Raw genomic sequence first — 62,634 nt, forward strand, 5'->3', positions numbered from 1 at the left:
CCCTTCCCTTTACCCAACAAGCAATCAAGAAAAAGAAAAGCCCACGCGACATCACCTGATTCACCTGATTTTCACCATGTTTTTATGTCTTACCATATTCTCACCTTATTTACTTGTTTATTTTATTTTTTGCCTTTTGCTTTCTGGAATCGTTCTTCGGCGGACTCCAACCTCGTTGTCAACGGAGTCACCAGGCAAACCGATAACAGCAGAAAAGCCGTCCACATGGAGGTAAGTGGTCAGCTGGAAGCACGAAAAGAAACAGAATCCATCTGTGCCATTATACCACCCTCTAGTGTTTGTTTTAAAGACAAAATACAGCCTTATGTAGCTCTGGCTACATATTTTGCGCCCTTCAGAAATGCATACGGGGGTACATTTTCACAATTAGCCTGTGTTGAGAATTTAAGCACTTGTCAGAAACTATTTTTGCTGCTTGTTCAAACTACTTATTTAAAATGAGCTGGATCAACATGATTCTTGAGGGTTTTATTGAGGGATTATTAGACAATCTAATTGTTTCAAATTCAATCCACTAAAATTTGCAAAAACAATTAGGGTAACTTCATCAATTTGTGTTGGGACAATGTGAAAGAATTGTGTGGAACAAAGAATTTTTTATAGAGTTCGTTTTCATTGCATGGAGGAAAAAAAAAATCCAGCATGAACACGTAAATAAAACCGTCATATGGGTTTAGAAAAGCACAGGGGTGATTAAAATATGGTAGTATTTTCATTTTTGAGTGACCCATTATATTACCACTCATCAACCTGAGCGGCTTGTGGTTTGGAACGGTTGTGATTTTGTTCTTGTGCTCACAGATTTACCTCACTGTGAAACATAACACACTTAATAAATGCTGCTGCCTGACCACAGACATACCGTATGATCATATGAGATTATGAGAGAAAAAAACAACAAGATTTTAAAAAGACATACGCAGAGCGACAGAGACAGAGTGAGTCTGGCTTTTAAACCAGTCTGGTTTTGTGGTTTTAAAATGCCATTAACCTTCGAAAAATGAACAGTTTTATTAAAAATGACAGTGAACTGAAGTTCACTCCCAAGAAAAAAAAAACTGATTATGGAGAATAAAGGGAACTCAGAGAAATCTTTTTTTTACTGGACATCAGCTCTGAAGCCAAGATGAGACAGCAGAAAACAAAAAGTAAATGAGGGACGAGAGTATTTTCAGTCCTTCTTGGAATAAGAAAAAGAAAAAGACTCAAAAATAAAAAACAAAATGACAAAAACAATCGAGAATAAGTGAAAACAACTGGAGTGATGCAAGGCCTGTGCATGCAACTCTTACAAAAGCAAAATACTGATATCTGTGATGGTTTTGAAATGTATTGTCGGGCTTTTGTCACTTCGCTCTGGTTTATTCAAAGTGACAGAGGCCATGAACGCTTATTGTCTTGTGTTTGTGAGGGTGTGTGGTTTCCAGTTCATTTGCCTTAACCATGTGATATGTTGTCTGTTCAGTGGTTTTCCAGATACCAGTTTCACAAGAAATCAGATTTGCATAATTTTTTTACTGTTATTTGTGATATCTTGTTGTTTGGCTAGTGAGAAATATATCTACACAGACATGCTGTGAAAAGTTCCTTACTCTGTTAAACATTATTTGGAAAATATATAAAAAAGAAAAAAAATCAAAGGTGGGCTAATAATTCTGACTTCAACTGTGTATATATATTTCCCCTTCGGATGGGGAATTAACTTCAATGCTATCAGTGGATTTATTTATCAATCCACCAATGGCGATTTCGTTTTAGAAAGCCAATTGTCTGAAAGAGTATACAACGGGCCAATGAAATGCCAAATGTGTTGGCAGCGTAAGCTTGCGCACCTGGAACTTATTGCCAATTAGCTCCGCATATAAGAACAGGGAAAGCAAGGAAACGCCATCCTTTTCGCTTCAGAGACTATTACAGCCTTCTGATCGAGTCGATGAGGGTTTCTCCTGCTGTGATCCAGCGATTTCGAGCGAACAAGAGCATTCTCCCGGTCCAGAGTGTGTACACGCAGCGACAGACGGTCGACCTAGGTTTTTCCCTTGCCTGGCGTTCTTTGGGTCCGGTCCTCCAGAGCGGTGCGTATAAAGTTACAACTTCACAAAAAGAGCAGGATGCAGTTTCAGGATGGCGCTCCGACTGTGCATTTCTGGATGCGGGGGTTTCCTGTCCCCGGATGATAGGCACGGGCACTGCGTTGCATGCCTGGGGGTCCAACATGTTAATGCGCTGCTCGCGGGCGGTTCATGTCATCATTGCGATGCCATGACTGTTGCGCAGTTAAGATCGCGGCTAGCCTTTGCAGAAGGGCAAACCACCCCAGCTGTCCTCTGCACTGCAGCGGGCACTCGGGCAGATCTGAGGGTTCAACGAGAGATAATTCATCGCCCACGGACCCGCGGACCTCCCGCTCCTCCAAGCTTCGAGCGGGGGAAGCGATCCGTGTAACCAGATGGTAGCCCTTACGCTCTGACACCAGAGACCAGACGTCCACCGCGGCATCGGAGAGTGGGCTTTTATTGTCCGATGATGATCCAGACCCGCTCGCCCCCTCCGGGCAGGTGAGCGCTGTCAAGATGAATCCTGAAACGGATATGTTAGCCGTGCTTTCTCGTGCTTTTCCTTTTTCCTAGATGAGTGCTACGTAGAGCAGGGGTTCCCAAACTTTTCAGCCCGCGACCCCCAAAATGACAATGCCAGTGACTCGTGACCCCCAATATTCTCTGAGGTGGTGGTTATAAATACAGAAACCTTGTATGCAATGACGCACACAAACACACCAATAGACCCAAGTCTATTCTTAGTTTTTTTTTTAATGTATGTCAGTGCTTTAAATGGGCTAGAAAGTTTAACCTACTGTTACAAAATCTGCTGCATCTAACTGCATCTGTGTCTTTAGTATAATGTAATTACCCGAGAAGTCGCAATCCTATAGAACTAGTAACTATAAGCTACTATAGTAACTATATAGTTTATAGTAACTATAAACGACTATTTTTTTTCTCTTCAGAAGGTTATTGATAAAATACAGTAAGCCTTAAGGTTTAATAAAAATTCATTGATTTTTAAAAATCAACAGGCGACCCCCCTTCATTGTCCCGCGACCCCTCGGGGGGTCCCGACCCCCACTTTGAGAACCTCTGACGTAGAGGACCAGAGGACGAAGCCTTCGAAGCCTCTCGTCCCCTTCTTCCCGGAGGTGCACAATAATCAATCATCAGCTAAATGTGAACTCTTAAAACAAATATGTAGGCTGAATCTCATACTTAAAATGAGCCTGTGGTGCATTAAAGCAGTCCACTGCTGAAAGCGGGCCACCTAAAATGGCACATGGCTCAAAAGTGGATCAAAAACGCCAATTTCTACACCATCAGGAATCCTGGAAACAAAAGAGTTCAACAAACAAGTGCATTTCCACACCAGCACCTGCAGCCACAGCTTTTCCAGATGAGAACGCAGCTGAAAGCAACAGCTGAAAAGAAGCAATAAGAACTTGGTCGCAGAACAAAGACACTGAAAAGAAACTTGGCAGTGCTAAAACACACTGTATATTAAACACAGAGCTGTGAGAGACGAATGAGATGAACGGACGAGGAGAGAGCATTCGAGTCTAGAAGTAAAGTTACATCTGTCGATTTACCCTAAAGCATTTGACTTTGAGTAATGATGGATGTCAGTGTGTGTTTGAGAGCGAGAGATGGTACATTATCCAAGCAATACATGTTGGTTTGTGTATATTTGTGTTAGTGGTTTTGTCGTGTGGTTTGTCTGCCATCTCTCATGCCCTCTCCGCAATGCTGTCTGGGTTTGTGTGGTAAAACCCATGCCATTCCTTGGATGTTTTGGAGGTTAGCCAGGCTTCTCACTGCTTTTATCACCTTCATCATATCCACAATACTCTGCATGGCTGCACACTTGACTCTAGGAAGACAGATGGGCCATTCCTGTTATGCAGTACAGCTCTGTAACTTTAAAAATGAATATGGAGCTCTAACAAGGAAGTATTTCCATTAAAGGGACTTGACCATAATGCTCAGCTCTCGTGAACAAGTGTGCTTAATTGTGCTGAATGTGCAAAATATGTGCAGGTAATATAATATTTAAGTAATAATTGTAATACTTCAAGGGGGTCTTCATAAGAATGAGATTTTATGTATGCTTATGACAACTGTTGTTAAGTGTCATTTGCTCTGTTATGTTATTTAAGGGTGGCGCAGGGGGTAGTGATGACGTGTGCGTGACGCAGAAATCAGTCTTAAGACTACAGCCTGTGATTAGGTTGAGCATATGTCTACAATTATCGTTAGATATTATTTTGCTTTAAAAAAACTATGGTAACATGCTTGTATGTTGGTGCTAGTTTGATAGCTGAAACACTTGTTTTACCATAGTAACTTTGCCCATTTAAAGTCAATCTATTTGCATCCATTTCATTCAATTTTTTCAGCTTAGTCACTTATTTATCAGGGGTTACCACAGAAGAATGAACCACCAACTATTCCGGCATATGTTTTACACAGCAAATGCCCTTTCAGCCCAAACCCAGTGCTGGGAAACACCTGTACACTCTCGCATTCACACACACTGATACACTACGGACAATTTGGTTAATGCAATTCTCCTATAGCGCATGTCTTTGGACTGTGGAGAAAACTGAAGCACCCGGAGAAAACCCACCTAAACACAGGGAGAGCACGCAAACTCCACACAGAAATGCTAACTGACCCAGCTGGGACTCGAACCAGCAACATTCTTGCTGTTTGCATATTTTTAACCATCCCTCCCGTATTTTCAGGGATTTTACAGTTCTATTCTGCTATGATCCCGTAAAGGTATTTTCCGTATTTCTAACTTATTCTCCCGAAAACACGTTGAAATAAACATAAAAACGGTGCGATTCCCTTCCTTTTCATTACAAGTATCGTCTCCGAGACTGTCAGCTGAAGCGCTCCCAACGGATTCTGTACACGCGATTTGAAGCGGAGCAAAAGTTTGGGTTTTGGGTTCGTGTTTAAACAGATATACACATAACTAATAATATTAATAGCTAAAGATGTTGATTTTGGTGAGTTTTTTTTTTTCAAGCACAAGTAATTTCATCCTAAATAAGCATAAACAGTTAAGAAAGCAGTCGAATGCTTTCATTTTAATGTTAGATGTGTACATTTTTTAGGTGAAACCTGTTATTTAATGTAATCAAACGAAAAAAAATCTAAATAAATCATTCATTCGTTGCTCTTTAATCAGAATGTGTACGTTATACAGTGAAGAAACGACCATGAGATTTGATTCTATTTCATTATTATAGCTATTCATTTTAATAAGCTGAACTGTTTGCTTATTTATTTGCTGCTGATGTATACTATTTATTTTTTATTTTGTAAATACTAATAATAAAACATATTACTGACCATTTAACTGTTTATTTACAATGAAGCAGCTCCAATTGAGCATATTTAGTAATTTGGGGATTTTCTAAAAGGGGAATCTCTTATTTTGGTGGGCATATCCCTTATTTTCACATCCCAATGTTGACAGCTATGTTTTTAAGAAATAAATCAAATTTTCCAGTAAAAAAAAAAACAATTGAGAAATTTCAATTTACCCAAAATTATTTAGTTGCTAAAAACTAAACAATGTTATTTTTTTTATATATATTTTACTCGTTACTTTCAATAAAATGTTTCAATGTGGGCATAAAAATGCTGTGTGTGACAGTAATGACATTTACAGCATGTGATTCTCATCCCTCTGTCTGTGTTTGACTGCAGTCGGGTGCATGTTTGCAGTAAATTGGACCACTTCTGTGCTAAGGAACACTGGGAATATGGTTTCAGTCTGTCAGGTGAGTTATGCTCTGTTTGGTCAGATCTGCGGGTTTCTTACGGTAAGAGCAGGTTGATTCTCGCTCGTGAGAGCCTGAAACTGGAGCGTGTGCCATGAGGGAAACTTTCCACAGCTCTGCTGATCCAGAATACACACGTAACCCACACTGAAGCACCTTTGTCAGAAAGAGAGCCGTCACGGAGGCCTGAACCAGCATGCTGGCAGGTCTAATCTACAGCACACATCCCCTCGCTGGATACCCAAGCCCAGCTCGGCCTGCAGGCGCCATTTTATATCCATGAAATGCAAAACAATGCAGTAAATAAAGCCGTAATAAGATTACACTTGTATAAGAGCCAGAGAAAGGAAGGAAGAGTAAAGACCCGAGATCTGGGCTGTTTGAGATCATTGTTTGAGATCTGCTGTACTGTAATCGCCTCTGAGCAGACTTTTCCCATGATTCACCGGTACACACGCTAATGACAGGTGTTGGAGGATTCGCTAAGATCTGTAAGCCGCTCAGCAGACTCGGCTTCCTCTGTGAACATGCAACAGTGAGGTTTTGTTTGTGAAGGAATCAGGGTTTTAAATGAATCTCTCGAGTGAAGGAATTGTTCTTGTTCACATGATTGATATAATCTGAATAACCCCTCAAAATGTATCTTTTAAATAAATATTATTGAATAGAATATTATTTAAATAAAAGGCCATTGAACGTTGTATTTAAAGAGATTACAGTTTCCTGACAATGCAAATAAATACTCTTTACAATAATGTCAAACTAAGAATGAAGAGATGCAAAAACCTCTAAATGCCATTCAATATTTATTCATTCATTTTCTTTTCGGCTTAGTCCCTTTATTAATCGCCATAAGTTCTTCTGGCTATAAAGGGGATGTCCAGAGTGTATTTTTAAGGCTTGGTTGTGCTTATAAGATGCAAAACAATATGTGCTCATGATTCACTTGTAGAAAATCACAATATTTTTTCATATATCTTACTTTGATTATATGCAGCTACTTAGCTAGCATGAAAACGACTGTCATATTTCTTAGTTCCTCTGAAACGCCCTCGGTCAAGAAGCTCTGATTGGTCAGCTTACTTGATGTGCTGTGATTTGCAGATTGACTCCACGTCACGCCCCTACAAGTATGCTCTTTTGCACTGTGTAAACAGTCAGTCAGAGTAGATGTTAGTCTTATCAGTTTGTGCCTGAATCAGACAGAAAATGAAGAGCACACAGCTGAACCTCATGCCTGCGCTCTAAAATAAAATCTGACAAGTGTCTTTCACATATATTTGGGTTATAAGAATAAGCATGTAATATGAAACGTTCTCATATCTTTTGCGGGTTTGTTTTTGAGATGTAAAACGCAGGGAAAGCAGTAGGTTTGACGGATAATTATAAATTTGTAGCTAAATTGTTAGCGGTGCCAAACAGCATTTCCTGTTGTTTACATCCTTGTTTACGTCCATTAACACTAAAAACCGTGCCTGTAGTTGATCAATTTTAACAAATAAAAACACTTACAGGTTGTGGCTCACAATCCTTAGCTTCACCTGTTTGAGGTGTCTTTAGCCGAATCCAGCACTGAACTGAGAGAGATTCTGGAAGCTTTGTAAAATGCTAGCTATATATTTTTATAATTCTCTGAAACAAATAAAATTAAACAGTAAGCACTTATCTCTTTGTGTCGTGTCCGTTAAAAGTCCAAATGCAGAAACAAAAGAAGCTCTGTGGAAACAGCAGCATTTGGACGACATTTTAGCTTTCTCTGCTATAACATTACATCGCCTCTGGCCACGCCCCTTTGCTGCGCAGGGTGTATGCGCGTTGTAAATGCGTGTCACTGGAAGCCCTTGTGATCTCACTAGCCCGGATGTATTTTTTTGTAGTCCTCAAAATTTGTTTGCTGTAGGCTTTGCTAAGCTAACTGTTGCATTTACTCTTGAGCGTCTTACATTCAGAGATGTAGTTTGTGTTCACACAGCTACTTTACACATCAACCAGAGTTTTAAATATGATATCGTAGTGGACCACCCCTTTAAAGTAAAATAACTGAACATAAACATAGGAGGCAGTGAAGAAATGCTAAGTTATGTTGAAAATCTCAGACGGTTTTAATATCTGAACTCTTCAAATGGCTTTAAATGAACTGCATTTTGATTGTATAATCTTGCCTTCAATACGTACTGTTTTAATATGAGGTCTAACATATAAAAGCATATGTGTTTTTGACATTAAAATAACTAAATTGAAACTTTATCATTTTTTTATTACAAATACAGTATATTAAAATGACAAGTTTAAATAAACGTACATGATTTTTTTATGCTTGTCTCTAATATGATAATGATGTTATAATTTGGACGTTGGAAGTTATGATGGAACTATATGAATATGGACTTAGTAATCCATCTGTGCAACTGTTTGGATTTAATATAAATTTAAACTACAATGCATTTTATTTATATTGTAAATACGTTTGCAATAATATACCTTATTTATTTCTTTATTTATTTTTAAGTATTTTTTAATTTAATAATTCAATTTTGTTAAATTGTGTATTGTTTTAATTATCAAGGTTAGGTTTTTTGTTTTGTATTTCAGTAACTGTCAGGGTTTTGTTTTGTGGTTTCAAACAAAAACCCTCGATTTTATCTCTTACAGAAATCAGGTCACCCTCTTGTGCACAGATTTACATATGCTGTAGACTTAAAGAACATCGGATTGCTTAACAAGACCATAAAAAGTGTCAGCAATTCTTCACATTTTAACAAGAGATTAATTTTGGGAAAGATACCACATGAAAAGAACCTATATGAGGATATATGCGCATACATGAAACTTATATGCAGTATATATCCACATATGTGATAATATATATGCTGCATAAATGCAAACATACGCTACACATAGGTATAATTGAGGTACATACAGTATATGTGCATTCTCAGGCCATATACATGTAGGTCGCCTGTATTGCTTCTTTATATCCACATGTAAGCCCTATATGTACATACAAGATATGTCTTCTATATAGCTCATATCTCACTTTGGCAACTGTCATACATGATGCCTAGCTCATATTTTCTATTATCAAGGCAATAACTAGCACTAACAAAAAGTGCAAAAAAAAAAAACGCATGTATGTGCGAACACTTGAAATTGGTATCACGTGTAATTGGCATGTTTTAGAATTTAACTATGGCAAAAAAGTTAGAGGAAAGAACCTATATAAACATATGTGTTTTAATATAGGTTTTGATATAGGTTTTCAATATACGTGAAATACAGATTAAGTCAGAATTATTAGCCCCCCTTTGAATTATTTTTCTTTTTTATTTATTTACCAAATGATGTTGAACAGAGCAAGGAAATTTTCACAGTATGTGTGATAATATTTTTTTTCTTCTGGACAAAGTCTTATTTGCTTTATTTCGGCAAGAATAAAAGTTTTTTATTATTTAAAAACCTTTTTAAGGACAAAATTGATAGCCCCTTTAAGATTTTTTTTTTCGAAAGTCTACAGACCAAACCATCGTTATACAATGACTTGCCTAATTAACCTAGTTAAGCCTTTAAATGTCACTTTAAGCTGTATAGAAGTGTCTTGAAAAATATCTAGTCAAATATTATTTACTGTCATCATGACAAAGATAAAATAAATCATTTATTAGAAATGAGTTATTAAAATGATTATGTTTAGAAATGTGCAGAAAAAAAATCTTCTCTCTGTTAAACATAAATTGCAGAAAAAATAAACGGGGGCTAATAATTCAACTGTATATAAAATTGGCTGTTACCTTATATTAAATGTTCATATATGTTTATTCAATTCAATTCAGCTTTATTTGTATAGCGCTTTTACAATGTAGACTGTGTCAAAGCAGCTTCACATAAATGGTCATAGTACCTGGAACAGTGTAGTTCAGTTTTTAGTGTTTAAGTTCAGTTCAGTTTAGCTCAGTTCAGTGTGATTTAAAATCATTACTGAGAGTTCAAACACTGAAGAGCAAATTCATCGATGCGTAGCTCTACCAATCCAAAGTTTATATAGGTTCTTTCTGTGTGGGATGTTATTTAAGACTGTAGAGGAACTGATCTGTTCTTTTTAGAATCCCCCATTCTGCACAGAACAGATGTGAGCTGCAACTGTGATAGTGGAAAAGGGGTAAAATGGTGCCGTGACCCGGATAGTGTCCCACATTAAGCCTTGTTTGAATGAGTGATACTTGTCATGGGAGTCTTTTCTGTAGACAGATGGTGTGCCTGACTGGACAAGTTTAGTCTGACCTGAGGAAAGAAAGTGTGATTATTCTGCTGTAAGGACAGAGGGCTTTGCCCCCACATTAGGCCTCTGCCTCTCTCCCACCAGGGCCTCCTACTGGTTGGGTAATTAAAAGCACACCCGACGTGGCATCGCCATGGCAATGCTGGCAAATCCGGACAGAGAAGCTGGAGCCACAGGCTTCACTAATCCTGTTTGAGACCATCAGGAGCCACGGCCGCCCCAGCCGGAAGACTTACAATTACCCAGTGGAGAAAGACAGGGAACGAAGGAGGGGAGTAAGAAACGGGAGGGGATTTCTGAAGTCTCCAATTCTCTCTCACACAGCTTTTGTTCAAAATAACTTCAGACCTTTCATAGTTCATAGTCTGAGGTGTGGAGTTTTCCAAGGAAATGCACAATACAGTGAATGCGGCTTCCAGCAATTTCAGTAAATTCATCCTTAGCTCAAATGAAAAGTTTACAGAAATGGAGAAATCTGTGCTGCTGAAGGAAAGCTGATAAAACGATATAGATTTCTGGTCCTGTGAGTATTTGGGTTGGGCTAAGATGCATTTGAGTTTGTAAATGACTATGACGGATAAATGTGTTTGAGAGAGTGAGGGCCAGTAAAATCCTGCAGCCAACACTACGTTATTGAAACTCAAGTGCTCTCTTAGTGCCTTGTAAACGGTTCTGGTCTTCTCCATGAGGTCCTTAATAAAGACAAATTCCTATTATACTACACGCTGTATAAACAAAGCTCTTGTAATGTTCCCATTGCCCTTCACAGCGCGTGTTTTTGCCTCATTTGACCTCAGTAAACCCCAACACTTCTCAGCCATTTTCTATCACACTTCGATGGTTTGTTTTGGGGCCAAAGGGCCCGACAACTTCCTCAGCCCCTTGTGAGTCCTGTCTTTTATTTTTTAACAAGGTTGGACTCATTGAACACAGTTCTCACACACTCTAATCCCTCATATCAGCCATATATGCTCAGAGAATAGAGCTCAGTGGTAGTCTGTCACTCAGGTTCGTCCCCTTCATCTCGACTGTTATCAGGGGTTCAGCCCAGGCCCCGTTCATTCCCAAACGCCCTGATCCAGCTTGCCAATCCAATCAAGCCCTCATTAAGACACACAGCAGGGAGGTCAGGAACTGAGCTTACTGCTCATTCACACACATCTACTCATCCATGGGGGTTACATACTACAAATACACCTACACACTTACACACAAACTTGAGTGTACTCACACTGAAACACCAGCCATACAAACAAGGGCTACACGAGAATCAAATGCCAACAAACATTCCTTAAAAGAACAAAAACAAAAGAAAATATTTTAATCCTGCAAATAAAGCCATAATTTACACATAAATATAAATATACAAAAAAAAAACATACTTAAATAAATACAATTAACCACAAAACAAAACCCAAACCTTATTGCAAAAGAAACATCATTTATTTTACAAAAAAAATTTTTTTTTTTAAATAAGCCTCTTGAAATTTGTCAGTTTTTCTTATTTGTTTTCTAGTATATCTTACTTGATTGAATAGATATACTAGATTCAGTATGTGGTTGGGTAAAATATTTGTTTTATTCCATAAAGTTCTGGTCACATTTCATACAAAATTCAAAATAAAAGTTTGCCATTTGCAGCTCCTCTTTGGCAGAAACGTTGGTCAGCATTACTAATTAATCACTGAAAAAAAAAAAAAACATTTTAATTTGGTCTCAGTATATTTTAAACAAACTAGTTGGATTTCTATATGATTTCTTTTTTTATTTGTAGACAAATTTTGAATGTATGAATGTTTTTATAAGTTGTGTTGACCAAAGATGACAGAAGACTGAAGAAAGAGCAGCCAAAAAATATCCAACATACACAGAAAGTCCCTCAATGCTTTTTGAAAAGGATCCCATGGTGTACTTTATGGTTGAAAAAGCATCCAGAATTGAAACATTCAATGTTTTGATGTGTTTAACATGAGTCACTGCACAATTCCCATACTTTCATCTGCTTTGTTTTAATGCTGACACTGACACTGATGTACTTGTAAAGAGTAGTAATATAAAAACATATGTTTATTTTTTTTTCTTGGACAAAATAAAAATGGATTTTATAAAAATGCAGAGAAGTCATATTTAATTGTTTTAAATGTAGGTTACTTTGACTCAAGTGCTTGATTTGCATATTTTGTCCATGACTGGAAAGTTAACGATAAAAACTCATTCAAGGTTTTCCATTATAGCTGTAAATAGTGTTGTATAATGTTAAATAAAGTGGTCTAGAAAGCACTAAACACACTGTAGCAGTGAAAAAGTCCTTCTTCTCAGTCTCTTCACACACCTGAATCCACACACACTCATAGACACAACACAGGAGGAGTAGCTGCCCTCAAAAACACAAGCATTTTGACACAAATCTGACGTGCCTTTGGAGGGCTAATGTAATTCACACCAAGAAAGCTTTCTGACACGCAGCATTTTCCATGATGGGATGTTCCCTTTGGGTGGACCAACAGAGAGCAGCAGTGTGGGTCTTAACTATTACAGCATTACCATCAGCCCACTCTGAGAAATAAACTCACACACGCATACACACACACACTCAGTACATTCACATGGACAACAGACTTACAATATTAAAATGCACTGAATAAGAATCCATAATGTAAACAGCAATTTTTGATTAGCTTAATCCAGCTCATGAACCGGGCTCATATGGTCGTGGAAAACCTGGAAAAGTCATGAATTTTTGACAAGGGATTTTCCAGGCCCAAAAAAGTTCTGGAAAAACAAATAACACCAAAATGTTTTGAAAAGAATGAACGTTTGCTTAGCAAATATCTGTGTACTTGAATATATTTGAGAAGGTAATATTGCACAAATTTTCAACACAAGCCTGTCCCCTCACGTGACATTCTCTGAGTGGGGTAAAAAGCAACTCGCTGTTTCAGCTGCACCTCTCTTTCACTCTTTCATCGTAAATCAAGAAATATTTTAAGTGTTGTGTTCAAGAACAGTCTTTAGCTACAGAGGTAAGATACTGTGGGTGCTAAAGGCAAATTTAGGCTATTCCAACCTGATCTCACGAGAAAACGTAAGTATTTTACGTTTTGCCAGTTTCAAGAGTTCACACTTAGCTGATGGTTGATAGTAAAGCTAGTTTGGCGTGCTGTCCCGGGGGAGAGCCCTGAGCTTATAAGATCCTCGAGCCCAGGGCTCCCTCCCGTTGCAAGGCGAGAGGGGAGTTTGAGCTCAGGTAGATCTCGATGACTCCCCTTCTTGCTTATTGTAGCTAAGTGTCGGATATGTATGCTGAAAGGTGTACTCAGAGTTTAGCTAATATATTTTGATTAATTGTTTAGGGTGCTTGTTTTTGAACTGTGGGAGGAAACCGGAGGAAACCCACGCGACCACGGGGAGAACGAGCAAACTCCGCACAGAAATGCTGTCTGGTTCGGAAAGGAATTAAACCAGGGGCATTCTTGCTGTGAGGCAACAGCGCTAATCGCTGGCCACCGTGACGCCCGTTGGAAAGAAGGGAAAGTAGGGTTGGGTGGGGGGGTTTCTTCAAGACGAAGATATTGAGATGAGAAAAGTCTGGTTATTTATAGTGAAGGTTAAGTTAGAGTTAGCGCTAAGGATCGTCATTAGCTAAAGTTGGAAAAGCTGTGAACAATCATAAGCACGTGATCCTCTCGAAATTTGTTTATGAATAAAGTTCACTTAGTGGCTAATTCGTACGAATTCGTACAAGTTCAGTCGTACAAAATTGTACGATTTTAAAAAGGAGGCGTGGCACCTAACCCCACCCCTAAACCCAACCGTCAATGGGGGAAGAGCAAATCGTACTAAAATGTACGGATTAGATCGTACGAATTCATATGAATTAGCCAGTAAAAAATAAAGTTACGAATTGCCGTGAGATTGTGTTGGCTATTCTTATAAGTCTTGTGAAAACACGAGCCAACATTTCTAAACTTTTCACACAGACAGCAAGATTATTTTAAACTATTTAACAGATATACAAATACACATAAACTACATAGATTGTCACATATTTTTTGATATGCTGTCATAAATGTGAATGTGCATTTTTCCTTATTTAACACATGTACGTACCTGAAAAATTCTCGAACAGTAATTTTAGTAAGGGCTGGGCGATAAAAACAAGTTTTGTTTCCTTTTCTTGACTTCGAACCTCTCAGGACTGTTGCTTTCATCTAAAATATGTTAACTTGTGTCCAATAGACAAATAAATGTCTCAGGGGATTGGAATGACATGAGGGTGAGTGATCAATAACAGAATTTTCATTTTTGGGTGAACTAACCCCAAAATTTAGAGGAAGGTAAAACGTGATTACTGATGTCTATGCAAATGTATACCTACAGCAAGAAATGTGAATCAGAGAGTGACTGAGGATGAAGACAGAAATGATAGCGTGTGGTATCAGACAGAAATGAATGGTTTGGTGTGAAGCGGCAGGGCGGAGGCTCACTGAACAGGAAGGCGGAGGAGGGTGAAGCATTACTGCTGGATGCCCGGGCCCGCAGTCTGCCAGTGTAAATATCCTTCACCCAATCCACAATCCTGTTACAACCCAAACACTGTTCAGGCAAATCTCAATAACACACAAATTACCCTCACACAGACATACACAGAGAAAAGGAAAAACAATCTTTGCTATGTTTTTTATATACACACATATTCCATCTTCCTCAGTGTTTCAAAACATTGCATGTAGATGAACAATCTGACACATCACATTAAATTTGAATTCGCATGATTCAAAAAAACAACTGATGCAGACATCCCAGCACATACTCACTGAAGCTAAGCAGGACTGAGCCTGGTCAGTACCTGGATGGGAAACCGCATCGGAAAGCTAGGTTGCTGTTGGAAGTGGTGTCAGTGAGGCCACCAGGGGGTGCTCAACCTGTGGTCTGTGTGAGTCCTAATGCCCCCGTTATAGTAAAGGGGAAACCGTACTGACAGTGAGTGCAGTCTTTTGGATGAGAAGTTAGGAGGGGGGTGGCCATAAGGTGGATAACACAGTTGAGAACCGGGTTAGTAACTGTACTATGCACTGGGTTTCGGGTGGCCACTGCAATCGGATACTATACCGAAGTTGGCAATCTAGGGGTGTTACAGATTGTACCAAAAGGCTGAGGACCAGGGGGGGAGTAGGGGGTGAAATTACGTGAGTTTTCCGGGAGAAATATCAAAACAGGAGGATGGCGGGAGATGGGTCTGAAATACGAGAGACTCCCGGGGAAAAAAAGAGTGTTGGCAGGTATGTTTATAGGTTGTGTTGGAAAGTGACCAAATTCCAACATCAAGAAAACATCTTAAACCAACGTTATATTGACGTCACATACTGACATTTATTCGTCAGGTGGCGACCAAACTCCAACCTCTGATAGACGTCATATTGGTAATGTCCACACAACATCAAGCTGTAACATCATTAGACGTTTATATTTGGTTGATTTTAGGTTGGACGTTGGACATTGACGTCGTCGAACCAGATTTTCATTTCCAATACAAAATGTAACATCCTAACGACATTGGGGTACAATGTCAATCTGACATCATGTTGATGTCCTGTGCCTGCTGGAAGTATTTTGGTCAATACGGAGACATACACACAATCGGAGGAGAAAACACAATTACAGAATATAGTCTTTTTATAAAAATAAAGTCCTATTTGTTACCCTTCTATGTTTCAAATATGATAATATACTTCTAAAAATATATATATATACATATATATATATTTTTTAATATTATATTATATATATATATATATATATATATATGTATGTATATGTATATATATATATATATATATATATATATATATATATATATGTATATATGTGTATATATATATATATATATATGTATATGTATATATATATATATATATATATATATATATATATATATGTATATATATATGTATGTGTATATATATATATATATATATATATATATATATATATATATATATATATGTGTGTGTGTGTGTGTGTGTGTGTGTGTATATATATATATATATATATATATATATATATATATATATATATATATATATATATATATATATATGAACTGTTTAGATGCAAATAACTCTAAATGCCGCTTTAAAATTCCTTCTCAAATTAGCATTTTTCTTAGACTCCTATGTGTAGGCTCAGAAATGTTACTTTTATGGTGACAAATAAGTTCTTCTCATTACCTTTGAAGTGAAATAACTGAACATAAACGTAGGAAGCTGAGAAAAATGCTCATTTTAGGTGAAAATTTCCGATGGCATTTAGATGTTTTCGCATTTGAACTCTTTATATATTCTTCACATGACACAGAAAAGTCCTAGTATCTTTGGCCTATAGTTGATCATCGATATACACTTACTGTATACATATACTGTACAAAGTATATTAACTATTCAATTTTAATAAGTGAAATGCTTTCCTTTCGTCCTTCACAAACTACTATTGCAAAAGTAAACAATTAGTATACTCTTAAGTTGTAACTTGAAGTACAAAAGAAAACAATTGTGAACTACTAGTGCACTTATAGTTTCCTTAAAAGTATACAGTATTTCAATAAACTTAACAGTGGGCCAACTAAGTCCCAAGCAGTATTCAAATAGTACACTTACAGATATGCCACTAGTATACTTACTATATGAAGTATACTTAAATATGTACTTCAACATTACTTAAGTATAATTAAAAAGAATGAACTCAAAGTATGCTGGGTGAAGCAGTGGTGCAGTAGGTAGTGCTTTCGCCTCACAGCAAGAAGGTTGCTGGGTTGCTGGTTCGATCCTCAGCTAAGTTGGCGTTTCTGTGTGGAGTTTGCATGTTCTCCCTGCGTTCGCGTGGGTTTCCTCCGGGTGCTCCAGTTTCCCCCACAGTGTAAAGACATGTGGTAAAGGTGAATTGGGTAGGCTAAATTGTCTGTAGTGTTTGAGTGTGTTTGTGAATTTGTATGTGGATGTTTCCCAGAAATGGGTTGCGGCTGAAAGGGCATCCGCTGCATAAAAACGTGCTGGATAAGTTGGCGGTTCATTCCGCTGTGGCGACCCTGGATTAATAAAGGGACTAAGCTGACAAGAAAATGAATAATTGAAAGTATGCTTTTTCGTACAGTTTAACAGAGCAAGGAAATTTATTACAGTATTTCCTCTTATATTCTTCCATACAAGTTAGTAAAAATAATATGTTTTAAAATGTGATTAAAAACATTCTCTTCATTGAACAGCATTTGGAAAATATTTGTAAAATAACACCTAAAATTCAAAGAAGGTCAAATAATTTTGTCTTCAAGTGTGTGTCCACAGAACTATGGCATATATGTGTTTCTTCTGTTTATAACAAGCAGAAGATAATTAGTTTACAGTTAGCAAAAATAGCACTAAAACATATTTTTTAGATTCCAGAAAAGAAATAAAAGCATACCCCTCAGGTAAGATGAGCAAATGATGACCATTTATGGTGAATTGTCCCTCTAAAGCATTCCAAAAAAATCTAGTTTTTGATTTCAAGAGCTCTTTACAAAGATCTCATATGTCATTTCTCTTCCCATAGAAGTGTATGATGAATGTGTGGGATTCCACCTGGCGTCTCACACTCCCTTTGTTTGGGAGGAGATAAAACTAACAGAGAGTCAGACAAAAACCCTCCACATGTCTTCTGCCTACACAGCAAAACTCAAGGCAGTGTTGACTTAGTTTGAGGTGAGGATGCCATGTGAGGACTCTCCACACATAAAATTCCTGATTTATTTCACACGTCTGTCTGCGTTCTCAGTGTCTTCATTTGATTTTCCAAGAGCACAACAATCACTTCCAGCCTACTGTACACTGTAAAAAAAATATGATCAAAAAGTCAAGACAACATACAGTTGAAGTCAGAATTATTAGCCCCCCTTTGATTTTTTTTTTTTATGTATAATATCTAAATTATGTTTAAAAGAGTAAGGAAATTTTCACAATATATCTGATAATATTTTTTTCTACTGGACAAAGTCTCATTAGTTTAATTTCGGCTACAAAAAAAAGCAGTTTTAAATTTTTTAAACACCATTTTAGAGACAAAAGCTCCTTAAAGCTAATTTCTTCTTCAATAGTCTACAGAACAAACCATTGTTATACAATAACTTGACTAATTACCCTAACCTGCCTAGTTAATCTAATTAACCTAGTTAAACCTTTAAACGTCACTTTAAGCTGTATAGAAGTGTCTTGAAAAAATATCTTGTCAAATATTATTTACTGTCATCATGGCAAAGATAAAATAAATCAGTTATTCTATCAACTGTTATATCAACTGTATGTTTTTACTAGTGATGGGCCGCTATCTGCGTTACCGTGCTGCGTTGACACGAGACTCAAAAAATATCGCCGCTAATCTATTCTCAAAGTTGGGTTGGGAGCTGGGTCTGTACTACGCAAGCTATGATGACTTTCATCTTGATATTTTAGTGCGGATGTATACCTGGCCGTATTGCACTGTAGGTGGCGAGAATGAGTCTTCGAACCTGTGCGTATTATGAAATTACCACATCAAACATGACGTGCTAATATGAATGCAGTTCACTAGAGTGAATCTGATTAATGTTAGCTCCACATCTAGCCATCAGGCACCTGTAGAGTTTATGCGTTCGAGTAAATCATATACAAATAAAATGGACAGGGTGCTTTTTAAAATGAATGACGGTGAATGAAAGTCAAACCAGTGAGCCGTCTGACAAAAAAGTGCCCTTCTGGATCTTTCATTTACTTCTAAGGCCCCATTTACACTATTGCGTTTTAGTTTGAAAACGCATAAGTTTTGCTACGGTTATGCCATCCTACCACACTACACCGGAGTTTTCGAACGCCGAAAAAACGATGAAAACTGCCTCTCCAGCATTTCCAAAACGCTCCAGAGGCCGTTTTCATTCTAAAACGCTGCTGCTCCGTCTCAGTGTGGATGAGGGAAAACGGAGACATCTGAAAACGGAGGCGGGGCTGCCGAGATTCGCTACCTGATTGGGGCTTTTGTGTCATTGCGTATGCTTCCCTTATTCGTCAACCCCCTATCACATGGCCTTAACACATGGCTTTAAGCTACTAGAACACGCATGCCCAGAGTGCGCGAATGGTGACGTGATATACGTTTTTAGTGGCGTAGTGTGGACAAAGATATGTTCAGAAACGCTAGTTGAAATGCTAGTGTGGACGCGGATTGTTTTTGATCTAAACCGCCATTTTAAAACACACTAGTGTAAACGGGGCCTTAGAAACTACTGACTACGCTTACATGGACATCTGTAATTTGTCTTCATAGACAATAGTTGTCAAAAAAAACTCAAGCATTGTGTTGATTCAGCTCATTTCAAATAAGCAGTTGGAACAAACCATAAAAATCACTTTTATGAGTGAAGACACTCTTAAGGTTTAAAGAGTGAATGTTAATTTTTAGGTGAACTAACCCTTTAATGTTTTAAGTTAGTTTATTTCAAACAAATTGAAACAACTTTAAAAGTTAACGTGTCAACTTTAAAATTAAATGTAGCCCCAATTTGTTGTTTTTCACAGTGTGCTTACAAAAAAAGCATCTGGCCACTTAGATCACAGTAGACAAGAAAATATTAAACCGACTGGCATTTATCTTCTCGGTCTCCCTGCCCCGTGCTGTGCAAAGCGAGAGTGTTTTTCAGGGTGAAAGGGTTACAGCTCTCCGGCGCATTCCAGAAGAAATCGCAGAATCAATGGCCATGAAATTCATTTCTCACATGGCTGGATGTGCGTCGACTAATCATAACCTGGACTGACAATTCAATCACGCCTCCAGTGCTTCTCTTTCACGGCCTTTATTCCTCCGTCCACCTGTCCTGCCTGACAACTCATTACACAAGTTCCCCCCTCCGTTCTTCATTAGCCTGTGTGGAGGGAAAAAAAAACAATTAACAATGCCAACTATGATTACTGTAATGGCTGTAAGGGGGCTGGTGACCCGGTTCTCCTCTGTCTCCTTCACACAAACACACACGGCTCCTGGGAAGGGCCCCGCCGGATACGCTTTCAAGGGCTCCAGGAGCTGAGTAATGACCAGTCTGTGTGGGTGATTAGGTAAGGAAATGAAGAGAGAGAGATAGAGAGAGAGATTTTGAGAGGGTGGACTTTACCCAGAGGAACGTTTTATTGCTCTCGGTTTCTTTTTCATAGCTCAGTAGACTTTTACTGAGTTCTCCATTACACTGTTAACAGTTTTTTGTAAATTACACAGTATTTAACTGTAATATGAACTGCAATTTTACTGTAAGACGGTAATGTGGTATGTTACTGTATTTTTAAGTTGCATTGTAAAAGTTACTAGATATTTTACAGATAATATTTATATACTGTATCTACACATACACCAAGATAAATGGTGGTGTAAATGTGAATACGGTATTTTTGCTGTAACTGATTTACAGTAACTTGCGTTGTGAAAGCTACTGGATATTTTACAGTAAAGATTTGCAATACTGTAAATACATATACAGCAAGATACACGGTGGTGTAAATGTAAATAGGGTATTTTTGCTGTAACTGATTTACAGTGAGTTGCATTGTAAAAGTTGCTGGATCTTTTACAGTAAATATTTAAATACTGTAAATATGGTACATGCACAGCATGATAAATGGTGGTGTAAATATACGGTATTTTGCTGTAACTGAAAGTTTGTGGATGTTTTACAGTAAAAATCTTTAATACTGTAAATACATATACAGCAAGATAAATGGTTGTGTAAATGCAAATACAGTATTTTTGCTGTAACTGATTTACAGTAAGTTGCATTGTGAAAGTTACTACATACTTTACAGTAAAGATTTCCAATACTGTAAATACCGATAAAGCTAGATAAATGGTGGTGTAAATGCAAATGAGGTATTTTTCTCTAACCGATTTACAGTAAGTTGCATTATGTAAGTTACTGGTTATTTTACAGTAAATGTTTAAAATACTGTAAATACATACAGCATGATAAATGGTGGCGTAAATGTAAATACTGTACTTTTGCTGTAACTGATTTACAGTAAGTTGCGTTGTGAAAGCTACTGGATATTTTACAGTAAAGATTTACAATATTGTAAATACATAAACAGCAAGATACATGGTGGCGTAAATGCAAATACGGTATTTTGCTGTAACTGATTTACATTAAGTTGCATTGTAAAAGTTGCTGGATATTTTATTTTAAATATTTAAATACTGTAAATACATACACAGCAAGATAAATGGTGGTGTAAATATACAGTATTTTGCTGTAACTAATTTACATTAAGTTGCGTTGTGAAAGCTTGCGGATAATTTACAGTAAAAATCTACAATACTGTAATTACATATACAGGAAGATAAATGGTGGTGTACATGTAAATACAGTATTTTTGCTGTAACTGATTTACAGTAAGTTGCATTGTGAAAGTTACTACATACTTTACAGTAAATATTTGCAATACTGTAAATACATACTGTACACAGCAAGATAAATGGTGTTTCAAATACGGTATTTTTGCTGTAATTGATTTACAGTAAGCCACATTGTGAAAGTTACTGAATATTTTACAGTTAAGATTTACAATATTGTAAATACAGGTAGAGCTGGATAAATGGTGGCGTAAATGCAAATAATGCATTTTTGATTTACTGATTTACAGTAAGTTACATTGTGTAAGTTGCTGGTTGTTTTACAGTAAATATTTAAAATACTGTAAATACATAAATCATGACAAATGGTGGCGTAAATGTAAATACTGTATTTTTGCTGTAACTGATTAACAGTAAGTTGTATTGTGAAAGTTACTTGATATTTTACAGTAAAGATTTACAAAACTTTAAATACAAATACAGTAAGATACATGGTGGCGTAAATGTAAATACAGTATTTTTGCTGTCACTGATTTACAGTGAGTGCTCCATCTCATTTGAATTTAAAGCAACAATCACCAAAATGGCACGATTAGGATCAAACCCTAAAAGGGTCCATTTCAAAGAGTTACGAACCATCATTTGTGTAAAGCTGAATCTTCACATACACACTTTAGGGACATCAGAGACTTATTTTACATCTTGTAAAAAGAAGTCACCTTTAAAACAATCTTGAGAAATGCATTTCCTATGCATATCAGTTGAGAGACAGTCAGCTCACATTGTCCATGTTTTGTCCCGAACTGTGAGCTGGAGGCCCATTAATACACTGGAGTTCATCACACAAGCGCCTGCTGAGTAAAGAAAGAACATAAGAGAGGAAGAGAGTGATGAATGTGCAGAGTTCAGTAAATGGCCGCATTAGACTAATGGCTGATTACAGCAATTTACTGTAAGTCCTGCCAGGGTGAATGGTACATTCCAGACTGCGGTGGTGCTTCATCTGATTCTGGGTTTAGTGGATGGAGAGGCCACTGAGAAGGGCCCTGGGCGAGCAGGGCCTATAGCGTGCCTGCAAACAGGGCCAACGTGAGCCTGCGGAAGAACACGCTTTCTGGCAGAGCTGCACTCAAGACCCCAAACTCGCTGGATTAATGCCGATTGTTTGGGAATGACTGTGAGCTCCGGACCACACAAGAAGACTGCTGAAAGAGAGAGAGAGATGGAGGCAGGGATGGAAAAAGAGAGAGAGTGAAAATAAAGAAAAAGACAGTAAAGCAGCGGAGACAACTGCATCGAGTTACAGCAGATCTCCGCTTTATTTCATCACTTTATTCCTCCTCTGCTGGTTTTCATCTGCGCTTTCCCTCCGTTTCGGTAAACGTTGCACTCTCCGCAAAAAAAGAAACATTAAAGGCCCGGTTGACCCAAAAATAAATATTCTGTCATTATTTACATTATGTGTCCTAAAGTTGCTCCAAAACCTCATACGGTTGTTATTCTTTTTCGGTGGAAATACAAATCAAGAAATACGATGCAGCTCTTTTACATACAATGGCTGCATTTACAGTGACCGCAGTTGTTAAGCTCCAAAAAGCACCAATAATGACTTATGCACTACATTAAAAAACACAGAGCATTTTGTGTGGTGAACAAACTGTGTGCCATTTGTCATGCCCTCCCCTACAGCTTTTAGTGTGTATTCACACTATGTACAGTTGCCTTGAACCGTGCATTAGCACGCCTGCCCAACCCAACCCCCCCCCCCCCCCCATCTCACCCGACGGCCTGCACTCACATTGCATCCGAGCCTGAGCACAGTTACATCATCGATAATGCGCTGTTCTGTTTAACAGAAGAGAGGCGCTCTCGCTCAGCACAGTGAAGAATTCTTCGGTTATATCATTTAAGTCATTTGGGATGCAGTGATATGTAGTCAAACATTTTACCGAACGGATCAGCCACTTTTGACGCACATAAATAATCACAAAGTCAGTGCTGCAGCGATTGGGTTGCTGTCGTACAGTAAGGGGTTTGCGTCTTTAATAATCCACAACAGTTTGCGTTCATTGAACAGTAAGAATCATTAATAAATCCATATGAAACAGTCCCTTAAAAGTCACGTCTCTCAGGGCTGAATTAACGTAAGGGCTAGGTGTGGCTGAAGCCCCAGGCCCCACCGAAGAAGGGGGCCCTAGATTGGCTGAAGAATTAATTTGCGTTGTGATATGGGAAATGCCTCTTTGTGTTGTGCTTTCTCTTGTCGATAATCTGAAGTATTGCTTTCAATTTGCTGCTATACAAAAACAGTGACGCCGGTGCTAAACTGGGGCTCATAGTGGCTGTAGACCAATCAGAATATTGAATAGCCCAGTTTTAGTCCCCCATAAGCGTGATCAGATGTTCCAGTTTTCCCAGGACAGTCCCTCATTTCGGCACTAACCAGAAAAACCGTTCAATCCCATGTAGACTAACCAAGCTCATCGTAGAACAAAAGATAGAATTCAAACATATTGGCTTGGCTAACCATTGTCTTGGTGTATCCCAGCCCTAAGCCCGGTCAGGAAAACCAGCCCTACACGTTTCTGCTACTCTCTTATACACAGAAAAAATAAGACAAGCTTGCATATGGTTTCTGCAACTATAGGGACCAACAGAACTCAATACAGATTCAACAGAACAAACAAATAAACTGAAATACTATTATAGACTATTTTAGAACTACTTTAATAATACACTGTGGCCTTTTTGGCTCTTGAAAGACATAAACAAACTATTTATCGAATGCATGGATCAATAGGGGGGAAAGCATTTCATGAGGGTGAATAAGTAATGAGGAAATAATGAGACCGTTTTCATTCTGGGGTGAGCGATTTCTTCAATTCTACCTGCTGTGGGAGGTCCGAGAGAAATGGAGAAAGAGAACGCAATGGGAGGGAATACGAAAGGGCAAGTAATTAATCACAAAAACACAAGCAAGCTTATTGATTCGCTTCACTCCTTCACACACAAACAGGCTCATCCAAAGGGCAGGAAACTGCTGAATCCCCCGCAAAACATCCTTGGATGACCAATGAGGTTAATTAGAGAGAGCAACACACACACAAATATGTTTACACACCAGTGAAGAGTCTTGAGTGGGTGGAGGAGTTCATCTTTGCTGGACTGAATGTCAGCATTTACATGGAAAGAAACACAACAGACGACCATGACAGGACATGTGGGATGCCAACTGCAAGAAAGAGACAAAACAAAAATTTCTGCTTCACAGCACAAAACAAAAACTGGGGTGAGTTTCCATTTCATGTTCAATTTAAAGTAATAGTTGATGAAAGAAAAAGAAAACTCACCCTCATGTCGTTCCGAAGTTAAAAAAAAACACAGAAATAAGAATGTTTTCTGTTCCCATTGACTTCCATTGGACCTAAAACACAGTGAAAGTCAATGGGAGGAACCAAAATATTTGGAATGTCTTTTTTTATGCTCTACACAGTGCACACATTTGGCTTATCCTAAAATAATAAGATAAATTATGAGATAAAAAAAAATCAAAGCTGTAAGTTACAACTTATAATTGGAGGGGAAATTAAATCAAATAGTTTTTTTTGTCTTCAAATTCTGAGTTTTTATATCAATTTTGGACCTTTTTCTCCATAACAGGAGCCTAACGCTTGATTCACACGAGGCTTCAGCATCAACACTCGACAGAGTGCGTGTCTAAAGTTGTTTACAATAAAATTAGTCTGCAATCAGCAACTGTCTGAGTTGTGGTATTTGCATAAAGCGATCTGGGGTGTGTTTCCAAAAACCATCGTAAGCCAATTAAGTTCGAAAGTTCCGTCGTTACAAATATAGTTAGTTGATTTTCCGTTTCCCAAATCCGTTGCTCCAACGAACATTAGCAAACTGTGTCGCAAACTTGTATGCTTGCAACTACACCTCTGTAGTTATAAACATGGTTCCTGGCTGTGTTCTATTCCCAACCTTCCCATTTAAACTTGGAATGATTAAAAATAAAAGAGCATTACAGTCGTCTCTCTTTGGTGTAATTCGCTTTAAAACAATTTTTACAGTTCAGTTTTAGCGATCTTCATGTTTACAATTGCGTTCCCTTCGCAGTGCACTTTGAAAACATTAATGTCATTTTGACCACAGCCGTGGCTCATAGCGAAAGCTAAAGGTGACCTATTATTTAAAAGGGGAATTTAGGTCACGTCTCCAAAGCTTGTGAAAAAAAAACAGCATACGTTAATGCTTTTAACTTGTAGTAGGTTTTTTTATTGAGTATCTGTACTGTACTGTACATGACATGGGCCTGCTGGTTAGACCATTTCTGCAGAGGTTTACATGTGTCAACTTGTAAAAGTAGACTTTTTAAAAAAAATAAATAAATAAACAATATCCTACCTAATAATTATCATCCTTAATAATATTATTAAAATAGGATTTCATTTCCTAAGAAATAATAAATAATAAATTCAATCGCTTAATAAATCACCTCATTAATTCATATGATTTATATATGATACTAGAATGCGTGTTAGCTTTTGTAAGGGATTTTATGTTAATTTAGAATAAAATATGTCATATTGTCAATAATATCTGTAAAGGAAACACAGGCCCTATATGTGCTATTAATATATATTGAATTATTATTGAAAGCGAGTGCATGTTTTAACCAAAACTAATATTGGATTTTATTTTTAAATGCGTGTGCATGTAAAACAGTAGAGTTTGCACAAAGAATTTATGGGGTTCTACTCTAAAGAAGTTGTTACTCCACCCCATTTAGAGCATCATTATGGGCATTTTAAGTTAAAACTAACGTGGTTTAAACAATGGATCTGCGACAGAGAAACTACGGATTTTGGGAAACACTCCTCACTACATCACTCTTTACTCAAACAATGCATCATACTATGATAGTTCAGCTGCGAGTAATGTCGTTATTTGGGAAACAGACCTCTGATTGGCTGACACTTGAAATGTTGAGAAATTCCTAACTTCTGCAACAAGCGACGCTGCTGTAGCGGCACCAACGGGTTCACAATTTAGTTCGGCAATCATGCTACCCATTCACGCCCCGTGTGTATAATGTATTGGGTCATAAAACAGGACATGCGAAGACTGAAAAAAGGCATAAAAAAATTCTGCTTCAGTTTAAATCAAAACTGCGGTCAACCATTACCCAATGTCAAATTTAAGTGAAACGTTTAAATAAATCAATGGAAGTCAATGGAGACAAAAACAACTAATATTTTGAATGCATTTAAAGTGAAATAGATGTAAAACCCAGCCTGATCTCATGAGGAAACGTAACTTTTTAACATTTTGTCAGTTTAAGGGCTAATTCGTATGAATTCGTACAAGTTAAGTGATACGAAAAGGCACGCAACCCCGCCCCTAAACCCAACCGTCACTGGGGGATGAGCAAATAGTAATTAATCAAATTAAATTGTACATATTTAAGTGTACGAATTCATACTGTTTATCCACTATATTAATAAGTTACGAATTGCTGTGAGATTGTGTTTGTAAAACCAGAATGTTGGTGTTCACTCAGTCACATAGTAAATCATGTCTTCAGATGAGCTTACCTGGTGTTTGCGCACTTAATCTCAAAGCTAGTGGAGCTAACTAAATGGAACAGTACCAGTTTTATGAGGAAGATTAGTGTCAAACTCTAACCCAAGTCGAGAGTAGTTAACAGACCATCTGATGCAGATTGCACTCTAAAATAACAACGCTGCCTGAACTCATCTGTTTCAATCAGACTGGCTGACTTTCTGCATTTTCCAGGAGTCAATGTGCAGTTTTTATTAGCCCTCTCGGAAACAAAGTCGTATTTATAAAGTGAGCTGCAGCTGAGAGCTTCTAAGGAAGACTGACTGGACATGCCACAGTTTGCAATATTCATTACTTTGAGTTATTTGCTGTTTCCAATATGGTGCATGATGGCTCAGTGGTTAGCACTGTTGGCTCACAGCAAGAAGGTTGCTGGTTCGAGTCCTGGTTGGGCCAGTTTGCAATTCTGCATCTGCCACATAAAATTTATGCTGAAATAGTTGGAGGTTCATTCCGCTGTGAAAAATATGGGACTTAGCCAAAGGAAAATGAATGAATGTTTATGTTTATTTGTCACTTCGCAGCAGGCACACAATGTGTCATATGACGTTGATGTTTAGTTCTATTTTGGTTTCGACATCAGATGACCAAAATTTAACGTCGATTTAACGTCTAATACCAATGTTATCTGGCATTGATATTTGGTTGATTTTAGACTGTGGCATTAACTAATATCCAGCATCATTTACAGTCATGATATGGCATCAATACGTCAAAGTCTAACATCAGTAGACTTTTATCTTTGGTTGGTTTTTAACTTAACTAAAATTCAGCGTCACTTTAAAGTCACAATGTGACGTCCATACATTGTCAAAAGCTAACACCATTAGCCGTTGATCTTTGGTTGATTTTATGTTGTGTCATAAACTAACAAAAAATCATCTTGACGACGAAGTCTGACCTCAAACTAAACTTCATTTACTTTTCTGTGGATGGAGTTTTAGACCACAAAGCCAATACCCATTTTCCAGTATTTTCTTTGGTGTTGTTTGGGCAGTAGTGGAGACTGCTGTGAAGCTATTTAATTGAGTTATGTCTCTCTTGCACGCTGGACTGTTATTCACGACAGATTTACCCATTTAAACAGTCTGTGCTCTGATGCTTGAAATATGTCAATCTCTCTTCTCAGTTTCCTCCAAAGCAAGAAGGCCTTTCTTGACCAGAAGAACTACACGTCAGATTTTATGCCTTCAGTTTGAGGTCTGCTAGGAAGAAAGTGACTTTCCAATTTTTTTTTTTTTTTGGATGAGCATGATTACATGTGAATCTTCAACAGGATTGAAATGCCAGCATTCGCAAGAATGAAACACAACAGTAACCAACAAAAGCACATAAAATTATTTTTGATGCCACCCTACAGGCACAGGACTTAAACATGACGTCAGATTGATATTGTACCCCAACGTTGTGGGGATTTTGCATTTTGTTAGGAAATAAAAATTGGGTTGACGTCATAAACGACGTCAATCAGGCCGACGTCAGTGTCCAATGTCCAACCTAAAATCGTCTAAACAAATATCAAATGATGTTACAGCTTGACGTTGTGTGAACGTTATCACTATGACGAATTTTAGATGTTGGATTTTGGTTGGCAAGCCTGTCGAATAAATATCAGTATTTGACGTCAATAATACGTTGGTTTAAAACCTAAAATCAACCAAATATCAACGTCATTTGACATTGTTATATGACATCAAAATAACGTTGTCCTTAGAAACTGGCTAGGCATTGAATTTTGGCCACCTGACATCAAAATCTAAATCTAACCTAATATTAAGTGAAGTTTCACAAACTAATTTAGAGACGAGCACGTGATTTGATCGACTACAGCTGATCCTTATCGCTAATCATTAGCTAGCCTATCAGATCATACTAAAACTACTATAAATATCCTACCTAAACTTCATTCCCCATCTTCGTTTTTTGGATTAAAAATACCTCTATTCTTCCCTTCTTCGTCTTACTCGTTCTACAATCAGGTGACACAGTGGTTGGTGCTGCTGCCTCACCGCAGAAGGGCCAAAGGTTCAAGTTCTAATTGAGCCAGTCGGCACTCTCTGCGCAGAGTTTGCATGTTCTCCCTGTGTTCTCGTGGGATTTCCCTGGGTACTTCGGTTTTTTCCCACAGTCTAAAAACGTCTACATAAGCAAATTGTAATAACAGCCACAAGCACTTAACGTATACATACTGAATCAATCAGAACCAACATATTAGCCAAAGTATAAATGGGGGCTCTCGAGAAATACCTGATCTTGTATCCCTCCATCTACAAGCTCAGGGTTCTCTCCCGGGTCAAACCTGCTATTATAGTCGATCATTCTCCAAGTGTTAACTCTTGAACGTCTTATGATGTTGTGTGCCGGCTGGGCAATGTTAGATATCAATTTGATGTAGTTTTGACATCAAGATAGTTTACATGCATTGCAGGGATGTTAAATCCAGTCTGAATTTGTATCTGTATGAATTGAAGCTTTCAGAATGAATTAAACTTTTCTTACATTCTAACACTTTTTGTCTCAGTTTTTTTGATGGTTAAAAGGGCATCAATGTGTGGATGTCAAATTTTTGATGTCAAGGTTTTGACATTAAATTGATTTGTATTTTTGACGTGTTGACTCGATGTTAGTTTGATCTCATTTTGACATCAAGCTGGGATAACCAGGTCAATGGCAAAATCTTACTTTATAAACAGCAACATGATTCTGGACCAATCTTGAAAGAACATTCCAATCATCCAATCAGATTTGAAGAACAAGGTTACATTTTATATCATGTTCAGGCTTACAATCAGGGATAGCTGCTTCTACACAATAAAAATATCCTATTAACAGGGTCTGTATTTTTTGATTCAGGATTCTTTTTTGTGTGTTTGTTTGTTTATTTATTTCTAGTCATGAATTGCATTATGGGCAGGGCCAGACGGAATCTGCAGACGTTTTTTGCTATTTCTGTTGAGAATTTTGGTAAAAATCTGCGGATCTCTGTGGAATTATTTTGGGAGTATCCAGCGGAGTATCATAACTAAAATCTTAATATATTAAATAAAAAGTAATAAATTACTCAATAAAAACTGAATAAATTCAGATTTACACATTTACTCAAGTATATAAACAGAATTAATAATAGGCTAAAAATCTGTAGAAATCTGCGGATTTCTGCGGAAAATCTGCGGAAAATTCTGCGCGTGCAGATTCTGTGTGGGCCTAATTATGGGATGTTTATCTCTGCTCTGTCGACTTATGATGTTAAAAATTCAACTGTGCAATCTAACAAAGTGACTTTCATTGACATTTTAGCAATTTGAAACAATAGACGAAATAATACATAAAGAATTAAGTCTTAACAGAGCAGAAAAATTACTGAAAGTTTATTACCAGGTTTATGCATCATAATTTAAAACACCAAACCAGACAATACATCACTTCAAACTGTTAAAAATGTCAAAAGAATCAACTTTTTCAAACATCAAAGATTATTGAAGGGAAGATTAAAGTCATTCGTTCATTTTCCTTCAGCTTAGTCCCTTTATTCTTCAGGGGTCGCCACAGCGGAATGAATCGCCAACTTATCCAGCATATGTTTTACACAGTGGATGCCCTTCCAGCAGCAACCCAGTACTGGGAAACATCCACACACTCATTTACACTCATACACTACGGTCAATTTAGTTTATTCAATTTACCTATAGCGCATGTCTTTGGACTATGAGGGGGAAACCGGAGCACCCGGAGGAATAACACGCCAACAAGGGGAGAACTCCTCACAGAAATGCCAACTGACCCAGCTGAGGCTCGAACCAGCGACTTTCTTGCAGTGAGGCGACAGTGCTAACCACTGAGCGAACGTGTTGCCAAAAAATTAAAGATTAAAGTCCCACAATTCAATTCAAAAGTATAAATAAATCTTTAAAAAAACACGAATGACAAACATATGGTAAAATGTGAATTTACTGTTTGCAGAGTACCATAATTCACCACTCATTTCCCTTTAATTTTAAAAATAACTTAGCAGGGATTAGGTTTGGATTCAACTTCCAGACAGGAATGATGTTTCAGGATCAACAAAATATGCTGATGCAGGAACACATCCAACTCTGCGCTGCTTGCATACAGTTAAACACACATGTAATTGTGCTTTGACCCCATGTTCCTCTGCGTCTGTATGGTGTGGTGATGAGAGGCGGGGCCCGGGGACAGCACTACAGGGGATTAATGTAGACTCACACAAAGACAGCCTGACACCCTAACCAGTTAACTACTCCACTGCCTGCCTGACTGACTGACTGACTGACAGCAGCCGGCCCTCAGCCACTCGCTGCTCACCACAAGAAAAATTAGACAACAATCCCGGCGTTTTCTGTCCGCCGCTGTTCCTGATTTTCATTCCAGAGCAATAAACACTGTGATTTCAGCTCCCCTCCCTCTCAGCTGTCATCCCTCGCTCTTACTTTCACTTCTCCCTCCTTCTTTTTTTCCACAAGTCTCTCTCTCTCTTTGTCTGAAAGTTCGACATACCACCTTCTTTTGCCAAACCTCCCCCCAGGCCCTCAAGTGCAGCTGCCAAAAATAAGACAGGCTGCCGAGGGGCCCCGGGGCCTCGTGTGTGTGTGCGCGCACTCGAACCCCTCCTGCCTGCTTGAGTACTTACCCGACTGAATTCAGCCACTTGGATCTGTTTATTTAATATTCAGTCAGCTGTGGGGAGTGAGGTTAGCCACAGCATATAAAAGTCAGGCAGCGTGACCGAGATATACCCCTCGCACACACACACACATTATACACGAGTACACACATGCCATCTCTAACACACGCAAGCTCCCTGAGCAGTATATACTTAAGGATACCAAGGGATGTATAAACCAAGTTTACAAACTCAAGGCATGAGTGCATGTGTGTTTGTGCGCGATGTTGTTAGCATGTTAGCATGGTATGCTAACTGCCAAACTATCCCAATTCATCTGCTCATGCTGTATTTTATGCTATTTTAAGAATAAACAGTGCATTCTCACTCAAAAGCACATAAAGAAAGGGTACAGTTATAATGGCTGGACTTAAATTAGTTTTAAAAATTTAAGCGGGAAATTTCTGATTAATTACTTGCAGTATTTAGTGAATGGGCAGAGCTTTCAATTATTAATGAAAAAATAATGAAATTACATTATTTTTTTTAATCAAAATTTGTTTCATACTTGTCTAATACAAATGCACTCAATGGCCACTTTATTGGGTACACTTCTCTAACTGCTCGTTAAAGCAAATTTCTAATCAGCCAATCACATGGCAGCAACTCAATGCATTTAGGCATTTAGACATTACCATGACGACCTGCTGCAGATCAAACCGAGAAGAAAGGGGATTTAAGCGACTTTGAACGTGGCATGACTGGTGGTGCCAAACTGGCTGGTCTGAGTATTTCAGAAACTGCTGATCTACTGGGATTTTCACACACAACCAACTCTAGGCTTTACAGAGAATGTTCTGAAAAAGAGAAAATATCCAGTAAGCTGCAGCTCTGTGCTCAAATGCCTTGTTGATGCCAGAGATCAGAGGAGAATGGCCAGACTGGTTTAAGCTGATAGAAAGGCAACAGTAACTGCAGACCTACAGCACAGCTACAGCAGCAGAAGACCAGCTCCTCCTATCAGCTAAGAACAGGAAACATGAGTCTACAGTTTGCACATGCTCAACAAAATTAGACAATAGAAGATTGGAAAAACGTTGCCTGGTCTGATGAGATGATTTCTGCTGTGACATTTGGATGTTAGGGTCAGAATTTGGCATCAACAACATGAAAGCATGGATCCATCCTGCCTTGTATCAACGGTTCAGGCTGGTGGTGTAATGGTGTGGGGGATATTTTCTTGGCACATTTTGGGTCCATTAGTACTCAATTGAGCATTGTGTCAATGCCACAGCCTACCTGAGTATTGTTGCTGACCATGTCCATCCCTTCCCAGGTAGCAAAGAATTCTGGCCCGGATTTGGCATAAAGCTGGCATAGCAGGCATTCGTCTGGCACTGGCATACAGCATGTAGGCCAAACATGGCCCGGGTTTGGCAGAGGTAGCACCGTCTTTAAGGCGGCACATAAGACATGGGCCAGATATCAAATGTAGTATTTGGACCAGACATATATGTAAGTTTGGCCTTTTTTGACCCACTTTTAAAACATTTTAAAATTACACTTGAATAAATAAAAAAATTCTACCAATCAGGTCGCTTCGAAAAAAAGCACGGACATAAAGTAAAATGCTTCATGCATTTATCAAATTAATTGCATGCATGACATACCAACATATCTGGCCCAGATCAGGCCCAGTTAAGGGTTATTACCTTGGCTGAGACATGGCCCAGATATGGTCCATGTTTGGCCCTTGTATGGAGGTCAGACCTAGTCCAATAACGCACCGTAAATCACTGCAGCCTATAGACCAAGCAAAAGCTGATTGTGTGTGCCAGAGCTGGGCCAGAGAAATTGTGCTATGTTGGTTTATGAACACAGTGTACTCATCTTCTGATGGCTATTTCCAGCATGGATAACATGCCATGTCATAAAGCAAAAATCATCTCAGACTGTTTTCGTGAACATGACAATGAGTTCAATGTACTCAAACGGCCTCCATAGTCACCAGATCTCAATCCAGTAGAGCAGCTTTTGGATGTGGTGGAAGGGGAGATTCACATCATAGATGTGCAGCCGACAAATCTGCAGCAACTGTGTGATGCTAGCATGTCAATATGAACCAAAATCTTTGAGGAATATTTCCAGTACCCTGTTGATGAGGGATTAAGGCAGTTCTGAAGACAAAAGAGGGTCCTACCCGGTACTTGTAAGGTGTACCTAATAAAGTGGCCGGTGAGTGCATGTACATATATGCATGATATTTACCACCAGATATCATCAAGTCCCTTAAAACTTGAATTTAGAATCTGAAATATCGAGGCATCTGTTCTCGTCTTCAAACTGACAGCTTAAAAGAGTCCTTTGAAGTCTATAAATATGGCACATGATCTTTTTAGCATATATCAAAACCACATGACCTGACCATCTGATTCCACTGTACTCTCCGTAAATATCTTTTCTGTGACCTGAGTGACGTCAACACTAATATCTTCATCCCTGCCCGACCAGGTGCATCCAATCCCGAGGATATCTATCATATTCAATCAAAGGAACATTCCTGCTGGTGACATTTCATGATAAATAATAATGAGATTTTTTTTTTTTTTACCACGACCTCGCTGAATACATCAGATATCCATAAAACTCTGATGACTGATAAGTTCACCAGATGATTTCTCCCAGCCTCGTCCAAAACAACAAAACTCTTTTGACATTTGGAGCGGTGCGCTAAACAGAAACATTACCCTGCTTATTACCGCCCTGAGGAGAGAGAGTCTTATGAATACCAATTTTTGTGCGCGCACACGTGTTTTGCGGTAACAATAATTTCAGAGCGACCCACAGTTCCTGCTGGGAGGAATCCCAGCATGCTCCGGTCCGGCCAGGACTGGCAGACTCCAAGGGGTCAAAGGTCATGGGGAAAGGTTGCTTTTATCTGCTAATGAGGTCGCTACCTAGGGCTCCTAATGTCTGTTTGGCCGTCTGCGAGCAGGGGGCAGCGGCACACTGAAAGACCATGCTTGACACCGATGCCATCCGTCCCGGCGTGGAGCGATCAGAGCCGAGGGGCGACTGGTCCCGAGAACAGAAAACAAAGGGCGCAGAAATTGCAGTCAGTCCCCTGGAGGTCCAGCTTGCTGTGTTTAACGTCTTCTCATGCTAATATCCAGCGATGGGCCGGTTAGGAGATCTGATGGATTGTCAAAGGTCTCAAATAGATGATAGGCTACAGTGACTGCGAAACAGAGGACAACAGGAGACCTGTGGAGAAGCCTGAGACTCTTTCTTAGTCTGCTGCACTAAACATCTGTCTGATCTTATGATGTATCTTGATTTCTGTAGCGCTTTTATCAAGTAGATTGTCTCAAAGCTGCTTAACATAGACGGAGAAAAGAAAAATAACAGTATTTCACATAGTGTAACATTCCAGGCATTCAGGAGAGTAGTGGTAGAATCCCTAACCTGATTTCAGCAAGTAGGACATGTTCTTAACAGCTATGTTGATCCTGGAACAACATTCCAATCAGCCAATCAGAATTAAGGGATATGTTTACCGTTTATGTAAAGTTTACCCTTACAGTTTTATGCACTTCTACATGATTGTCATCCAACTAGTATTCCCTTCTGATTTTGGGAATAATTTACAGTTATGCTTTGGTTTAGGGGTAGGCAATAGGTATGGATTACATTTTCAACAAAAAAAAAGTGATATTCCAGGATCAACATGTCTGTTAATCCAGGATTGAATCGTAGCAAAATCATGACGTGCTGGTAGAATACTGGTGTAAACCTTGTTACATTAAAACTAATTCAAATCAGTATGATGTCTCTGCTGAAGTTCAGTTCAGTTTCATACAAGTGGCACTGATGAAGGACAATCTACTAAAGAGCAACTCCACTGAAGTGCGTTTATGCAGTTCTATACAGTATATGCTAGCATGTTTGTTTTTCTCACTATGCTTCAACTGATGACATACATGAGACTAAACTTCATATTGCTGATTCTCGAGTACATCAAATATAGATTTTTGTGTTACAAAATGACAACAGGACAGAATCCTTAATGTTTTCATTTGTTGAAAAACACTGTCATTCCACCAAACTTTGATTAACTTTGAATGTTACCTAAATGTATATAAATATACACTGTACAAATATTATTTTAATTAGAATCAAATCAAATGATTTAGTAATCTCTCAACCTATATTAATCAAACTAACTAAAAATATTAAGTTAACTTTGTATAACTAAAACCAATTTGGATGAATCTGAGGAACTTATTAAAATAAGTTAAAGTAACTTAAAAAAACATTTGTTGTGACATGTTTTTGATCATTTTTACAGTATATACAGTTGAAGTCAGAATACTGACTTTAGCCCTCTTGAATTATTAGCCTCCCTTTATAATTTACTCAATTTCTGTTTAATGGAGAGAAGATTTTTTTTTCAACACATTTCTAAACATAATAGTTTTATCAACTCATTTCTAATAGCTGATTTTTTTTATCTTTGCCACGATGACAGTACACAATATTTGACTAGATATTTTTCAAGACACTTCCATACAGCTTAAAGTAAAATTTAAAGCCTTAACTAAGTTAATTAGGTTAACTAGGCAGGTTAGGGTAATCAGGCAAGTTTTGTTCTGTAGACTATCGAATAAAAAATAGAGCTTAAAGGGGCTAATAATTTTGACATTGAAATGTTTTTTTAAAAATTAATAACTGCTTTTATTCTAGCAGAAAATAAAACAAATAAGAATTTACTGTAAAAATTACCTTGCTCTGTCAAACATAACTTGGAATATTTAAATATTGAAATATTTAAAAAAGAAGAAAAAAATTCAAAGAGGGGCTAATAATTCTGACTTCAACTGTATATGCAAAGTACTACAAGTCAAAATGATTACATCAAAATGATTACAACAAAATGATATACTCTATAAATATGTATATTATTGAATGGCTCAGCCAAAGCCCTGACTAAACCCAATTGAGCATCTCTGGAGAGACCTAAACTGTGGCCCAGATGACTGTCCACCAATGTTTACCATCCAACCTGACAGAACTGGAGAGAATCTGCAAGGAAGAATGGCAGAGGATGCCCAAAATCCAGGTGTGAAAAATTTGTTGCATCTTTCTCAAAAAGATATATGGCTGTATTACATCAAAAAGGTGCTTCTGCCACCAATGAGCTCTCTCAGAAATTGTAAATATTTTAAAATAGGCACTATTCTTACAAATAAACTGCATAGTTGCAATCTAAACAACTACATTCTCGACTAAAAAAGCCTCAAAAGTACATTTTGTTGTCTAACAGCAGTAATATTTGTCTAACTGCTTGTTGCTGGCTGCGGGCGGAGTAATACACAAAGGGTAAAGAGGCTGTATGGGTGGTGATATTACTTAAATATCTCATGGCTATCAGCCAATCAGATTCGAGAACCAGACAGAACTGTTGTATAAATATATTTCGGTAGTTTACTAAATAAAACCCAAAACCCAACCATTATTAACGGCAAATTCAAACAAACAAATATAACTAATAAAATATAATTAACATAATTTTTAAAGAGCTCTATAACTGAATAAAGTATAAAAAAAAATCAAATGTTCTGGAAGTTTTGATAAATGCTCAGTGTGTCACACACCCAAGCGTGTTGTAAAGGCCTGAGAAAGGAGTCCATTAACTCTTGATTTAGTCTGAATGTCATGTAGTGGCTTTTGTGTACTGGTGACAATCTCTGAATGGACATCACAGCCCTTCTCCTCTGCTCTCCTCCCACTCCTCCATCTCCTTCACATCAATGAAGGAACAGTGTGAAGAGGTTTTCCATCACATGTGTATGAACAGCAGAGCCTTTGTCTCCAGGCCAGCCTGTTTGTTTAGCCTTTAAATGAGTGGCCTGAATGAAGAGGGTGGAGAGAGATTGAGATAAACAGAGAGAGAGAGAGAGGAGGGGAACTGCTAGAACAACACTTGTAGAGAACATGATGGAGATTAGTTTGTACAAGCAGCCTAAAGACGAGGGCAACGGACAATCAAATGATCAGAAAACACCTCCAGTCCTGGATGCCAATTGGTTAATATAGAATTCCTTCTATTGTAATTAGTTGAATACTTCTTTAAAGCAACACAGGCTCATTAGGAAAATGTGCCCAGGGATATGTTTCTGAGAATCGAGAATTATGTATATTTTGTGTTTAAAACGAACACTAGCAGGTGGTACCATTTACCTCCATATACACCGCAAGTCCTGCTGTTGTCATCACTAAAGATATTAGGTTAATACAACTTGCCATTACTTAATATACCAAGTTTTGACATCAAAACTTAAACAGGTGTGTTTAACTAACTCATTAGGCAGCAAAAAACTTAATTAAATTGATATAGTTCTCTGAAACTTAAAATTCTGCCTTGACAACTGCACTGATTGGTCAATATATGTTATATGACACAAGGTGGTCATTTTGCTTGTGATGCAGAATTTTGCTGAAGCGCAGCAGGACAGAGGCACTCCCTGAACCCTTTTGACAAAAAAAAAAGTTAAATTAGTGAGTAGATATTTAAATGCTTATATACATTATTCCTATTAATATACAGAAGTGACACAATGGCGCAGTGGGTAGGAAGAAGGTTGCTGATTCAAGTCCCAGCTGGGTCAGTTGGCATTTCTGTGTGGACTTTACATGTTCTCCCCGTAGGTTTCCCCAGGGTGCTCCAGTTTCCCCCACAGTAGTGTAGTGTATGTGTCCTGGTCATCCAGGTGAGGGGTTGAGCATGGGGCTAATGCCCACCTCGTAAAAATGAGCTGTTACGAAACACCAACGTGGTGCAGCTAAATATCAACATCGATGTAATCGGCCCTAAGAGAAAGTAAATAATATAAAAGCTGAAACTTTGGAAGTTTAAGCTATTAAGTTATCTGTACTTAAACATTTAAGTTATCTTTATTTACCGTGCATTCACACGGGCTTCAGTGTCGACGCTTGACCGTGTCTGAAATTGGGGCTGGTGCGATCGTCATAGCAGCGTAAGCCAATAAAGTTAGTCTGCAATCGGCTACTGTCTGAGCTGGGGTATTTGCATAAAGCGATCTGATTGGCTGATGCATCCGATGGCACTTGAGAAAGTTGAGAAATCCCCAAATTCTGCAGTGAGCAATGCCACTGAAGCGGCGCCAACGCATCCACAATACAGTTCTGCAATGCCTGACGTCACCCTTTCAAAGTGAATGGAAGGCATTGATGCTGACGCCTTGTGGGAATGAGCCGTTAAACATGTAAGTTATCTGTAATTAAACATTTAAGTTAATTAAATGAAGAGACCACGTTTGGTCAACTCAATTAATTGAGTTGTCGATTTCCCATTACTCAAACGAACTGAGGGAATCACTTTCCTCAAATCATTTAAGTAGTCTTAACAAATTAGGGTTTAAAGAGTAGATGGCTTTTCCAGCGTTACTGGTTTATTTTTGGTAGCCCACTGCAAATGGCGACAAACTTGAGAGGCGGAGCAGAACGAACCGAGGTTTAAGTCCTGTGAAAGACAATTGCAGAAACCAGGTAAAGCTAAACTCAAAAAAGGGCAGTGTGATGCCGTGGTGAAAACATACAGCTGCAATGGTTTTTCTCTTCTAGTTTGCTTTTGAAAACATCTGTTGGGTTTAGGCAATGGGTTGGGTGGGTTGATATCAAGCTGATATATTATGATATATTATATAAAAGCCAACCAATATCTCTCACACTCTAAAAATTGTTATGATGGATTGTTCTAGCACAATTTGTTCATTTTGAAGTCTCTAGCCCCTTTCACACAGTGATACCGGTAAATTTCTGGAAAATTTCCGGAACGACTTTACCGGTATTTTCAAAAAAGCGCTGTTCACACAGGCGAGGACGTTACGGAAATTTTCCGGAAAAGAGCATTCACACATCCATTCCAAAATACCGGTAAATTCTGACATCATTAACCACAAATGAGCTTTAAACGGCTGTGCTTGTATTTGTAAACATTTGACTAAATTACAAACTCTGTGGATGATCAATATTGTGAACAACTTTCGCAGGATCACTTTCGCATGTCGAGATGTTCATTATCTGTGCGTGTGCAGGCGCTCACAGGCTGTTTCACAGGAACACGCAAAGCTTGAAGGTAAACAAACAACGGCTTATCATAAGCATCTCATCGATGATTATTTACACAGTTGGCATTAAGAAGAACATATAAACGTGATCTGACTAACTTCTAGCAGTTAAATGTGTCTGGAAAAATATTCAAAGGTTTTTATTCTCACAAACCGCGCGGAAGTAAATGCGTCTGACTGTTGTAATTGGCTAAAGCAGACGTCTCACGTCAGCACGTTCTAGACGTGCACGCGCTTATTACGGCAATCTTCCTTCTGCATTCACACAGCGCAGCATTCCGGCAAATTGCCGGTAATGTTACAACTTCTCTTTCCGGAAAATAGCCAGAACGAATTTACCGGTATTTTCAAAAAGGACCTGTTCACACATACAAGCTTTCCGGAAAATTGCAGGCAATTTTTCCGGAAAGGTCTGTATGTGTGAAAGGGGCTATTGTATAACCTAGATACCCTAACCTGTCTAATTAACCTAACTACCCCATTAAGTCTTTAAATTGGATTTCAAGCTGAATACTATAGTGTCTTGATAAATATCAAGTAAAATATTATTTACTGTCATCATGGCAAAGATAAAAGAAATCAGTTATTAGAGATGAGTTATTAAAACTATTATGTTTAAAAATGTTTTTTTTTTTCCTTTGTTAAACAGAAATTGGGGAAAAAAATAAACAGGGGGGCTAATAATTCTGACTTCAACTGTATGTGTTGCAAATCCTCACAACACAAACACATAAAAAACCTGCTGCATTTTTTTCACAATGCAAACAGATTAAGAAAACACCTGCACGTCCTCACATCACGTGCAACTAGCATGGAACACAATGAAATGTTTTAAGTAGACCCTAAACTCTGACTCTTTATAATTTAGAAAATACTGCAAGCAGCTTTAAAAAAAATCACAGTTTTGTATAATGAAATGTTGCATATAATCAGACACTGTTTGAACATAACCCTCTGGAAAAGAAAACACCCTCGCCTTAACATTTCACAATTCATGCTGCGCAGCAGGCTTGATCAGAATGAAGTGACAGACAGGAACTAAATCACTGATGTAAGACAGCAGTTCAGAGGTCATTATGGAAATTGCTTTTGCCTGTGGTGCTTCAGCTCAATAACAGCTTATTTACAAAAACAGGAAGTAATATGGGTATTTTATAATGATTGGAACCACATTTGTGCTGCGATACAAAAACTCATTAAAAGAACACATACATACTGCTTTGTGTTTTGACCATCTACAATACAGAGAATGTAACGTGGACAAATGTATGTTACTTCTTTTTAAAAAGTAACTAAATGTGGTACTTTTTAGGGAAAGTAATGAGTTGAGTTACTTTACCTCTGGGCTATTAATAAAGTTAAAGTAAAAAAATATCAGCCCTCAGGTGAATTTTTTCAAATATTTCCCAAATGATGTTTAAAAGAGCAAGGAATTCTTTATAGTTTGTAATAAATCAAGTGTAATAAGCATGTTTGTCCAGCAGTGGGCGCCTTAATCAGAACTGTTTTGTTTGGTCTGTGATTTAATTTATGGGTTCATTGCTTTGAATCTCTTTGCAGTCACATGCACTGATGTTTATTTGCGGTGAAACTTTCAGTTATTCCACTGTATTTGGAAACTCCACAATCAGCCCTACAAGCAAATAATGTTGTGAAATGGGGAGCTCAGAGACCAGAAAGGTTTAACAAGAAGTAGACACATCTATAGCAATCAATATAAGACTTGTTTGAGAGAATTCAGAATGTGCAGACATTTATGGATGCTCATAAAGCAATTCCTTGTAATTTACATACAAACCTGATATTAGAGACCTGTTGTAGCTTGCATTGTGCACAGTAAATTAATAGAAATATTTGTTAAGATTCAGTATAAATTCATTGTTGTTTTTTTATGTTTTTTTTTTTTTTTTGGCTTTTTTCTATTGAAAAAAAAATTGTTTTCAGAAATAGTAATAATAATAATAATATTAATAATACAACCTTTAAATGAAATAACACAGATTAAAGAAATATGAATAAATCTATTTTAATCTATTAGGAATATAAACAAGGGCAGCACAATGGCTGAGTGTAAATGTTATAAATCAGACCTGTTTTTGACAGCATTTATCATTGTTGAGGAAATAAACACAATTTTTGTGCGCACTAACGTTTTCTTGTAGCTTCAGAAAATTACAGTTGATCCACAAATGTTTCCTGGACTGTTTTGATTATTTTTCTTAGTAATTTTCTAGGTTTTGAACCTTTCAGGATCATTTCCAACCCAAGCTCATTCTGGAAACATAGCCCTCCGGACGTTTCTGGAGACCGCGATTTATGTGGCCGGAGGTACGTAAGGCCGCGTTTATTTTTTTCTGAGCGAACGCTGCGGGGCGGTGTGGCACCGCTCCGCCCCTCCTCTTCGCGCTCGCCAGCCGACGGCTCGCCTCCGAGTGGAGGGCTTTCCCGATGCAACCAGTTTGTCCGCTTAGCTCACAGCGTTGCGTCGGCGGAGCGGAGGCCCCGGAGGAGGAGGAGCCGGCCGCGGTGGACGACGACCGGGATCGAGTCCGGGGAACAGCGGTTCTGGAAATCAGGTAAGACGAAAAACAGAATCTGAAAAAATAAGGACGAGAACGCGGCGGGATCCGAAAACGCGGTCGAAATCGAAGACGAGGGCTTTTGTTTATTTTGTTGTTTTTTTTCTGGACGGCTTTTGCGAACCGTCGCTCGGGTTTAGGGAAGGAGGAGGAGGAGGAGGAGGAAGAGGAGGAAGGCCGATCCGGTGGCTTTTCGCGCGAGAATGGCGCGCGCTCCCGAGAGGCGCCCGAGACGCGAAAAAGCGCGCACAGCAGCCTCTCACTGATCCGCAAAAAAAAAAACGCTCAAATACGTATCTCCTGGGACGTAAATCGCGGTCCGCAGAAACGTCCGCGGAGCTACGTTTCCACAATGAGCCCGGGTTGATCATTTCTGTCTATATAGAGAGCTCTCGGATTTTATCTTGGAAATCCATTGATGTGTGTTTCACAAATGAACAAAAGTCTTACAGGTTTGGAACAGAACGAGGGGGAGAAATTAAAGACATATTGGTAATTTTTATGAGCCCTATGCACACTTTAATGCTCATTATCTGATCATTATCTGATAATAACTATCACTATTACACAATGAAGTTTTTTTTTTTTCATTTATTAAATTTGTCTTGGACAAGCATAACATTGACACAACATATTACAAGACAATAAATTGCACAGAGTATATACAAAACACACAATTGGAAAATGTTTAGCAAGATGTCGTTCATTCAGCCCAAAAGATGTAAATCTGAAGATAAACTCTACTTCTGAATTGGTCATTCGCTTTCCTGAAACAAAACACAAATGAATACATGTTTAAATGTGTTAGACAAACATTTATAATGGTAAAACATTCAATGTATGTATGAACTATTATTGAGATGCGGTTAAGTTCACTACCGTAAACCAGCTGTGGGAAAGGATGTCCTTCAGATTCATCCGTTTCTCTGGGTTTACCACGAGGAGCTCATGGAGAAGTTGGAGCAGTTCTGTGAATGAAAGATAGGGTCGTTTGATGAAAGCAGTAAACTTCAGAATAAACATTAATATTCAAAGTCTCCATGTTTATATAAAGTCTTCTATGTGTTATGACTTCAGTATAGCTCTATATTTGAGGTGATGATCTTACCCTTTGACAGGTGTCTTTTGTGCCAGATTTTCCACCGGATCCACAGCAATGTGAAGAAGAACGGATATCTTCCGCTCACCATTCTGAACAGCAGAATCCCCAGAGACCACACTGTGGCAGGATTGGCGTGGTATACCCCATGGTACAAGAACTCAGGAGGAAGGTAAAATATTGTGCCTTGAAAAAAAAGACATTGTTTTGGGTTAGCCAAGTTAGCTTTGCTGCAGTATTACTGTATACCTTTAAACACTAGAAATAATTGAAATCATTATTGGTTTCACAACAGTCTGAAAGTCATATCTGTCCAAACTAATAATCATTACTATTAAGTTTAATGGTATCCCAGCAGGCACACAACGTCGTAAGACATCAATAATTGGTTAGATTTAGGTTGTGATGTTGGGTGAACAAAATTCAATGTACGTTATTTTGACATTCAATAAAGACGTTGATATTTGGTTGATTTTAGGTTGCATTGATGACCAAAATCCAACATCGAGCCAACATCTTAAGCCAACGTCATATTGACGTCAAATACTGATCTTGATTCGTTAGATATGGCAACCAAAATTCAACATCTGATAGAAGTCATAGTGGTAATGTCCACTCAATGTCAAGCTGTAACATCATTAGATGTTAATATTTGGTTATTTTAAGGTTGCGTTGGAAATTGACCAAAGTACAAAGTTCTGACTTCAGCCCGATGTTCATTTTCACCCAAAATGCAATGTCCCATGATGCTGGGATACATCAATCTGACGTCACGTTGATGTCCTGTGGCTGCTGGGATAGTTCACCAGAAACTGAAATCTCATTTACTCACACTTCACTTGTTTAAACTGGTGTGAATTTCTAGCTTGAAACCTGTAACCATTGACCTACATAGTATTTGTTTTTTCTACTATGGATGTTAATAAGGTATATGCGGAAGTATGCTAAAGGACTTTTAATTTGTCAGTAACCTGGGTTAAGCCAGCCTGATCTCACGAGGAAACGTTAGTATTTTACGTTTTGTCAGTTTAGTGGCTAATTCGTACGAGTTCAGTCGGGCAAGAATCGGCTTCATCCGCAGGAAACCGAGAAAAAAGTAAGCATTGGTCACTGAGTCACAGGAGATGTTGGTTTATATTGTGTCTTTATTACTTTGCATTGCATTGCATTGCATTGATGCGCTCAACAGACAAGACTGTGATTGGCTATGATTGTTATGGCTGGGCGGTATATTGAGTTCAGGGGATATATCGAAATGATTTCCCCTACGCGATCCTGGGTTATCCAATATCATTCATATCGATATGAGGCCACACGTGCGCATTCTGCATGAAACAGACAGCCTGATTTCACGAGGAAACGTAAGTATTTTACGTTTTTGTCGGTTTAGTGGCGAATTCGTACAAGTTCAGTCGTACGAAAATGTACAATTTAAAAAAGGAGGCGCGGCACCTAACCCCAACCGTCATTGGGTGATGAGCAAATCGTACTAAATTGTACAAATTAGATTGTACGAATTTATATGAATTAGCCATTAAATCAAGAAGTTACTAACTGCCTTGAGATTGCGTTGGTTAAGCACTTCCAGTGTACTGTATGCCATTGCAAAATCTGCGCATTTAAGGTCTGTTTTCTTTAAAAATCAGCGATCTCCACTGGCTGATTGATATCCAATATAAAGTGGATCTCAGATTGTACAAGAAACACTGCATTAAATTTCATTTTTCCCCGCCAAGTCTTCAGAATATGATTGTTTGTTTTACCTCAGTATATTCAATGGAGCTTCTGCGCTAACCTGCCGATTCTGATGGGCGCGTGTGAGTAAACGGCTTTTCGTCTCGCTTCACACTTGAGCAACTAAATGAATGCAAAGTCTGTTTAACTGAATGTATTGTAATTACATATAAAACTGCATAAAATGGAAGAAAAGTCAAATTAACCGGAAGTTTATCAGTATGGGAAGAAACACTAGGGCCGCATATACCCTATAGTTACAGGTTTTAAACTTTCTTCAAAATATCTACCATAGAAAAAAGAAACTGTTAAATATTTGGAGCCACTTGAGGATGAGTAAACAGATTTTCATTAGTGCTTGAACTATTTCTTCAAACTGCAGATAATGATGTACTTGACATACCACAGTAGGTCCTGTAGTAGGAGTCCCTCAAAACGTCACCGCACCCAAAGTCAATGAGTTTGACCTGGAGTGTCCTGATGTTGATGAGGAGGTTGGAGGGTTTGAGGTCGCGATGGAAAACCTTGCGCTGGCAGCACACCAGGATAGCCTGAATCACCTGCCTCATGACTATCTTAGCCAAACCCTCACTGATTTTATCCCCACGATCCTTCATGTAGTCCTCCAGATCCTGACAGGGAGCGGGATACTCAAAAATCATGACGAAATGGTCACTGTAGTCCTTCCAGTCCAGCAGCTGGATGATCTCCGGGTTACTGCCCCCTTCATTCGCCATCAGCGTGAGGACAATCTCCAATGGAAGTCTCCTTCCCTCTGGATGCTAAAAGATAGACCATTGTTTTATTAGTATACAAAGATGTAAGCTGTTTATCAAATAAGTTTGTATTGTTGTGTTGTATGAGATGTTAACACACTGTAATAAGCGATTAGTTGACTTAACCCTAACCCTATAATTATTAAGCAAGCAGACTATGTGCATAATTAATAGAGTTAGATCAATGGGTTTACTGATTTAAGTTAAATCAATTTGTCGCTTTAAAGGCAACAGATTTACTCACTTATTCAAAGTAACTAATCGCTTTTTACAGAGGTGAAAACATTCAGTGCATCATACTTACATAATATGTTTTCAAGTGGTCGGCGTTCTTGTTGACATATTTCACTGCCACCTAATCAACAGAACACAAACATTAGCTGGTGTGTAGACGGCACATTGTTCAGTGTGTTAAATCTGAACAGACTTGATTGTGAAGCACAACATAAAGGATCCGGATAAGACAAAGCAACAGCAGCTTTTCAATTGTTTTTTTGTTGTACTTACACTGAGATTGTCCTCCAAACGCTTCGCTTGATACACCACACCAAATCCACCGACTCCCAGCTCTCTGCCAAGCTGGTAGTGGCTGAGGATGTAGTCTGAAAACAGATCAAACAAATGCAGTTATTGGGACGTTTTAGATATTTGAACATTTCTCTTTAAAAGAGGAAGATGGGCTCTGATGGATATCTGTTATGTCAGTACGTAATATGTACAGTATATATAGGCCAAATGCACTTTTATGTTAAAATTATTCTGTGCATCTTGATATATTTAGAGGTTTGCACAAATGCATTGTATTGTGTGTTTGTAAGGGTAAAATGCACTATATGCAGCACTAAAACATACATTTAAAAAACCTACAGTGTGTTTTCAGCAGGATATATGCGTGCTGCCTCCTATTTAAAATATTTCTTAGATTTTGCCATGGCCTTGAACAGTTCTCATGTTTTTTTTTTACTTTATACAAATTCATTATTGAGCAAACATCACTAACAAAAACCATATTAGTCATTAAATAACATTTACAGTCATTATAAACGATCTTTACAATGCCTTCTGATTCCTTAAAGCAGGGTACATACACATTTTTACAACTAAAATTCCATGATTTTTCCATGACTTTTCCAGGACATTCAAGTAAATTTTCATGACCTAATATTTAATGTAATGTCTATGTATACATGGTAAATAATAATCAAAAACAATGCACGTTAAAATGCATTATAGCATATCACATATAACACACAACAATCTATTTAGTTTGATTTTAGTTTATTTTTTTTATATCTACTGTATTTAAAATTCACTTAGATAATACTTACACATGGCAGTTTCTTAGAGGCCTATCCCACATCTGAAATTGAGACTAAGCCAAAAGAAAATTAATGAATGATTGAATGAATGAATGAATGAATGAATGAATGAATGAATGAATGAATGAATGAATGAATGCTTACGCAGCATTCATAATGTGAGACCATGTTTTTGGCCAAAGACAGACAAGAAGTAAAGACAACTAACCTATATTGAAGTTTACAAATATTTGTTAAACTAATTTCCATGACTTTTGGGGTTTTTCTAAAACTTTTCCAGGCCTGGAAAAAGCTGTGTCAAAATTCAATGACTTTTCCAGGTTTTCCATGACCATATGAACCCTGTTAAAGGAATAGTTCACCCAAAAAACTGACTATTTTGTCATCATTTACTCACCCTTCACTTGTCACATACCTGTTTGAGTTTCTTTCCTTCAGTTGAACGCAAAAGAAGATATTTCAAAAAATGTTAGAAACCTGTAACCACTGACTTCCATAGTGTTTGAATTTCCTATTATAGACATCAATGGTTACATGTTTCTAACATTTTTTAAAATATCTTCTTTTGAAGGTATAAACTCCTAAAAGTACGGAACTACTTGAGGGTGAGTAAATGATCATTTTTGGGTGAACTATCCCTTTAAAAGAAGTCTGGGTACATTGAGAAAAAAGATTCATTGGATTTACTCAATTTTTTTCAAGGTAACTGGTTGCAAACTACTTATATTAGCTGAATCTCTTTTTCCAGGGTGCAAATCAGACATCTTTCTCATATACAGAGCTTTAAGGAACTATATTAAACTAAAGAATGTAACATGATGAGGTCATTTACCATCACTGGATCTTGGTATCCGCATGGAGTGGTGTTCACACTTCTGCTGTTCAGCAGCTCCCTTCTGTTCTTCAGCTTTAGGAGCTTTACTCTTTCTCCACCATTTCTTTCTCTTCTCCACATTCTCAACCTTCTTCTCCTCCACTTTCTCCATCTTTTTCTGCTTCTCCGCTTTCTCCATCTTCTCCTCCTCAGCAGCACTGACAGGAGCCTCATCACTTGAACGAGTCTCTTGTTCCTCTGTGTAAATGCTGAGATCCAGAGATATGCTGAGCTGGAGATCTTCAATTGAGGCGACAGAGGAATCTATTAAAGACAAAAATTCAGTCAATGCAAAATATTTCATTTCTAATATAATCACTTTAGTTTCAGTGACATTATTTTAATCGCTCAATTCAGTTTTGACTATAGAGATGTTATTTACTAATCTAAATATATACAGCAAGGGTAAGAAGTAAGTTAACCTGTATCTTTATCTATATGCTGTACATTATACGGAGTTGAAGGCAAAATTATTGGCCATCCTGTGAACTCTATTCTTTTTTAAATATACGTAGTAAAGGCATTTTGACAGTGTTTTATATTCTGGAGAAACTCTTATTTCATTATTTTGGTAGAAATAAATGCAGTTTTGCAGCGTTTTTAAGGTCAATATTATTAGACCCCTTAATAATTTTTTTGCGATTGGCAACAAAACTGCTGTCCAGTGACTTCCCAGCAAGCACAGGACATCAACATGACGTCAGATTGACGTTAAACCCCAACCTCCTGAGGACGTTGCATTTTGATTGTAAATTAAAGTCAGGTTGACATCAGAACCCAACGTCAGGCCGACATCAGTGTCTAACATCCAACCTAAAATCAACCAAATATCAACCTCTAATGATGTTACAGCTTGACTTTGTGTGGACATTACCACTATGATCAGATGTTGGAGTTTGGTTGCCATACCTGATGAATAAATTTGACGTCAATATGATGTTGGTTTGCGTAAATATGTGTAAATCTAAATTAATTCAGTTTTAAAATTAATTACAGTAATTTTATTGACTAATATGAAAATGTTATTCAGATTTAAGTACAATGCTGTTTGTAAAGTAATATTTTCTGTCTTTTAGTAGATATATTATATGAGAGACTTGCTTTGTTAACCAAATAAAGTGAATCTATTTAGATTTGCATTGTAAACATTAAATAAAAGTAAAAAAAGATATTATTTTTTTATTTCCCATATTAAGGTTTTGGTTATGATACTCCCAAAGTCATTCTGCAAAAATCAGCAGATTTCTACCAAAATTTTCCGCAGAAATAGCAAAAAACATCAGCAGATTCCGTCTGGCCCTACTGATGGGACATTAAAGGGATAGTTCAGTTTCTGTTATTTTTATTTATTCTCTTGAACACAAGAGAAGATATTCTTAATAATGTTGGTAACTTGTAACCCATGATGTCCATAAGAAAAACAAATACTATGGAAGTCAATAGTTAGCAGTTTCCACAATACTTCAATACGTCTTCCTTTGTGTTTAGCAGAACAAAAAACAAACTGTTTTGGAGAGTTCAAAGAGAGTGAATGATGACACTTTTTTTGGAGTGAACGATCCTCTTAAAACATGAGGAAAAGGCATTAAAACTATACGCTTTTACAGTTATGATCCTATAAAACTAATTGCTTTTGAATTATTTAAGAAATCATTGACCTGAAATGGAAATCTGGGTAAAAATGATGTCTTTCTTCTGCCACAGTCGTGTCACTCACCATCACTGAATCCTGCTGTCGTCAGTTTCTCCTGCACTTCAGAAGTCGGAGAATCAATCTTTTGTTCTTCAGGTTGTTGAGCTTCACTCTCCTGCTCTCGCTTTGAGCTGCTCTCCTGATCTCTGAAGAATCTTTTCCACCACTTTCTCTCCTTCTTCTCCTCAGCAGCGTCAACTGAAGCCTCATTACTTGGACGCGCATCTTATTTAAAGATGACAGAAGAGTTTATTAAAAACAAATAATAACAGAGTAATACAACACATGCGGTCTTTTTCCATTTCAGTGTATAGTGACTGTTTTAAACACTCATTTCAGTTTGGACATCAAATGAGGGCGAGATAAGTGTCAGAGAATTACCCTGTATCTTATGTGTTGTTGGGTGAGTCTGTCACAATAATCAGTGTGTGGACGTATTTTACAACACATAAGCATGACATCAATCATTTTTGATAATGTAATATATATCGCCCATACATAAAAAAAAAAATACTAGCAACATATTAGCTGATTGTGCAACATCTCTATCTTTATTGGAGGTGTCGTACGGTTAATTAACACTATAGTATTTACTATATAGTAATTTTCATGTAAGTGTCTGACAAATGAAAATAGATCTGCTAGCAGATATCACAGCCTCTGATACTCTTTACCTTGAACCTTTTGTTAACATTTATTATTATTTATATGTTTAGGATATGCGTTTTCACATTCTGATTTCCATGTCTGATTTTTAAAAGGTCTATAATTAAATGAAATATTCTTAAGAATAAAATATGTGTTCTTTGGAAGAGTATATTTGCATGTGATGATATATTGTCATTCTGGCATTATATAATGGCATAAAATGGTATAATATTCCAAATATTGTCATGTTATGACTTTCCCTCGTCTTTTTCCTGCTTCACAAACTTACTCAGTTGTTGCTGATGACTTGAGCTGCTCTTGTCTTGTCGTTTAAGACGTTTGAAGAAGGAGGAAACTTTCCACCATTTTCTGTCACCGGCATCAACAGGAGTTTCAGCAGGTGCAGTGGGGTGGGGTTCCTGCACCTGGACTTCTACCAATGGATGAACTCGACTATTTCTAATTAGCCGCATCGTTGAGTCGCTAAAACAATCGCAAATTGTAAAACAGTGAACCAGCAAATTTAATCTGCAATTCACAATTACACCAACTGATGGAATTCCGAGCTGCGCGGCTTTACATTCTAGAACGAGCGTTCTAAAATTCACGTCACGAAGCTCGCGTCATTACTAACAGCTTGTTGTGTTTCAAATGTAACAAACATTTTTATCTAAATCTTCTGCAAAGAAATCGTATTGTTTCCATTGGGTTGCATTAATTAATGATTGACACTGGAGAAAAGCTTGGCTGTTGCCTCTTACATAAACACTTTCTTCCTAATAAAAATAAAGAAATCCACTTTAAAATATTGCATATAAGGTAAAGAAAAAGCTTGTTGCCATTTAAAAATTTCTTTCGGGAAACAACTACTATTTTGAATTAGACATTTTCTAATATAAAAGTTATTAAAAAAATATCTAAGATACTAATATTACCAAGTACAGTTTTTAGAATTTGTTTGAGACTGAGTTGTAAGATGTAAGATGAATTTAAGTAAAGCAGTTTATTAGAGATGATTTTCACAATCACATTATAATTATGCAAAAAAACAGTCCCTGAAGAAGAAAGAATTTCCTGATTAGTATAAATCTCACCACTGCTATTTAGTAAATCTGAAACAAAAATAATTTTCTTGTCAAACCAGTCTTTTTTAAATATAATTTTGTTTTTGAATTGTAAAACTGGCTATGATACACTCGATAATGCTTTAAAGTTGATCATTTTACTTAATTGGGAAGTTTTAAATACACACGGCAAATGTAATGTCTCCCTCTTATTTTTCTGTAAAGATTTTAAAATATTTTCTAATTCATTGACTTCAATAACAAGAAACCTATAAAAATTTCTCTGATAACCTCACTGAATAACATTGACATGTTGCATTATATTATATTGTTAAATGCTTATATTGTTGTTTTTTAATTCAATTTAATGTTGTATTTGACATGTCTGTTATTCAGCAGAAGTTTAAGTTTGCAGTAATTTTATTTTTTAGATAAGATTTCTAAAAATAATGGGTAACATTTTAGAATGTCTACTGTACTTATTTATTAAGCATTAGCAGCTAGTGAATTCATTATCTGTTAGGCATTAACTACATTAATACACGTTAGTAAGCAGTTTACAGCTGCAGCTACAAATGCTTTATTCTTGACATTGTATAATTTGCATAATGATTGTACTTTTATACTTTGTTAATGATACTTTTTTCATTACTAAATTAAGTATTGCATTATTTACAAATTATTTGTATTTAAGAGTAGTTGGTGGTTCTCCTGCTGCAAAGCAAGCCTGTCTAAAACACACATCTACCTTTAAAAAGGTCACCATGCAATTCCAGAGGGGCAAATTTAACCAATAGGTGAGGTAAGTGGCCGCTTAGGGCCCCAGGAAATCTAAATTAATTCAAATTTCATATAAATTATACCTGTAAACTGCAGATGAAGTCAGATTTGCAATTTTTTTCTTCTTTTTTAAATATTTCCTAAATGATGTTTAACGGAGCAAGGACATTTTCACAGTATGTCTGATAATATTTTTCCTTATGGAAAAAGTTTTATTTGTTTTATTTCAGCTAGAATAAAAGCAGTTTTTAATTTTTTAAACACCATTTTAAGAACAAAATTATTAGCCCCTTTAAGTTATATTTTTTCTCAATAGTCTACAGAACAATCGTTGTACAATGACTTGACTAATTACACTAACTAGTTAATCTAATTAACCTAGTTAAGCCTTTAAATGTCACTTTAAGCTGTATAGAAGTGTTTTGAAAAATATCTAGTCAAATATTATTTACTGTCAACATGGCAAAGATAAAAGAAATCAGTTATTAGACATGAGTTATTAAAACTATTATGTTTAGAAATGTGCTGAAAGAAATCGTCTCTCCGTTAAACAGAAATTTTCTACCATATTTTTGTGGTGAGAATTAGAAATACAATTTGAACAAAATTAAATATTATTGAATATAGAATCAAATATAATATTATTATAATAATGTAAAAAAAAAGATATTACAAAACAAAATATCCATCATGGAGCAGTCCAGCAGTCAAATTTATAAAAAGTACATTTATTAATATTAGATGTAAATTTATTTCAAGAAAATAATCATTGAAGATGTAGAGACTGCATTCATTAAAATGTCGGAAAGAAAACTGAGTGGTATAAAAAAAAACAGCAATATAAATTAAAATTAAATAAAAGTAGAAAGGCTACATTTCAGGACTTGGGCCCTGTAAAGCTGGAATTGCTTAGGGCCCCAAAATCACTAAATCTGCCCCTAACACATTATCATTTTGCATTTTTATCTTGTGGTGGCAAGGTGGCATAATTGTTACCACTGTTCGGGGTCGGTTGGTTGTGGGGAGTTAGCATGTTCTCCCCATGTTCTCATGAGTTTCCTCCGGGTGCTCTGGTTTCTCCCACAGTCCAATGACATGCAAATTAGGTAAGCTAAATAGTCCAAAGTTAATGTGTTTGTATGGGTGTTTCCCAGTACTGGGTTGCAGCTGGAAAGGCATCCACGTACAACATAAGCTGGATGAGTTGGCGGTTCATTCCACTGTGGTGACCCCTGATGAATAAAGGGACTAAGCCGAAGGAAAATAAATGAATGAATCTTTATATTGCATATAAACCCATATGAAATTGGGCTCCAACATGATTCTATTCCTGTACAAACCTATCCTGCTCAAGAGTGAATAAGGGCCGGGCTGCACAAGGCTGAGCTCTTAACAGTGAGAATATCTGGACAAGCACATGAACATTTGGAAAAGTCTTCACTGAGATCTCGTCCTTGAGCAGATCTCGCTGAGCACTCCATCATAAACGTAAAGGATTTTACTTTTCCTCTGAGTTTCTCATTTATCTAAGCAGCAGACGCTCCTCCTGATTGTTTCATATGTCAAAGTGTCATCAAAGACCAAGGCCTCAGGAAGGAAATGTTGTTTTATTGGTTTAATGTTGTTGAGTATCAGAAAGAATTACAACTGGCCTTTTGGGCGTGTTTGCAAAGGCAAAAAATACTACAGACAATATAATCATTTCAAAAAAATGCATTTGTAGAAAATGATCAGTAAAATATTCTGTTTTCAGACCTTAAATATTATTGTAAATCAATTTATGTAAATATAAACATTCAGTTTATCTCAAAAAATATTTAAATTACTTGTGAAGCACTTTGGGAGTATGGCCATATTGTCACGGTTTTTAGGAAGGGAAAGGGGCGAGAACTCAGGTGCAGGGAAAGTGATGGATTTTTATTAATAGTAAAATAAAATAAATAGCACTAAAATAACTACCACGAGGGGGAAAACATTAACAAAAAACAATTAAACAAGCAAACTGGGCTGGCAGGGAAGAACTGGGATGGGGTGCGTTTCCCAAACAACGACATAACTTGCTGCTGAACTATCATAGTATGATGCATCGTTTAAGAAAAGAATGATGTAGTGACGAGTGTTTCCCAAAACCCATAGTTTCTCTGTCGCAGATCTATCATTTAAACCACGTTAGTTATAACGTAAAACGCCCATAAAGATGCACTATATGGGGTGGTAACAACCTCTTTAGAGAAGAACTTTTGTTTTACACGCACACGCATTTAAATAAAATCCAAAATTAGTTTAGGTAAAAACATGCACTCGCATATTAACTGAAATGTAAATGGCACATATGGGGCCTGTGTTTGCATTGCTAATGTTATTGAGAATATTCCATATTCTATTCTAAAACAAAATCACTTACAAAAGACGTATTCTAATATCATATATAAATTATACAAATAACTAAATATTGAGGCGATTGTTTTAAGAAATGAAATTTAATATTTATTATTTATTAGGAAATAAAAAAATCTAACTTTAATGATACTATAAATAATGATGATGACGATGATGATGATTATTATCATTAAGTAGGATATCGTTTATTTATTTTTCATTTTTTGAAGAGTCTACTTTTACAATTTGACACATGCAAACCTCTACAGAAATGTTCTAACCAGCAGGCCCATGTCATATACAGCACAGATACTTAATAAATAACCCACTACAAGTTAAAAGCATTAATGTATGTGTTACGGGTCCCGGCCGCGGAACTCGTAGGCAGATTAAAGTGCCTGAATTATCAGGAGAAACAAAATCACAAGAAAACTTCAGTGTCTTTCCTCAGGAGCAGCGTAGTAGCATCTGAAGTAAACACAACAAGTATGACCATGGTAACCCACAGCGCATGCTTTCTCAACTGTTGATGTTATTTTGTTTCAAACCCAATCATTAGTAGTGATAATAAATGACTTTTACAGTATATACATAAATAAATAGATACATTAATGACAAAACAAACATTACTACTGTGGATACACAATGGTGTATCACGTATGCTTTTTATTTTCACAAGCTTTGAAGACGTAATGTTAATTCCCCTTTTAAATAATAGGTCACCTATAGCTTTCGTCACGAACCACGGCTGATTTCAAAATGACATCAATGTTTTCAAAGTGCACTGCAAAGGGAACGCAATTATAAGCATGAAGATCGCTAAAACTGAACTGTAAAAATACTTTGAAAACGAATTACACCAAAGAGAGACGACTTTAATGCTCTTTTATTTTTAATCATCCCAAGTTTAAATGTTAGAAGATTCTAAACTAATAGGGCAGAGGGGGGGTAAATGGGAATAAAACACAGCCAAGAACTATGTTTCTCACAGCTCCAGAGTTGTAGTTGCAAGCATAGCAAGTTTGCGACGCAGTTTGCGAATGTTCATTGGAACGATGGATTTGGGAAACAGCAAATCACAGAACTATGCTTGTAATGACAACTTGTGACCTTAGTTGGCTAACAAATGTTTTCGGAAATGCACCGCAGAACAGGACTGGTCACGACAACACAAGATCCTGGAAAAATGACGAACTGGCACAGCAAACGTGATTACGTTATTAATCATTACTAATCAGGAGTTGCCACAGCAGAATGAACCGCTAACTTATCCAGCATATATGTTAAGGGCAACAGATGCCCTTCCAGCTGCAACCCATCTCTGGGAAACACCCATACACACACATACACTAGGGCCAATTTAGCTCACCCAGTTCCCATATAGCGCATGTCTTTGGACTGTGGGGGAAACCGGAGGACCCGGAGGAAACCCACACGAACACTGGGAGAACAAACAAACTCCCCACAGAAACACCAACTGGCCCAGCTGAGACTTGAACCAGCGACCTTCTTGCTCTGAGGCGACAGCGCTACCCACTGCACCGCCCCTTGATGCTTTTAACACTTTTTAAATCTTCAGGTCATGTACAAACCGCATTTTAAAGTACTTCTGGATGAATCATTGTACCACACAGACCGAGTGTGTACCACAGTGTGTCTGGATGGCAGTCGTCTCTCCAAAGCTCTGACTTCACCCGTCAGCAATGGAGGGAGATTCTGGAGATTCCAGCAATGCCTCTTAACTGGCTTTCTAACAGTCCTGCTGGGTCAAATTAGACCGCGTTCACGTCTGGCATGCCAACAAAACAAATGGAGTGCTTTTTATTTGCATTGTTTCTTTGGTTTGATAATGAATGAGCGAAAGGTCGTGCGGCGTGGAGAAATGAAACGCTTTTGTTCAGCCGTTGCCTTACACAAATGAACTGCATCTTCTCAAACACTCGCCGCGTTTGTGTGTGTGTGTGTGTGTGTGTGTGTTAAGTGTTGTGACATTGCATTCCTCATAGTGGTCCCGCGGGTACAGACCACCCTTTTCAATTAGAGAAAGACCAACAGGTGCAGAGGCCACAAAACAAGATGAATTAGGCAGTGAGCCAATCAAACACACACACACACACAATTTGGACATATTTGTCGCTGGTTGAGCTGCGGTTTCGAAAGCTGTTTTTCTGGCCTTCTGTTCGACATTCTTAAGACTCACTGTCAGCTGGACTCATTCAGTGCGTGTGTGTGTATGGCAAGCCGTTTTAACCATACAGAACTTGTCTTCGAATTTCCGAGGGTGAAGGGTTACCTCAATCCACATCTACCACCTGCAGAAATCGACAGCGCAATTGGGTTGTAACTTATGTTGCCAGATTGAGGTTAAAAAGGCATCGAGATCTGAATATTCGTCACTTGTGTGAGGACATAGATCTGGCAACTGACAAACATGGACAATGTTTGATGCTGCGTCCCAATTTGCATACTTCTACATCCTAAAAGTATGTAGTTTTTTGTGAACAAGAGTATGCAAGCTTTGGGACATACTACTTCCTCAATAACAGAGTTATGTGGCTTTAGTTCAATCATCTCGATACATCATCCACATTTCTTTCACATTTAATTTCCTGCGTTAATAGAGTAGGTCAATTGGTGCTTTTTAAAACACTATCGGCTGGGTTTAGGGATAAGGTGGGTGGGGTTATCAGTCGGTTGGTCAGGGTTGTTTCTAGATCGGATATGGTTGCGGCCGGAAATTACTGAGAATTATTTATTCATTCATTCATTCTCTTGTCGGCTTAGTCCCTTTATTAATCCGGGGTTGCCACAGCGGAATGAACCGCTAACTTATCCAGCAAGCTTTTATGCAGCGGATGCCCTTCCAGCCGCAACCCATCTCTGGGAAACATCCACACACACATTCTCACACACACTCATACACTTCAACCCAGCGACCTTCTTGCTGTGAGGCGACAGCACTACCTACTGCCCCACTGCTTCACCCTAGAATTATTTATATTATTTATTAATTTCCCATTTATTGTATTTTATTAACGCCCACCCCAACCCTAAACCCAACCGTCAAAGTAACGTAAAAACAGTAGTTGTACCGAGTATTATTTATGCCATCTATTAAATTACCCAATAAATATTTTTTTATTAACGTCTACCCTCCAACCCAACCCTAAACCAAATCATCACAGTAATGTAAAAACAGTAGTTTTAAAGAGTATTGTAAAAATATTATTTGTTGTTATACAGTTTCATTAAAAATGCTACTATAATTACTATACATATCGCAGTTCCGGCCGGCCGCATATCTGATCAAGACTTTATCGTTGGTCAGTCAGTCGGTCGGTCAGTCAGTCAGTCGACAGCAGCCTCTGGTGGATTTACATGAAAACAGCAGGCCACTTCACAAGAGAAATTTGAGATCTCAAAAAGCTTACACAGCGGCCTCTGGTGGATTTGCAAAACAAAATTCAAATTTTTACAAGAAATAGTAGACAATCCGGGAACGTTTGGCATACTTTTTTCAACATACTACGATTTGGAACATACTGATTCTATTTTTGAATACTATTTAGGATGGATAGTATGCAAATTTGTATGCAGTATTTAAGAAAAGAGGAAAATTCAACATATGCTCATTCTGAAAACTATATATATTTCTGGAGATCGTGAATTATGTAGTCAGAATTACGTATGGCTGCATTTTGTCTTTAAAACGAATGCTACGGGGCCATATGACGTATGGACCGCTTTTCTGCTGTTACCAGTTTGTCCAGTGGCTTGTCGCATATTGTCGTTTGGTCAGTCAGTCGGCATTCAGTCGACAGCGGCCTCTAGTAGCTTTTGGAATATATTTTACGATCTCTAGAAATGTACTGTAGATGGGGATACGTAATCAGAATGAGCCTGGGCTGAAAATATATCTAAAAATCCTGACGCGTGTAAATAAATACAAATAGGGTTTTTAGATTTAATGCTGAATTGGCTTGCCATATCTCTCAGCATGGAGCACATAAATATACTTGAACTTCTCCTCTGTTTGAGATCCAGGCCCATAAAGGCATCATGGTTTATGTTCTGTCAGCATTTGACGCGCGCTGGACTGTCAGATGATGAGATCAGCAGTAGATCTTTACTTCTGAACTGATGATCTCCGCTCACTGACGCTTAAAGGGCGATTCGGGACATGAGATCAGATCAAAACGTTTGCCCGTCCACAGCGAGTCCAGAGTGCATATCAGCTTTTTAGTGATAACAGAGTTTCTGGCAACCACATTTCATGCCTTTTCCACTTTTTTCTGACCATAAAATGCAGTATAGGGGTTTAGGCCTGGACGAAATATGCAGAATTGATATTTAAAGACTAAAACAGACATACATTAACCGGCCACTTTATTAGGTACACTTGTCTGACTGCTCGTTAGAACAAATTTCTAATCAGCAAATCACACGGCACCAACTCAATGCATTTAGACATGGTCAAGACGATCTGCCGCAATTCAAACTGAGCATCAGAATGGGGAAGAAAGGTGATTTAAGTGACTTTGAACATGGCATGGTTGTTGGTGCGAGACGGGGCTGGTCTAAGTATTTCAGAAACTGCTGATCTACTGGGATTTTCACGCACAACCATCTCTAGGGTTTACAAAGAAAAAGAGAAAATATCAAGTGAGCTGCAGTTCTGTGGGCCTTGTTAATGCCAGAGGTCAGAGGAGAATGGCCAGACCGGTTTCAGCAGATAGAAAGACAACTGCAACTTTAATAACTGTAACTTGGTGAATCTATGCCACAAAGGATTAAGGCAGTTCTCAAGACAAAAGGGGTTCAACCCGGTACTAGTAAGGTGTACCAATAAAGTGGCCGGTGACTGTATGTATTAATTTAAAGGAAGTCCATCATAAAGTTTAAATCAGGGGTCACCAATCTCGGTCCTGGAGGGCCGGTGTCCTGCAAGATTTAGCTCCAACTTACCTCAACACACCTGCCTGGATGTTTCAAGTATACCTAATAAGACCTTGATTAGCTTGTTCAGGTGTGTTTTATTAGGATTGGAGCTAAAATCTTCAGGACACCGGCCCTCCAGGAACAAGTTTGGTGACCACTGGTTTAAATGATCAATTACCAGTTTCAAATCCAATTTAGTTTCTTTCTTCTATTGAGATATACTGAAAAACACAGGAAGAAAAGCTTTAGAACACAGGTGTCAAACTCAGTTCCAAAAGGGCGCAGCTCTGCACAGTTTAGTTCCAACCCTAATTAAACACACCTGATCTAACTAATTGAGTCCTTTAGGCTTGATTGAAACCTACAGGTAGGTGTGTTGGAGCAGGGTTGGAACTAAACTGTGCAGGGCTTTGGCCCTCCAGGAATTGAGTTTGACACCCCTGCTTTAGAATATCCAACGATATCTCATGGCAATTCGTAACTTTTTTTGTGTGTGGCTATTTTGTACGAACTTTATACGATCTGATTCGTACAATTTAGTAAAATTTGCTCATCATACAAAGACAATTGTGTTTAGGGGTGGGGTTTGATGCTACGCCTCTTTTTAAAAATTGTATGACTGAAATTGTATGAATTAACTACTAAATTGACAAAACGTAAAATACTGACGTTTTGAATATCTTGTTCTGTGTTCAACAGAAGAATTCAATTTTCAGAACCACTTGAGTGTGAGGAGTAAATTTTTATTTGTGAACTATCCCTTTAAATGTACTTTTGTGGAACGTTTTAATAGTAATAACTTATTCCACATCTGCACTACAGACAGTATTCATATTGGAAATCATGCAGCATTTTCAAGAGTGACAAAACTGACACAATTATTGCCTGCTGGGTCATAAAACAAAATCCCACATGAGTCTATAGTCTTACAGTATCTAGGGATAACAAAAACTTAACAAGCAGCCAAAACACTCTTGTAACTAAGTAAGATAATACAAAAACAAACACACACACACACTTATATAGCTACATGGTTTACACGGACACTCCATAGGTGTTATGAACTTTATGCTTTAAAAACTGCTTATTATATAGCCGCCCTACCCTAAACTCTCACAGGAAACCTAAGATAAGTCAGATTTTTAAGAGCTGTGAATTACAGTGACACAAGGTATGTCCCTGTAAACCACCTTAATAGATTATAACCAAGTCATACCCATGTCATTATACAACTTTGTGTCCCTGTAAACCACATAAACCTGTATATATGTAGCAGAGGCCATCTAGGTGCTCTAGTGACAGACGCTAGAGGCCATGGTCTTTAGCCTCCTTGGTAAAGCAACCGACTCCCATGCCAAAAGTCGCCAGTTCAATCCCAGCTCGGAGCAAGTTGGGTGGTTTAGGACCGATAAAGGACCGATTTAGGAAAAATAACAATAATAAAAACCAAAATCATGGCAAAGTACTTCGTTTCTCACAGACAAACACTTTGAAACTCAATTCACTCGTCATATTCTTTAGAAAATGTCACACTGTATTGACTTCATGTTGTGATTACCTAAATAAATAAGCTTTACCTACACAACTTAATAGTAGGGCTGCCTAATATTGGAAAAATCTGACGATATGTTGTGTTTTTGTGATTATATATTGCAATATATATGCAATTTCAGCAGATGACATTCGTAAATAATTGATTAATTTTAGATTGATTGGGATGATTTCCAATTAAAATAAATGCAATGTAATCTGTTTACAATACTCATTCATTCAATCATTTTCTTGTCGGCTTAGTCCCTTTATTAATCACACCAACGCAGGGAGAACATGCAAACCCCGACACAAAAACACCAACTGACCCAGCCGAGGCTCAAACCAGCAATCTTCTTACTGTGAGGCGATCGTGCTACCCACTGTGCAGCCTCTGTTTACAATACTAATAAACAAATTAAAAAGAGCAAATATACAAGTGAAATAAACAAACAGCGTTGATTGGATTTCAGGGCAGTCAAATCATATTCAGGTACAGAAGTTGAAAATCTAATATAAAATAACACTGCAAAGACTTTATAGTTTGAATAATTCAATTCAATTAAAGTTACAAATGGTAAAATTACTTGTCCCTGAAGGCTTTAAACTCTCTTAGGGCTTAAAAATTATAAACGTTTACTCCATTATGGTTAAACTCTGCAGTAACTACAAATGGCATGTATATTTTGAACTGTGGTTATATAATCCTGATGTAATAAACTATATAATCCCAACTCAACATTGCAGATCCCATATTGTGACAATTGCGGATGCGCACACTGCGATATTGATACTGATATGATATATTGTGCAGCCCTAATTAATATAAAAAAAAATTATACAAAACAAAATAAGTTTACTTAGACTACTTATTCAGTGTATGAATCTAAGCTCTATAGGCTCCAGAAAAGCATCCATACCCTCAGGTCGAGTATAAGTGAACATCACACACACACACACACACACACACACACACCCACACACACACACACACACACACACACACACACACACACACTTAAATCAAATGAAAAATTCCTGCTAAATCCACAAAGGCTAGTGCGGAGAAACAGAAGAGCACCTTTGCTCTCATAAAGAAAACTCTTCATCTTTCGAGATACATTTTCATACCGTGTGCTAAAGCAGCCCAGCAGATTTTCCCACTATAAAGTTGATTTGGTGGAAAAGTTTGGCCGTCACCACCATGAAAAAAATGACTGTAAAATCTGTATCTGGCTGAAATAAAGAAATATAAAGTACAGATCCTGTACAGACTGGCTTTTCGCCCT

At 37.7% G+C, this 62,634-nt stretch overlaps 1 protein-coding gene and 1 long non-coding RNA gene across 3 annotated transcripts; one reads left to right on the top strand and one right to left on the bottom strand.

The window, feature by feature from the left end:
• The first annotated feature begins 24,540 nt into the window (after window positions 1-24,540).
• LOC137488334 (uncharacterized) lies at window positions 24,541-47,001 on the top strand. Its single transcript, XR_011007357.2, has 3 exons — window positions 24,541-24,825; window positions 43,630-43,782; window positions 45,727-47,001. It is a non-coding gene; the product is annotated as an uncharacterized lncRNA (long non-coding RNA).
• On the bottom strand, window positions 41,852-52,843 carry pimr179 (Pim proto-oncogene, serine/threonine kinase, related 179). 2 transcript variants are annotated; one of them, XM_068214936.2, is made up of 9 exons: window positions 50,944-52,843; window positions 50,031-50,231; window positions 48,272-48,577; window positions 46,628-46,722; window positions 46,425-46,475; window positions 45,748-46,126; window positions 43,620-43,796; window positions 43,391-43,479; window positions 41,852-43,278 (listed from the first exon to the last, which is right to left on the bottom strand). In XM_068214936.2, exons 1-9 carry the CDS (start codon window positions 51,125-51,127, stop codon window positions 43,267-43,269), a joined length of 1,494 nt encoding a protein of 497 aa, XP_068071037.1. In that variant the 5' UTR covers window positions 51,128-52,843; the 3' UTR covers window positions 41,852-43,266. The 2 variants fall into 2 exon arrangements, with proteins under 2 accessions (XP_068071037.1, XP_073785703.1); XM_073929602.1 differs by lacking the exons at window positions 50,031-50,231; window positions 50,944-52,843 and adding an exon at window positions 47,449-47,492 and having other exon boundaries at window positions 42,617-43,278; window positions 48,272-48,367.
• Window positions 52,844-62,634: the final 9,791 nt, after the last annotated feature.

Source organism: Danio rerio, chromosome 18 (assembly GCF_049306965.1).
Source record: "Danio rerio strain Tuebingen ecotype United States chromosome 18, GRCz12tu, whole genome shotgun sequence".
NCBI classification, from domain to species: domain Eukaryota; kingdom Metazoa; phylum Chordata; class Actinopteri; order Cypriniformes; family Danionidae; genus Danio; species Danio rerio.

What these genes read in the sequence shown, in the direction of transcription:
- pimr179 (XM_068214936.2), bottom strand. Translation starts at nt 51,127, where the DNA reads ATGCGGCTAATTAGAAATAGTCGAGTTCATCCATTGGTAGAAGTCCAG. An exon ending in CTACTACAGGACCTACTGTG is followed by an intron (nt 43,797 to 45,747) that starts GTATGTCAAGTA and finishes TTTTTTTTCAAG; the next exon opens with GCACAATATTTTACCTTCCT. An exon ending in CAAAAGACACCTGTCAAAGG is followed by an intron (nt 43,480 to 43,619) that starts GTAAGATCATCA and finishes TTTCATTCACAG; the next exon opens with AACTGCTCCAACTTCTCCAT.